General features: G+C 41.8%; 1 protein-coding gene and 1 pseudogene across 1 annotated transcript; both read right to left on the bottom strand.

Annotated features, from left to right (window-relative positions):
- Positions 1-10,046: 10,046 nt before the first annotated feature.
- Positions 10,047-10,165, bottom strand: LOC145411723 (5S ribosomal RNA; annotated as a pseudogene).
- Positions 10,166-12,799: 2,634 nt separating this feature from the next.
- On the bottom strand, positions 12,800-53,661 carry Dbct (Dihydrolipoamide branched chain transacylase E2). Its single transcript, XM_080281524.1, has 10 exons — positions 53,575-53,661; positions 49,639-49,856; positions 43,816-43,994; positions 38,066-38,217; positions 36,365-36,524; positions 35,152-35,270; positions 33,139-33,345; positions 19,202-19,393; positions 16,526-16,597; positions 12,800-12,967 (listed from the first exon to the last, which is right to left on the bottom strand). Exons 1-10 carry the CDS (start codon positions 53,659-53,661, stop codon positions 12,800-12,802), a joined length of 1,554 nt encoding a protein of 517 aa, XP_080137650.1.
- Between the last annotated feature and the right edge of the window lie 18,428 nt (positions 53,662-72,089).

Raw genomic sequence — 72,089 nt, 5'->3', positions numbered from 1 at the left:
CTCTCAACTTCCTCCACACCCAAGCTTCCTCTCTACATATAACTCTCTCTTTTGTCTCTCAACTTCCTCCACACACACGTTTCCCATCCACTCACTATAAGCTTTCTTCTTTTGCACCACAGCTTGTCTCACCTCTTCATTCCACTATGCTGTTCCTTGCACCCCATTTCGTCTTCTCTTCACCCCACACACCACTTCAAATGCTGCACAGATTTTTTCTGTGAATATCTTGCGCACACGTTCCACCTCCCACATCTGCTCCAAATCATACCTACCCAACTGCTCCTCCACTTCTCTCTTGTAATCTGCCTTTTTTCCATCCTCTTCCAACCTCTCTACCCTGTTTGGAAGGACTACAACTTCCTGTCCTTCCCCCCTCCTATTCCTCCACTGCATTTGAACCCTCGAATGGTGGTCAGAGAATCCACTCCCCCAACCTCTGTATGCTCTTGCATCCATTACACACTTTCTCATTCCGTCATCCACGCACATATATTCCATTATTGCCTTCTGTTCATTCAGTTCACCACCCACCCTTCAGACAAAACTCCCTAGAACATTATAAACAATGACAGGCAAACACACCAAAATGCAGTTAGCTATGATGAATGATGGCAGGTAGAAAAAAAGGTACTGTTCACCATAATATTATGGTGTTAGTATGCCAGAGACCACAAAAAGACTGACGCTCAATGACGTAAAGCATAAACAAATGTTTTGATTGGCTGCTGCTCCTCTCTGGGCCAATGCATGTTCTCACTGGCTGCAGCATCTCTCAATTTCCCAGAATAAGACACCCCCCCTCCCCAAACCCTCAGATTTCACACACATCTGTGGAAACAAACTGTATTAACATAAGTGTTTCATTCATTCATTCATCATCCAATTCAACTTTGCCCCATGAGAAGCATAGGAGCCCGGGGCTAGGCAAGTTGGTCCTGACATTTAAGATGAGAGTGACCAGCCTCACTCATCCCTGAGTGGCATTACATGATCAATAACCCCCAACCACCCTTTGGATATAAACCTTCACCAGTTCAATCCGATTGGAGCGCCATAATTTGGTTATATGGTTACCACCCAGCATAGTAAATGGTTTCCTGGTGTACAGGAAACCATTTGGCTTGTCACTCAGTGTAGTAACCCATAGGCAGAAGGAAGAGGAAAGAAAGAAGGAAAGAAAGACAGAAGAGGGAGTGTAAAGTCACCTGTAGGCAGAAGGACAAGGAAAGAATGAAGGAAAGAAAGAGAGAAGAGGATGGAAGGAAAGAAGGATGGAGGAAGAGGAAAGGGAAGACATACTATACAATTTTTTTTCGCTGGATATTTTGAGTAATGTATCTCCCATATTAAAGGCGATTTGTACTAAAGAAACGCGCACCGAACGTGACGCCAGTGTATCTGTACAACTGGGCCAGATACATTACAGCCACAATGTGAAGGAGTCCCTCTCCAGCACCACGTACAGTATGGTTAAGTTACAGTATCTAGGCACAGAGTGAATTACGCAACATCAGTTAAAGTATGATAAATTAGCAGCCTGGCGTATGTCTAGTTACCCCCAAAACAAAACTCTCAATCTTACAATCCACTGGCAACATTTCTACAAGTGGAAGCCTGGGCATGGGAAATACTCCATTATATCATGGCTCACTGTACACCTAAATAATCAAACATGTGGAATATAGTGATTCCCTGACTAGTACAACATGAGCAAGATGAGCTCAACACCCAAACTATAAAAACAATTCAGTACCTACACAGACACCCCTCATGACCCACACTCTGCTTCTGACTTGAAGGCATGACACAAATAATAATAATATTCGGCAGTGTATATACTTAAAAATTTCTACCATAAGCACTGAATATACATTAAAAATTTTCAGTGCATTTTATCTGGACTGCTTTTGATACTGCTCTAAATGTACCGAAAAGTCAGGATATGATTGTATGATGGCCATTTCATTATGGCTTTCCTAAATGAAAACCAAGACATGGCATTAGGTTATGAAAAGTAACAATATGTTATTCATATCCTACTTTTGCAAATTCAATCCAGTGAAACTAGGTTATGGACATACTGCTGGATCTTCTCTAACCTCTTACTCAATAATACGGCAGGTTACACAAGTGACCCCACCAGAGAACAAAACTAGTCAGACTGCTGTGAGTGCTGTCAAGAGAGAATCAACTTAAAAATCACAACAAATATGGAAGATCCTCAGCAAATATATAACCTGACCAAAATATATACAGTGGGCCCTTGCTTTACAAGGTTTGGTTCATGCTAACCACCTTTACAGGGCATCTCCAATCTCTACCTTTTGGCCCGTTATGCTGGCCAGGACATGGTTTACATGGAAAGATTATGGTTACCAACACCGGATCACCACCTTCAACATTCAAAGTACCTGCACTATGATGAGGAGATCATAGGACGCTGACATCATTGCCCTGATGCATGCATAAACACACACAAACATACACCACTCTCAACATCCTTCACCTGTCTCTTTTACCCATGCTGGCTGCATATTGTGTCCCATCCTTGATACTGTACATGAATGCATTAGAATCCCGTATAAAGTAATCTGCTGTCAGTTCAACACTTACCTTGTGGTATCTGAACCACGATCCCCACGCAACAAAAAAGCCCTCTGTACGGTAGTCAGGGTAAAAGGGTGCAACTTACAACTGAGGGGGAGGGGAGGGGAAATCTCAAGCACTGAAGAACAAGTGGAGGACAGTGCAAAGTTTAACAAGATTAATGAATCAATTGTAAGGACTGTGCACTTACACCTAGCTAAGATGGACCAGACCAGACCATCAGGCTGCATGGGCTGAGTGACTGATTGAAATGCTTTTGGATGTAAAAGCATAACATTACAGGCATGGCAAGGCATGGGCATGGAGCTATCACATATGCACACCCACATCCTATGACTGGCTAGCAGGCACTCTCTCTCTTGCCTCTTCTGTTGAAAGTGTTGTTTTCACATTTCTTTCAGATTACACCTTGAATATGTGACTTGAAACACTTGACGATGATATACACACATGCTAGAAGTAATTGTGAATGCATTTTAGAAATGAACATTGTATGTAAATAGTGCTAGCTGATCAGAATGCTTACAGGGGTCAGCCAAAAAATGAAACCCGGCTTAAACCTCAAGTCCCACAAAAACGCATCATTAATCATCTCTACTACTGTGTCAAGATGAGTTTTAATTCCACTGATGTTACTATTATTTTTGTACAATTAATATTTAATACAGTATGTCTAATGATGATCAGTGTATATTTATACATGCATCTGATGGCAGTACAGCTTTCAATTGGGGCAACATACAGACTTTGAAAATTTTTTGGAGGTCATCCCCAAAATCAGCCACTTAACAATATATCTATGGAACCATTTACAATTAATTCATTTATACGGGGACCTTACCCCCACATTACCCACCTAAAACAAGGGGCCACTGTATTATAATATGTGGAGATTCAATACAAAACAAAATTATCTGTAATAAGAAATATGGCAAGATGAGTTAATCAGTAAGTACACACTAGGTGATAACCTAGCCCTAGGAACTTACATTAATAAATGTTAATACGAATACACAATCTGATTTAAAGATATAAACTACCAAAAAATCTTCCAAAATTGGTCAGTACTTGCAGTTGTCATAATACCTGTACTCAGCCCTAGGAACTTACGTTTATAAATGTTAAAATGAATACACAACCTAATTTAATGACAAATTATCAAGATATCTTCCAAAATTGGTTGATAATTGCAGTTATCATAATACCAATACTAATATTTATAATGATGATCACAAAATTGCAAATGCAGCCACATGCTGTAAGAAATTTAGATATTTTTCAAGTAAACACATACGCAGACCATGTCTCTATTTTCTATAACACTTTACTACCAGATTAGAGAAATTTCTGTGTTAAATAGTTTTTAATAATAAAAGACAGGTCAAAACATACTAAGAACACCAAACTTAAGTATCAACATTGTACAATCTTATTCCCCCCTCCCACAATAAGAGGGGGGGGGGGAATATCCAGTGCTATACTACAACAGTTTAAAGTCAATACTGACTCCTTCAACTAAACCAAACATTATTTTTCAGGTCAAATGCTCAATATTGTTTATTAAGCACTTTACTACACTCATGCATTTCTCATATTCTTGCTACATTCAAATGGTTTTTGTTTGTTCTGGAGGCTTCTTGAACATGACAGGCTTGATATAAGCTTCATAAACCTGCTCATTTTGAGGGGGAAATCCTAATAAGAATGACTGTCTGATAAGAGCAATAAATAACTTAAACAACATGTCATTACACTGATGGGGATGTGCCAAGCATCTCAGAACTGTATTGGATATTTTCAGCTTAAGACTTACAAGTATTCATAAAACAGTAACACAAATACAGTACTGTAACTTAATGTACAGGGATGTATTTGGTAGGCAGGTAACAAGCCTACGACATATATAAAAGATTCCCATTAATTAAATAAATAAATAGAATTTAAAAAAGGAAAATTTTCTAAGGAAATGTATTACGAACAAGAGGTATCACATGAAAAAATGGGAAACAAGGAAAACTCACTTGTTCTCTTTATGAGGTAAAATATATATATATATATATATATATATATATATATATATATATATATATATACACACACCCACAATATGAAGCACAACATGGATAACTTCACTAGGCTGAAACTGCTCCTTCATTTACTTCTGTGAATAACTTTCTTGTAGATACACTATTTAAAGTACAACATAAAAGTAACTTAGTCTTTGCCAGGAAATATTGCTTTCTTGGTTTATTTACAATCTACAAAGTATAATAACTTCACCTTTAAATATTAACATATCTTAAAGTTTCCAACTGAGCAGAGAAATAGTTTAAGACATATGGAGAGCTGCAATCAGGTGGATGGACCTACACAAACCTCTACTCTTAAATGTAAGGAACTAACCAAACATGTTCATAGAGTACATTGTTTTTACATGGCTGTTAGCGTCCCAAAACTGTGCCGTTTGTCTGTTATAAACTACATTTGTTGGTTAATATGCAAACAAGAATTTGTATATAACCAACATAGACACGCTTTATATTAATACTGTTCTGTAAGATAAGTATGCTGTTCTTTCATATCGAACAATATCTGAGTCATAATTCATCAATGCACATTATCAGCAGATCCATATTACCCACATCCATCATAACCTTAATGAGAATCACAACAGCAGAAATCTGCAAACTTCCCTGCATTATTAACAAACACACTTTTTTTTAATTCTCTTCTTTGATTCACTAACAAACACACTTTATTTGCATTCTCTTCTTTGATTCACTTTAAACATTCATCTGAAGCATTACCTCACTCACTCCACAGGCTCCTTCCTCTTACATTACTCACAAACCACTGTTCATGAAATTTTCAACCACAATCCCATTTAATACTTCTTAATCATCTTCCTTTCCCTCAACCTACATTCCGTTTCCTTCTATTCAGCAAGTTTCATTCCTTTACATAATATCTTTCATACATACATCATCTAATCCTGTGTTGTCCCATGAGGAGTGTAGGAGCTTGGGGCTACGTAGGCTGGTCCTGACATTTAAGATGGGATTGACCAGCCTCACTCATCTCTTGAGTGACATTAACACGTTAACTGCTCTATACATCCTGGGATGTTCCGAGTGTGACTGCTCAATACAGCCCTGGCTGCGCAGGTGAATTTCAAATATAGTGCCATGGTGACCAAGGCCAACCCATGCAAGTATGTTTGAGCCTTCAAAACTGAAACCGAAACCGAAAAAGAAAATGAAAACCATACATTCCAATGGGGAATCAGACACTTCGATGTTCATCCATGGCTTTACCAAAGTAAATATTGAGCTAATATTTCGTTACTATATACTTTTGCATGTGTTCTCTCAGTTCGTAAGACAAAATTTGGTCTTTGGGAAATTTCATTTTTACCCCATTGTCTGCACACCACGGACACCTCCAAAAAAACGCCATGGGAAGTTAATGGGTTAAGTGAGCAATAATCCCCAACCACCCCTTGGATAAAAACTGACACAGGCTCAATCCAGCTGGAGCACTGTACCTATCCATTACACCATTAGGTGCCATACTTTGGTTATATGGTTTCCACCCAGTGTTGTAAATGGTTTCCTGGTGTACAGGAAACCATTTGGCTTGTCACTCAGTGTTGAGTCACTCATGGACAGAAGGAAATGGAAAGAAAGAATGGAACAAAGGAAATAAAAGGAAGGAAGGAAAGAAGGAAGAGAGGAAAGGGCAGCCACCCAAGAGCAGCACTACACTGAGTGAGTGGATGGTGAGTGCCCCCACCTACACCACCCCCTAATTATACAATGTCTTAATATTTTTCACTTCCACAATACATCATACATCAACTATCACTTCATTCCCTATATTCCAGTCACCTTCTATGCACAGTCCTTTCTTTCTTTTGTCTAGTATTACCCCTTCCCAGACTGCAAATGAACTATAATAAACTTTTTATCACTGAACATACACCTTTAACCATTTGGTGTCATAACTTGGTCTGTGAAAGCTAATACTATTACCTTGTCAAATTGTTTTCTTTTATTAATATCATTATTTTCCTCACTGTCATATTCACTTCCTTATTTCATATGCTAAAAGCAGTTTAATTACATCAAAATATATAATGTGTTCATTGAAAATAAGGCTTCATCATAGCCTCAACAATATAAGGGATATAATTTTCTAAGGTCATAATTCTCTTAAAGTTTGGATTTTGGGGTTATCCTTCAATCCATGATCTCTGTTTTTGCTCTACATATTTTCTCAAAAAAAAAAATAATAATAATAATAATAAAATAAATAAATAAATAATAATAATAATAAAAAAAAAAGAATCCAGGGCTGAGAGCCTGCAACTATATGACCCTATTAAAATAGAAAAGAAGAAAAAAAAAGAAAATGAAGCCAAAATCCATATCGATGTATTTTAAAAGAGGTGGAGGTCTCTTTATGTAAAGAAAATGTTCAACCTTTTCTCCGGTAGCAACTGAAAAACAGTATTATCAAGTCACTGCTGTTGATGCCAATCTAGCAGACTCATTTAAAAACTGCATGCAATTTTGCAGGGTTGGGTCTAAGTACAGTACTTGTACTTGGTACTTGGACTTAAGTACAGTTTTTCATGTACTTGTACTTGGAGTTTAAAGTTTTGGTTGTACTTGTACTTAGACCCTAAGTACTTGAAAAAATAAAAAGTACTTTCAAGTACAATCAAGTACATTATACTTAACAAAAATTTATTTTATTGGACTTTATAAAGGTAGGTGGGGGCCCCCACCATCCACTCATTCAATGTAGTGCTGCTCTCGGGTGTCTGCCCTGTCCTCTACTCCATCCTTGTATCCTTCCATCTTCTTCTGTCTTTTTTTCCTTCATTCTTTTCTCTTCCTTCTGCCTACGGGTGACTTTACACTCCCTCTTCTGTCTTTCATTCCTTCATTCTTTCCTCTCCCTTCTGCCTGTGGGTGACTCTATACTGAGTGACAAGCCAAATGGTTTCCTGTACACCAGGAAACCATTTACTATGCTGGGTGGTAACCATATAACCAAATTTTGGCACCTGGTGGTTCAGTGGGTAATTATTGTGCTCCGGTCGGATTGAACCAGTGAAGGTTTATATCCAAGGGGTGATTGGGGTTCATAGCTCATGTAATGCCACTCAGTGATGAGTGAGGCTGGTCACTCTCATCTTAAATGTCAGGACCAACTGCCTGGCCCCAGGCTTCTACGGTCCTCATGGGGAAACTTAGGATTGGATGATGGATGGATGGATGGATAAAGGTATTATTAAGTAGACTTAATATCTGTCACAGAAGAAATGGTTTGTTAAATAAAGTATACTTATTATCTAATATGCTACTTTCTACCTAAATAACTTAACCTTTAGAATGTGACGATCATTTAATTTCCTTCTTCGAAACAAGAGCAATTTTGTATGATATAAAGTACCTGTACTTGTACTTAAGTACAATGACATGTACTTGAACTTAAGTAAACTGGAAAAAGGCTGTACTTGCACTTGAAAATTTTCTGGGCACTTGGACTTAAGTACAGTAGCCTGTACTTGGACCCAACCCTGCAATTTTCCAAGAACTTTCCATTGCATCATCTATCAATGAGGTCCCTCTGCTTTCCACTCATGCTGTCATTACATGCTCATATATAAGTATCTATCATTTAAAAAGGCTCCAGCATGTTTGCATGCATCGGCCTTGGTCATTCTCATGTAAAGTGATGACAAATATATTACGTTCATATATACTGACATATATTCAAAATGTGACCACTTCCTTTTTTTATGTGCATTTCTTCCATCCTCTTCCGTCTTTCTTTCCTTGTCCTTCTGCCTACGGGTGACTTTACGCTCTCTCTTCTGTCTTTCTTTCCTTCATTCTTTCCTCTTCCTTCTGCCTGTGGGTGACTCTACACTGAGTGACAAGCCAAATGGTTTCCTGTACACCAGGAAACCATTTACTATGCTGGGTGGTAAACATACAATACAGTATAACCAAATTTTGGCGCCTGGTGGGTTAGTGGGTAATTACAGCTCTCCAGTTGGATTGAGCCAGTGCAGCTTTACGAGGGTATATCCAAGGGGTGGTTAGGGTTTATTTCTCACATAATGCCACTCAGGGATGAGTGAGGCTGGTCACTCTCATCTTAAATGTCAGGACCAACTTGCCTAGCCCCGGGCTCCTATGCTGCTCATGGGACAATGTAGGATTGGATGATGGATGGATGGATGATTACTATGATACTGTGAACAATATTACTCATTCTCATAATATCTCATCACTGCATGCAATACAAAGTTCATCAATGTACTCTTAAGTCTCTGGCTCCATTGCATTTACCATCAGCTTTAGGGGTAATGAGAGGAAAAAGCATCATATACATTACAAAATCATTCAGATTCTGTCACATGAAAATACATCCTTTAAATAACACTTAAAGGACTCTCATTTCTTACACAGCCCAAATTACAGCATTAAAAAGGGAGAAGGGGATTTTGTTTTTTCTTTTCTCAGTCATCAATTAGGATCAATGAATCTTCACTATCTGGCAGTGATTAAAAGAGGACTGAATCAGGAGTTTTTTGTGTCATGGAGAGGTGTGAAAGACATAGTTATACATTTCCACAAGATGGGGGGGGGGGTAGTTCAGGAAAAAAATAAATAAATAAATAAATAAATAAAAACTCTGGTTCTGGCCTGAGGGGATGGATTTAAATGATGTAAAAAAATTCTTATTGTACTTCACACTGTAATACTATGCTAAGCAAACACTAGGAATATGATTTTTCAGTATATAGTCAACACTCAATTATCTGGCACACAATGGCCAAGGGGGTGTCAGATAGTGGCAAACTGATGCACAGCAAGGCAGTACCCCCCCAGAGGGGGTCTAACCCCCCCCCAAAAAAAAACATATTGTGTAATTGTTCAGACAGAGAAAATCACCTTTAAACACTGTAATAGGCATGACAAAATATCATTGTACAGTAGCGTTGCCAGGAAACTGCATTTGGGTGAAGAGGCAAATAGCATAGACTTCGAGTTTTCGGGCTTCCCATGAAATTTTCTCAGGAAAAATATTGCCACTGCTGTGATGGATAACAACATATGCCAGAAAATGGTGTGAGAGATAACTGAGTGCTTACTGTGCTAAAGATCTTTCAGTGAAATTCCATGACCGAGAATTGGGCATTTTGTAAAAGAAAAAATCATATCATCACCTGGACCTCCTTTCCCACCCTAGGGCAGGGTGAGAAAAAAATAATTAATTAAAAATATATAAAATAATTTTTTTTTTTTCATTCATTGCCAGACGCCATGTATCCCAGACGGGGTGGCCAAGGGCTTAGAGTTAATTGTTTTACAGGGAGGGGCACTAATCCTCCACCAACCCCACTTGACACGTAGGGATGCCAACAGCATCTGGGGTTCCCAGGCGGTCACCCATCCAAGTACTAACCAGACCCAACGTTGCTTAACTTCGCTGATCGGACGGGAAGCGGTGTACTCAACGTGGTATATAAAATAATAATAATAATAATAATAATAATAATATGATGTTATTTTTAAATTACATAATAGAAAGTCAGAGAATCAAAATAAAATTACAAATATCATACTGTACAGAGCGAGAGCAAAATATTAGTGACAGTCAGAAAAAGTAATGGGATTTATGACATGTCATTTTGTAAAAACGAATTTTTAGTTGTGATATCCAGTACCGGTAGTTATGAACACCTTTATAATTCTGAACTGTGTGAAAAATGATGAAGGAAAGGTTGTGGTGCATAATGGGGATATCAAAGATGCCTGGACAGCATTATGACCTATTGTCGTATGAGGAGTTTAAATGGAACAAGAAAAGTTTGGAGACAGCAGATCCATTGTTTGGCCCTAGCCCTTTGATTGATGCTGCTACTGTGACCAGGGCAATAGGTAGGATGCAGCTGGGGAAAGGGGCAGGCGTGTCTAGGTTGACTGCTGAATTGTTGAAACCTCAGGAGACATTGGAGTGCATTTAGTTAATGATTTAATAAATTCAGTTATATATGGGTGTGTTGTCCCAGTTGGCTGGTTGAAAATTGTGATTGTAAATGTGTATAAGGGGAAGGGTGATGCCCTGGAAATAAAAAATTATATAAGGTATAAAACTTTTGGACCAGATAATGAAGGTAATGGAGAGAGTTCTTGAAGGTATGATAAGGGAAGGAGTAAATACTGATGTGATGCAGTTTGAATTTATACCAGACAAAGAAATCACTGATGCCATACTTATTGTCCAACAGACTCTGGAAAACTATATATTTTTTTTTTTTTTTTTTTTTTTTTTTTTTTTTTTTTTTAAAGAAAATCTTCCATGGAAGGTGGTCAAGTGCACAATGAGAAAGCTTGGAATCCAGGAGCAGCTGCTTAGCGTGGTTATGGCTATACAGCTATGTATGTGGGTACTTGCACCCCGGTGAGAGTGAATGGAGATTTAAGTGATGAGTTTTCCATGAATCTTGGCATGTATCTGGGGTGTCTTGAGCCCCTTATTGTTTGTTATAGTGCCTGAAGCTCTCTCATGTGACTTCAGAAATGGACTCTCATGGGAGATGTATGCTGATGACTTGGTGCTGATCGCAGAAAATGAAATGGAGGTGGAAGAAAGATTTAAGAAGCAGAGAGACGGAACGGGGCACATGGGTTTGAGAGTAAATGAGGACAAAACGAAAGTTATGATAACTCTAACTGGTAGCAGTACTGTCAAAAGAGAGGTAATGTGGCCATGTACAGTTTGCCACAAGCGTGTGGGATGTAACTCTATCTTGTGCAGTGTTTGTGATAAGCGGGCACATACTGTATATAGTGATGTCAGATATAAAGTGGAATTAGAGGTAGGCTGTGAAATAATGCTGATTTCGGGGGATGTGTCAGGGACAGCAAGAAGAGGCTGAGAGGTCCCAAAGGACTGATCTTGCTGGAGAGTCTCGAGTGCATGGAGGGGTTTTGCTATATGGGGGGGATGTTATGTGTTGGAGGTGGGACTGGAGCTAGTTCTGTGGATATGATAAGGAATGATTAGAGGAAGTTCAGGGAGCTGCTGTCTCTCCTCACTTTGAATGGGATCTCCCTCTGTGCTAGGGGATGGATATGTAGTGCATCCTTGAATAAGATGCCTGGGGAGGGATAGGATTGTGATCTGAAGCGTTGAGAGGAAGGATGGGACTTGAATGAATCAGTGCTGTGATGAGGAGGGATAGATGTGGTGGTTTGAGCATGTTGAAAGGATAGAATATGACAATTGGGTGAGGAAGGGGAGAGGTGTGAACATCAAGAGTAGAGTTGCATGGGCGGGAGGGGGGGGGGGAATAAGGGACTTAATAGAGTGGCTTCCTGTGATGGAGTAGCATGGAGAGGTGCCATTAGGTGACAAAGGCTGACACATGCAAGCATATTACAGACTTTAAACTGAATGTATTATAAACATCACCATCATCATCATCATCCAGACCTCCTTTCCCACTCTAGGGCAGGGCAAGGAGTAGCAATGTCCAGACAGCCAAAGTTTGCCCAGTTCAATGGGCCATGCTTCCATTCACTCATCACTGAAGTCCTCGAAATCCTGGCTCCATCAGATAGGCCCCCCAAAATTTCACTACGTTCTGTAGCTTCACATATACCTATCTGATGACACCAATCCGAATGCTGTCACGTTAAAAAGGGATGCCAAATTCCTGGTTATGCACTTCTCCACACAAAATTCATCCAACCAGCTTGATCTCTTGTCAGTCCCTGAGCATCACCAACTTCCATACCTCTCTTCTTCACACACTCATCTACCAATAAAATTCTCCAATATTTTATTTTATAAGACAAATGATATCCATAGAAAAACAAGTAAAGGCATGAATGTAACAGCAAGCTTGATGTGAGCTCTCTATGACACCATACATGTGCTGCAGTTTAGACGTACGAAGGACGATACCATGACGTCTGTGAAGGGCTATTCCCATCTCCTCTTCTTTCCCTATCTATAAACATACTACATTCATGCACACACAATGCATCCACACATAATGTACATAGCAGTACATTCAAATATATATATCTGCACACATACACACTATGCTCTCTCTCGCTCTCTCTCTCTCTCTCTCATGCAACCCTACCCTCTTGTCATCTTACTTCATGTGCATAATCATGGTGGCAGGGTTTTCAAGATAGGACTTCCACAAATTTGAGAAGCGGCACATAGTAGCGCCATCAATGACTCGATGATCTGCAGACCAGCTGACTTGCATAATGTGTGAACGTCTTACATTTCCTGCTGCATCAAACCTTGGCAGAACCTGCAATAAATGCATGCAGTATAAGAAATAAAGACATGCACTGCTTCTTTCTTCTTCAAAAATTAAGTTCTCAGGGAATAAGAGGTATTTTTTAGTTTTCCCACTCCTTTTAAAGGTGAAAATTATTTAGGATGATGATTATGATGATCAGCTGAAGTAAAAGGTAAACAATCTAATGATGTACAGTACCTGAAGGTATCTTAGTAACACCCTGTCTAGAAAAATAATTCAATACTGCTTATGTTTCTGTTATTACTAAACCCAGGTCTGTCTGGTTGAGCAGATCCATCAACCACTTTTAAGTACCTGCTTCTCTGGAGTGGTCCGACAGGTAAACTCTCAAAAAAGTATTGGCCCCTTTGGGTGCGATGGTTGTGAAAATGATTAACTTACACAGACACGCATGAGTCTTTATATAAATGTGATGCTTCAAAACATATACCACCCAGTAAGTGAATCTTTGTGCAATTTTTAGTTCTAAAAATTACCAGAGATAATATTTGCACTTATAATTACAGGATGCCCCATATATCACAATGCTTCATCCATGTTCAGAATGATACGTGCTGTAAGAGTGCCAATACTTTTTTGGGAGAGTGTACAGTACGTAGCATATACTGTACACTCAATCCTCGTAAATCGCGTGTTCATAAATCACGGATTCGTAAAACACGGCTATGTGGCCGTCAGACTGCCGGCAACCTTAAATCACTGTTGTCCCGAAAATCATGGATCTAGGCACCCAAGTGAGCCTTTTTCGAGGAGAACCGTAGACCGTGGCATTCAAACTGAAAATCGCGACCCAACAACCAATCACCGCGTCCCTGGTGGCATGTGTGCATACTAACGTCACCACTTTGTTGTTCTTCTTGTCCCACCAGTCCCCACACTACAGATCGTCGTCGTGGAGTACGAGAGCTACTGCCTTTTTTGTGCAACTTCCCCCCGCCTCCTACTGCCATAGCCCCTCCCGACCCCCAGATGAAGCACTCTAAGCAGTATGGCGTCAAGAAGCTGCTGCTGTTGTTGTACAGTCAACGTCTGGAGCTCAATCGTCGTGTTGAGAGTGGAGAGAAGTTTTCAAAGCGGGCGAAAGAGTTTGGGAAGAACAAGTGCTGAGAGGTTCTAAGTTCTTCCCAACACCACCCCACTCCATTCACTTAAGCAATTTTGTCATAGGATTAAGGTGAGATCCCTTAACATGGCTTATTTCTATTTAATACATGCACTGAATATTCCTAAATTTTTATGTTTGTGTTTGATGGTCCCTAGACAGATGTAGGTAGGGTGCTGTGGAGGTGGGTTGGCCAAAGTCCAGACCCAAATTAATTTTTCACATAAGAGTTATTACTCATAAATCACGGCAGTGGTCCAGACCCAAAAAGCCGCAATTTATGAGGATTGTTTGAGTGTACTGTGAAGGGGTCCAGCACCTCCTTGAAGTAGAGAGTGCCTAATCAGGGTCCTTCCTATGGAAGGGTGTAGATAAATATGAGGTTTGGTTCCTGAGCGGATGCCGCAACTGCTCCACCCAGGGTGCATAGCGCATGTTGCTGAAATGTAACTTTTCTTTTTCTATTCAAAGTGGCAACTTTCACAGACTTAGGACTTGGCTGAAATCTAAGAAACAGCTGCACATGGACACAATGAGCACTTGAAACTGAATAATATAAAGAAAACTACATACTGCATGGGTCCGAGTGCTATATATTCTATCTTTAGAAGAAAGCTTTCTATTCAGTTTTCCTTCTATGATCTGCTACAATGGCTTAAAGATACACAACTCTATTTTTCTCTTGGCTGTCTTTAAATAACGACTTACTTACACCTATGATATACAAACAAAACCTCATTCCCTACAGCAATGTCTTTTGAAAATAGGCATATAACTGCAGGAAACTCAAGCTAGAGGTATAAGTGTTGGGGGGAAGGGGCAGAAGGCAAAATTAACGTCATCCAGTTTCCCACTAACACACAAGCTAGGACAGATCCAGAAACAGGAAGATTCATTGCAGAGCATACAATAAAATGGGCCAGACATCCATTGCTTCACCAATCAGGCCTTGAAAATTCTCAGCTCAACCTCACCAAGCAGGGTTTTATATATGAATGTGCTTTATTATGCCTGGAGAACACACCATTCAGTCAAATGCCATGTCACTAAGAGGGCACTAGTTATGTACATCTACATACTTCCTCAAACAATTAACTTCCACTCCTCATCATTTATTTTCCTTCCAAAACACAGACACCATCACCACTACCAACTAGACACCAACATCACCATCACTTAAGTATGACCATCACTACCAGCAGACACTACCTACAAGCCACTATCGCTACCACCCACACAGTAGCTGCATCAAATAGGTGGATGATGGTTGCCAGCACCTTCCTCTCCATCCATATGGTAATGTCACCAACCAGACACCAGCATAACCAAGTCCCAAAGTCCCAACACACCAATATCTTCAAGTCCTAAACACAAACATCAATATAACCTACTTACTATCACAAAGTCCTAAACACCAACATCAAAACAGGCAACATACTATCACCAAGTTCTAAACACCAACATCAATATGACCTACATACTAAGACCTAAACACAAGTATCAATGCCACTCAAATACAATAACCATCACCATCACTCAGTATTACCACAATCAATCAATCAATCAATCATTTCCTGTGACACCCCATGGGATGCATAGGGCCTCAATAAACACTCTCCACCAATATTTGTCACTTGCCATCTCCTTCAGGTCCCACCAACACTCCTCTCCTGCTTCTCTTTTCATTGTCCTCAACCAGGTTTCCCTCGGCCTACCTCTACCTCTTCTTCCTCTAGCAGTCCACTTCATCATAAACTATCATTATCATCATCTATACACCACAATCATCACCCTGCAGACACCATTCTCACCACCATCATGATTTTATCACTGTCCAGACACCACCACCTTCTCGTCATCACTATCCGAGCACCTTTAAATATGTTTCATTGATATATGCTCAACTTTAACCAGAAATATTTTATTTTATGGAAAGCATTCATCTTTTGAACCTTTATAAACCCATGGCATTTACTGTATATAGTGGTCACTTTGATGTGTAGCTCTTACTTTATGTTTCTTTTGTAGAAAACGGCACTTCATTTAAGATGGCGGTTACTTCCGGCATAGGCATTTAGACAACTGCTTGTAGCTACAAGGTTTGTAGTGTTAGTGGAACAAAACAATTATAAGGAGGAACTGGCTGTGCATAGGTCCATAACTTCTACTCTGGCATTTAGCCCATCAGCTGCATACAGCATTTCCTGAAATGCCGATCAGTAGACTGCATCGTACATTCCAGAGGAGCTGTGTGAAATGCTGTGAACTTTTAGGTCATTTTTCGCACCTACTGCATGCTTTTGCTTGATGAGTGAGTCACGAATCGTCAGTGTGGAGTGTAAACTTTGTCCGACTAAAATGTTACCATGTTTGGTTAGGTATAAGTGGGTCAAAACACTTGATGAAAACACAGCCTAGGGGTTAAGCAATAAACAAAGTCTCACCTGAATCTTGCCAAGAGCTCCGATGGCCACTTCAGGAGGAAGAAGCACAGGCTTGGCATATGTACCACCAATCTGTCAAATAAACCAGAACACTGAGAATGCAGTATCCCTGCCTCACAATATCTAACTCTTGGCTCACCCAAACCATATAGTTACACGATGTTTGAAGATGACTGTCTAGATTTCACAGTGTTAAAATAAAACACTGAATAAAATACTGTAATTAGTTCAGTAAACAGTCCAGGAACTTTATGTTTTTTTAGATTCCGAAAGAACTGTATGTATTTACATGCACTCTCCTAAGCATAACATTTAAATAATCACAATGGTTGCTAAGACTTACTGAAGGCGCATGGGGCATCAGTGCATGATTCATATATCATGAGACTGTCTTGCTATACCCACAAATCAGAAATTACTGACAGTGCATAAAAAGTGTAAAATATGTGACTCTCCAGAAAAAGAGGATTGTGTTAACCACTTGAAGCAATGAATAACTGCTGCTGAGTATTTCGTAATACAGTAATCCCGCATTTTTTGCGGATTTTTTGTCTACGGTTTTGCCCTCTCGCGGATTTTCTTAGCATTAATAAGTTCAACTAAAATATCCTTGAATATACAGAAAAAAAAAAAAAAAATTGAAATTCCCGCAACTTCCAATTGTAGCGCGGTAAACTCACGCCACCCTCTGTCCCTTTCCCGCGGCCCCTCTGCCAGTGTTACCATATCTAGCATAATTTTATTCTTTTAGCATAATTTTGATAAAATTTTCGAGTCTGGAATATTTTTTAGCATATTAGAAGTTTTAGCATCATTCTAGTATAATTTAGAATGGAATGGAATATTTTTGGAATAATTTTATAAAAGCTACAAATCAGAGAGAGAGAGAGAGAGAGAGAGAGACGAATAAGGTAAGAAGATGTAAGGTTTGAATAGTTGGTTACTCTCAGTTTGGGCTTGGTTGGGTTGGATTAGGTTAGGTTAGGTTTTAGGTTAGGTTAGGTTTTAGGTTAGGTTAGGTTTTAGGTTAGGTTCGGTTTGGTTCGGTTAGGATAAGTTTGAGCTTTGTATTTTACCCATGAAACCTAGGTTTTTCCGATGGATTTTGGTATGATTCATTCGATTTTCAGCTTCATTTCAGTCGGAAATGACCATTTTCTGTGTTTCCCCCCCTCCCTATAACCCCCGATTCCCCAAAGCTCCCCCATTGTTGCAGGGGGATGGGGGGGGGTCATATCTCAAAATCTGGTTATTTCCGACGGAAATGATGCTCAAAATCGAATGAATCACATCAAAATCCATCAGAAAAACGTAAGTTTCGTGGAAAAAAGCAGTATGGGCAGAAAACCGATATTTACCCTTTTACTGTATGTAGGTTCATTTTAATATTTTCATAGTAAACAGTACATAATTAATATGTAGCATGAATATGTATAGAATTTTATTATTTAGCTTCAAGTTAGCATAATTCATTTTTTACTTGGAACAAATTTGCTCAATCTAGCATAATTTTTTCACTGCCCTAGCATAATTTTGTTGTTTGGATATGGCAACACTGCTCTCTGCCCCACATTCTTCAGTCAACGCCTGACTGCCTCACGTGTTTGGTGTTCTTGTAACTGCACTATGATACGAGCCTCTTGCCTCCCACTTGCTTTCCACATGGCCCCAGGACGTAAGCCAGCCTCACCAAAGGCTAATAATACAATTAGTAAACACTCCAAAGTGACAAAACGATCAAGAAAAGTTATGACAGCAGAGAAAATTGTGTTACTGGACAAGCTAAGAAGCGACCGTGCGAGTGTTTGCTATCACCAGTTAATGCATCTTTTCATTTTGTACTGTTTTGTGAATAAATATGTAGATAATTGTGTATTACAGTACGGTGTTTACGTTTTTCCTTCATAATGGAGTATGTGCTTTCAATCTTGTAAGAAGGTATTTCGGGATGAGTATGGAGGTTTCGGGACAATTCGCAGTCACAACAAACACAAGATAATTCGCCTTCATTAATGAAGATAGCTATGGGTGACGCTAGAATATAATTCAAAGGCGACTACAGCGAGGAAGAAACAAGTTAATTATTGACTAAACGTGCAACTAGTAAATAATATCCAGAACCTACGCTACTGAACATAGACTTTGCTGGATCCCGGATCCCCCTGAAATATAGTTATTAAAGTATTGATTAATTAATAATAAGTATATTTATAAAAGTATTGATTAGTATATTTATAAAATGGCGGGGAATCGTCCAGGGTGAGAATTGTTCTGAAGGGGAATTGTCCATGTTTTGACGGGGAATTGTCTGACGGCGAATTGTCTCGCAATCAGTATGGACATGGACTGTGTGATGGGCAGCATGGTGGACACAAGTGCAAGATTCAATTGTTAATAGAGTATTCGCGGATTTAAATTTTCGCGGGGGTTACAAGAACGTAACTACCGCGAAACATGCGGGATTACTGTACATGAGAAACCGATCTCTGGTTTGAGTGAAACTTCTGGTTATACAAATTACCTCAATTCTCTCCCTATCTTCCTGAAATGAGGATGGTGGACTGAGGAGAAGGACAGCTTCAGCCTGCAGTCCACCAGGTTTACATCTAGATGAGCCTGGAACAATAACTAAAAAAAGGAATACAGTATTTCAAATACAAAAAGTGCAGAACTAACAGAGCCTATGTTGGAGAGAGTGAAGGTGCCACCAGTGAGGTCCTGTGTGCCAAGAGCTGCTCTCAGTCCTGCCTCTTGTAACCGATCTAGTTCAACTGCCACCTCCAGCAGTGTAAGGCCCTGCACTCCCTTCACATTCGGCACCACCAGACCTTCACCAGTGTCCATGGCTACACCAATGTTGTGGCTTGCCTGAAAAGTCATAGTGGAAGAAATCATTCAGACTATTGGAAGTCGTACAACACACCCTGGAGTTTTCCTTTCAATTTCTAGCAACTAGAAACTGTTGGGAGTAATTAACTGGGTATGGTACCTCATTCATCAACCTTGAGAAATAAAGTTACTAGTTCTAATGAAGGGGTTCCTTATCTCCTTCAGCAAAAAATGTAGGGAAAAAAAAAAAAAAAAAAAAAGTAGCTCACAAAGACATCTGAATGTCTGGTAAGTGATTAACAAGATGGTTTTATAAGTGGTTGGGGATGTACGGCTCAAATATCTGCAATATGTCAAAATATGGACAAAGCATATATGTAGGACTGCAAAGAATTTATGATATTCATGGATCTCGAAAAATCATCATTATGAGGTGAACAACGAAGAAATAAAGACAGTTTCACATGCAGTATATATAGTGTGGACTGAAAGCTACTGAATGCCAAAAGCTTTTAAGTATATGTAAGAATTGGTGGATGTCTAAACTTAGTGGTTCAACACAAATACTGAGTGAGACAAGGGTGTGCAATGTGTCCAAGGTTGTTTAATACAGTAATCCCTTGTTTTGCATGGTTAGTGTATCCTCCAAAACTACCAAGTAAATGGAATCCACACAAAATAAAAGGAATTGAAAATCCACTGTTTTGCAGTTAATGAGGAACAAAAGATAAAAAATTTTCCCTAAAGTTCCTATTTTGGGGCCATCTTCAGATACATGAATGATATATAGTACAGTACGATTACAATGATCACCAGTTGACTTAATCAAGCAATATTAAGTGACATACGTGTCTTAGCTTACCATGATGTCTGATAATGTGCATAAAACTATACAAACCTTTCCTTTCTAGCAATGGAAGACAGGGTTCTTATTTTTTATTTATTCTATTCCATCCTCTTCTGTCTTCCTTTCCTTCATTCTTTCCTTATCCTTCTGCCTACGGGTAACTTTATACTCCCTCTTCTGTCTTTCTTTCCTCTTCCTTCTGCCTGTGGGTGACTCTACACTGAGTGACAAGCCAAATGGTTTCCTGTACACCAGGAAACCATTTACTACGCTGGGTGGTAACCATATAACCAAATTTTGGCACCTGGTGGTTTAGTGGGTAATTATTGCGCTCCAATCGGACTGAGCCGGTGAAGGTTTATATCCAAGGGGTGGTTGGGGTTGATTGCTCATGTAATGCCACTCAGTGATGAGTAAGGCTGGTCACTCTCATCTTAAATGTCGGGACCAACTGCCTAGCCCCGGGCTCCTACGCTCCTCATAGGGCAATGTAGGATTGGATGATGAATGGATGGATGGATGGATTTTTATTTTATTTATATACAGTAATCACTCCAATATCCGATGTAATAGAGCCATAGGTAGGTCCGGTTATTGGTTTTGTCCGGATATTGGGCCCCAGCTTATGGACTTGTACTTATGGACCCTAACTCAGAGAAACACCTATACAACTCCCTCTGGACATGCATAGCACCTATTTAAGACCCAAATCACACCAATAAGGCACATAAATGACTGAAATAAATGCAAAAGAAACATAAAATGAGGGTTTAGAAGTATGTTCATACATTAATAAACATTCTGGTACTTATGGACCCTAACCTAGCCTAACTCAGAAAAACACATTCCTACTGCACATGCATAGCTACTAACACCCTATTCACACCAATAAAGGACATTAAAGAGTGAAACGAGGTAAGTATAGTATGGAAAAAAGTACAGTATGAAACATTCTGGCTACTTACAGCAAGTCCCTGGCCACCTCGATGAATAACTGCCTCCTCTCGGACTCTGACAGTAAGAACGATTTCCTGAAGCACTTGCAGTACACTGTTCCTGAAGTCTTGCACTGAACTTAGTCAATAACACACAGAAGTCCGTTCTCTTCACAGTGTGCACTTTTGTCTAAATAATGCTCCATTGTAACTTACTAAGTGTTGCACTTTAACTTTTCCCATTCTTATAATTTTCCAAAGCCAAAACAAACAAGTCTATTTATGTTAAATTTTGTTTCTATAGTCTTTTCTCTCACAAATTTAAATCCTTAACACAACACACTGTTTTTTTCACTGCATAACACTCAAAATTCCCGTGTGGTCTAGTGGAGAAGTTCTTGCTGTTTATTGACTGTCAGAGTCCGAGAGTATCACTGGCAGGCGACCTAGGGGTGCATCGCTGGGTCGTGGTGATGGCGTACCCACTGCAGACGACTCTGAAGACAGCCGCAAACTCACGTCGAGCGGTGACTCCACCGTGGCTGATGTGCTGGGCTGTGGCTCGGAGCATGAGGGCCTGTCTTGGGGAGGCAACGGAGTGGAGCCAAGGCTGGGCACAGCAGGGGTCACGGGCCTGAAAAAACTGTCAATGGTTGATTGACGCAATGACCGACAATTCTGACGATTGATGATGCGCTGCCTGAAAGCACGGACTTCCTCCACAAGTCCCAAGGGCCCCATCTCCCTGTCGCAGTCCGGGTGTTCCAGGTAGTCAAGGGCGAACTCTAGATGTTCCTGGAGTGCGCTCAGCTTGGGGATGGCTGGAGTAGTGTCCTGGTGAGAGGAGTCCGCATCATCGTCGCCTTCAGCGTCAGAATCTTCAAGTTCGGTACTGACACCTGCAACCGAAGACACGATCTCGATATCAGACAACGTCTGATACCCCGGATCGCCCTCGTCGTCATCCAACCACTCACGAACATCGTCCACATCTACATCGTCGCTGTGTGTACGTAGCCGTGCATGGAAGTCATCCACGTCAAAGCCTAGAAAATCATACTCCACATCCGTTCCAAGAAGCAGACGAGACCAACCATTTTCCAGACTTTTCACAGGGACTTCCTTCCATGCACTAGCCCAGTTGTACAGCGCAAACTTGATGTTGTAGCAGCGAAGGTTTTCCAAAGTCCGCTTGCCTCGTGTGTCCCGTCCCTCCCTGCGCTCGTCCTCGTCCTCAAGAACAACCATCACCTCGTCCAGGAACTTCCAACGGTATAGGCGCTTTGTTGCCACGATCACTCCTTGGTCCATTGGTTGGATGAGAGCAGTCGTATTAGGTGGCAGAAACATGCACCTAATGCAGCCATTTTCAGCAACCAAGTCCTTGTCGCACAGGTGGGCAGGTGCATTGTCGAGTAGAAGGAGGGCCTTTACCTGGTCGCGCGGGATTCCCAGTGTCTTCGTCTGGTAATTGATGACCTCCTTGACGAAGTGACGGTGAAACCAGTCTTTGACGATCACAGCTGTGAACCATGCCTTCAAAGAATGGTACCAGACGACAGGAAGGACATCCATCACCCCACGAAGGCACCGAGGCTGCTTTGCGCGGCCAACAACAACGGGCTTAAGCCGGTGCATGCCGTTAGCACTGGCACAACACAAAGCACATATCCGTTCCTTGGAAAGCTTGCGGCCAGGTACACGCTTCTCCGTCTCCTCGGCTAGAGTGTTCGTTGACAGCGAGCGATAGAATAGGCCAGTTTCGTCAGCGTTGTAGACTTGACCAAGAGTTAGGCCCTCCCTGTCGATCAAGCCCTTCACCTTGTGCCGAAACTCGTCAACTCCATCCTCGTTAGCGTCCAATGCTTCGCCATGTACTTTACGGTTGGTAAGGCCATGCCGCAACTTGAACACGAAGAGCCAACCCTCGGATGCCTTGAAGTCTACGGCGTCGTGAAGCCTGGCGAACTTCTCAGCAGCAGCCTTCAGCTCCGTTCCACGTACCATCACATCAGCAGCACGTTGCTGTCGATACCAAATCAACGTGGATCGGTCGATTTCTGCAAACTTGGGGGTAAACATAACCTTCCTTTCCACGTTGCGTTTGCTTCTCGATGAGAAGTCAGCCGTGTACTGCATGAGTTTGTCTCGGGACCTCTTGATATTGAACAAAGTAGACCGGGCCAGGTTAAACTCGCGGAGAATGCGGGAAGAAGACCACCTCGCATCTACTTTCTCCAATATCTCCCTCTTCTTCTCCAGAGTCAACACCACTCTCTTCCTTTTCTCAGGTGGCGGGGCCATCATCACACACACTAAAAGGAGGCCTAAGAGCAGCAGGAGGCCCTGCAGCAGGTAGGGCACCACTACAAAAGTGATCATGTGGGCAGCCATTACGACGAGCGTGCACTCGCGGCGAGAGACAGGCGGAAAGTGGGGAGGATGCAGGGGCGCTCTATCGGACGTCAGAGGAATGATGCGCCAAAACAAAGTTCAAAATACGGACGGGAATTGGGGGGGAGGGGGGGGGGGGATGTTGGATCCCAGGACGATTATGTCCGGGTAGCGGGGATGTTCGGTTATTGGTGTCACGAATCAATTCGCGACATTTCCTTTTTGTGAGAAGCCACGAACTATTAGTGGAAAACTCACTGTGTATCGCTCAGTTAACCGTTTCTCTCTCCATTTCGGGGTATACTTTTCAAATAATTCGTCACCGTTTTCAAAAAGTGACCGATTTAATGCACGTCACTAAGTGCGCTACTGAGCGATACAATTATTTCTTTATCGTTTGCCTCTGCTTCCCTCAACCGTTAGCCACGCCTTGCGTCCTGCCCATTCAATGTATTTGAATTCAGTCTTGTGTTTGCTGTGGCGGAGAAAGGTTCTGTGCTCAGAAGTGGAGAGGTCAGCTAGCACCCCAAGCTCCACTAGACAGTTAATCCAGTCCTCCCACCTTAGTGGTGATACATAGCATTCATCGACTGGTATTTCTTTTGTGTATTTTGTAGTTTTAAGAGCTTAGTTAAGGTGTTTTTCCCTAGGCGTAAGTATTTAGCTTCTGTGTGAGTGAGCGAGTGCGTCTCATTGATTTGATTTGAAATGTAATGTTAAATTTATTTTGTAATTAATAAATTTAACAGTTCTATTTCTTGAGCTTAATGTAGAGTAAATCTTGTTTCATTTCTCCATAATTAAGCTTATTTTCCATACAGCTCCTAGCTTGCATAAACGTTTACTATTCATAACTGGTACTTAGACCAGTCTTGTTGTATTAACTTAAAATCCGTTGTGCCAGGAGTTAATGCATCAGCAAGAACCTGATGTTATTATTATTAGTATTAGTTATTTATTGTCAGGGGTGATGTAACTTTCTCCAGAGGCTAACAGTACAGTAATTCAGCAATTGTGAGTAATTAGTCTCTGCTGAGTACTGTTGAGAAAGTTTATGAATTCTCGTTCTCAGAGAATCGTGCTAAGCCAGCGTAAAGTAATCGTTGCTTGATGTAGCAAGACAATCATTGTCTCTGCTCTTCAATATTATTGAATATTATTATCAATTTAAATAATATTTAACCATTTATATCAAAATTACTAAGATATTATAAAAAACCCCGTGACAATTGGCGACCTCGCCAGGATTATTAACTCCTAGCTCTAAAGCTATTCACGAGATAGTGCTCACTCATTCATATTTAGGTATTTATCATTAAAGTTTATAGGCACAAGCTTACTGGTGTTTACCGTTAATTTAGCAAGTGAGTTTTTGCTTTATAAATCAATAGAGTACTTAACTCTAGTTTATTTTTGGTAACGCCAGACGATTTTATTCGCTCCTGGGAAGTCGGCGTACCCATTGTGTTTATTATTGAGTCTTCCCAGTCATTTACATTTTTGATTTATTTTTGCCAGTTAACTAGATAAGACTGGTCACCACTAGCTTGTGTCTGTACTCTTTACTTGTGTCATTAGTATTCGTCGCTAAGCAGTCAGTACTCAATTTCGGTTTGCTTAATAAATTAGCGCCATGGCTACTACTGTATTTTTACAGGAAGCCAAAGAAATGGGTCTTTCGGACCCAACCGAAATTAAAGAGTATATACTCTCACGGCATAATCAGGAGCAGCAGCGCGAGAATGATGCCCGTGAAAGAGCGTAATATTCAGCGCGAATACGAGCGAGAACAGCGTGAGGAACGCGAAAGGAGCGCGAGTACGAGCGAGAACAGCGCGAACACGAGCGAGAACAGCGCGAATACGAGCGTGAACAACGAGACAAAGAACGAGAACATGAACTTGAAGTGCTGAAGCTCAAGCGAGATTCCTTGGTTTCAGACACGTCTGGTGCAGTTGGTCTAAGCTCCACGAGCGTTCTCCCTGCACATGTCCTAGCGACCCCACGCATCAAGCTTCCTTCATACAAGGAAAGCGAGCGAATCGAGCCGTACATAGCTCGTTTGAGGACATGGCAGACTTATATCAACTGGATGAGGCAGCTAAGCGGCTTCAGTTTCTTAGCCTATTTGAGGGCCCTGCCCTCGATATTCTCCACAGAATTCGTGGAGACAATCTCACATATGAGATGATGAAAGCTGCACTCATTAAGGCGTATGGTCTCACAGTAGACGACGCCAAAGTTCAGTTCATGCGAGCTCGTCTCCAAGACAAGGAGACAGCTGTTCAGTTCCTTGATCGTCTCACAGCTTACTTAAATGAGTGGATGGAGAAAGATGAAACTCCTTCCACGCGTGAGGGGATAATTGACCTTATGCTGCGTACACAGCTAGAGAGGTCGTGGCCTGCTGAGCTCATAGCACAGCTTAAGATCTGCCAGGTGAAAGATGCCAGCCAAATGGCAGAGAAGGCTGACGCATTCTTTACTGCATACGGGTATCAAGCTCGTAAGCAAAACACCTGGAGCAGAAAAGATACTGCCAAGTCTGGGAAGCCGTCTCAGACTGAATCCCAGCAACAAGGCCATTCTCAGAATAATGGCCAAGGTCCAAAACCGCAGTGGAAGGACCAGGGGCAAAACACTCAGAAACCTGAGTGGAAGAGGTACAACAAGCACCCCAACCAGCAGCAGTATCAGCCACGCAACCGACCGTCGGGACAAACTTTTTCACCACCAGCTCAAAAGAGGCAGGAAGCGAATGCAGCCTTCATTCCTCAACAGCAGCCTGGTGGTCACGTCCCTACCAGTGTGGGTACTTCCCCACAGTTCACTAGTCCCACAGTGACAGTGAACCCCCCTCCACAGATGGCCAATGTTCCATCTTCTCAAGTATATAACCCTCAAGGCACAATGTTTGCCACATCAATTCAGCAGCCTCATGAGTGGCTAGCTGCTTCCTCCACAGGCCCTCCCACAGGTGACAGTACCTTCCTTGTTCAGCCAGGGTTTGTGGAAGGCATTCCTGTGAAGGTCCTGAGAGACAATGGTTCCTCAGGTTGCTCTGTTAAGCAGAGTTTAGTTCGGCCTGAGCAGTATACAGGTCGACAGATCCATGCAAATCTTATTGATGGATCAGTGAGATTGTTCCCTGAGGCATGTATCCAGGTGGCATCTCCATTTTATACTGGTACGACACTTGCAGTTGTCATGCCAGAGCCTCTATTTGACTTAATAGTAGGCAATATTCAAGGAGTCAAGGATAGTTGCTCCGATGGCGCTACTCAGACTTCGGCTGCTGCGGTAACACGAGCCATGACTGAGGCTCCAGATTGTGTCACCCCAGTGATCATTGAATCGCCGCAAGATCTGATGTGTAGTCAACTTGTTGTGCAAGAACAACATTCTGACCCGACACTTGCTACCGTGCGGAACAAACAAAAGGGTCGAGTGATTAAGTATTCACGGGGAGGTCGAGCCAAGTTCCTTCGCAAACAAGGACGGCTCTACCGTGAGTCACGAACACCCGAGGGCGAGGTTCGACTGCAGTTTGTCGTTCCCGCCAAGTACCGCCTAGCAGTGTTACAATGGGGTCATTGTTCAGCCTCAGGAGGTCACATGGGCAAAAGGAAGACCCAGGGCCGTATCCGAGCTGACTTTTTCTGGCCAGGGATGGGACGAGACATAGACAGTTTTGTCCGTTCCTGCACTGTGTGCCAAAGTATCACCACTAATCAGGGACATGCCCTTCCTGTGCCATTCATAACCACACCTGTAATCTCTGAGTCAGTTGAGAGACAGGGTAGTGGTGAAGTGGGTGCAGACCTGACGTCTCGCCCATTGGCCCCACAGGACACATTATGTCCGGGGCCTGTACATACATATTATGTACCGTAAGTTAAGGGGGAAGTTGAGAGGCGACTTGAGGCTATGGAAGACCCAAGTTTGCATAAGGATTCTCAGCTTCCCGGTACTAATATATGTACCGTAAGTTAAGGGGGAAGTTCGAGAGAGAACTCCGCAGTGGCGACTTGAGGCTATGGAAGACCCAAGTTTGCAGAAGGATTCTCAGCTTCCCGGTACTAATAGAAGTATTGTATTGTAGGTTAAGGGGGGAAGTGAGAACTCTGCAGAGGCGACTTGAGGCTATGGAAGACCCAAGTTTGCACAAGGATTCTCAGCTCTCCAATATTAATATAAGAACTGTAGGTTAAGGCACAGGTTGAGGACCCGTGTGCAGTTCGAGGCTATGGAAGACCCGAGTTTGCACAGGGATTCTCAACTTGTTGAAACATAATCGTGTGCTATAATTAATGGCGACCTCGAATGTACGTCGTAGCACTGACTGCTAGGCAGAGAGAGTAATTGTAACTTAATAAGAATTTTGTCTCATTGACACTTTTGATGCTCCACCTCAATTGGTTTTGCAGGTTCAGCAATGGGTGTAGCAGTTTTGCTGTGCGGACCAGCTGATCGTCTGCCGCACGCTGCCGCCTCTTCTCCTCTGCCTTCGTCGTCGCCATATTATTTACTGCGTCATTTTACACGTAGGTACAGTTACACTACAACTGTCACACCTACACCGTGTATTACATACACCACGCTACACAACAATTAGTTGTCAGTGTAAATGTAGCGAATTTTCGCTCAGTTTGACCAGAGTACAGGATTTTCACCGTCGTCACGGAGTTTTTCCCTCAAGCTTGCTTCTATTAACGTAAATACGAGGTTTTTTCGCTCACTGGCGACTGCGATTTTCTCCTGTAGCAGGATAGCACACACACCACAGTGTGAATCTTGTGTGACTGAGTTAGGATTTATATATATATATATTGAAATCTTTCTTCTGAAGGAAGAAAGATTTAATTTTCATGGGCGTAATGTCACGAATCAATTCGCGACATTTCCTTTTGTGAGAAGCCACGAACTATTAGTGGAAAACTCACTGTGTATCGCTCAGTTAACCGTTTCTCTCTCCATTTCGGGGTATACTTTTCAAATAATTCGTCACCGTTTTCAAAAAGTGACCGATTTAATGCACGTCACTAAGTGCGCTACTGAGCGATACAATTATTTCTTTATCGTTTGCCTCTGCTTCCCTCAACCGTTAGCCACGCCTTGCGTCCTGCCCATTCAATGTATTTGAATTCAGTCTTGTGTTTGCTGTGGCGGAGAAAGGTTCTGTGCTCAGAAGTGGAGAGGTCAGCTAGCACCCCAAGCTCCACTAGACAGTTAATCCAGTCCTCCCACCTTAGTGGTGATACATAGCATTCATCGACTGGTATTTCTTTTGTGTATTTTGTAGTTTTAAGAGCTTAGTTAAGGTGTTTTTCCCTAGGCGTAAGTATTTAGCTTCTGTGTGAGTGAGCGAGTGCGTCTCATTGATTTGATTTGAAATGTAATGTTAAATTTATTTTTGTAATTAATAAATTTAACAGTTCTATTTCTTGAGCTTAATGTAGAGTAAATCTTGTTTCATTTCTCCATAATTAAGCTTATTTTCCATACAGCTCCTAGCTTGCATAAACGTTTACTATTCATAACTGGTACTTAGACCAGTCTTGTTGTATTAACTTAAAATCCGTTGTGCCAGGAGTTAATGCATCAGCAAGAACCTGATGTTATTATTATTAGTATTAGTTATTTATTGTCAGGGGTGATGTAACTTTCTCCAGAGGCTAACAGTACAGTAATTCAGCAATTGTGAGTAATTAGTCTCTGCTGAGTACTGTTGAGAAAGTTTATGAATTCTCGTTCTCAGAGAATCGTGCTAAGCCAGCGTAAAGTAATCGTTGCTTGATGTAGCAAGACAATCATTGTCTCTGCTCTTCAATATTATTGAATATTATTATCAATTTAAATAATATTTAACCATTTATATCAAAATTACTGAGATATTATAAAAAACCCCGTGACAATTGGGCGTCCGGATATTAGAGTGATTACTGCATAAATTTTTTGGTGGTGGGGGTCCCAGTTGGCTTAATCAAGTGATATTAAATGACATAGGTGTCTTAGCTTACCATGATGGCAGATAATGTGCACGAAACTATACAGGGTTCTTATTTTTTATTTATTCTATTTTTTTTTTTTTTTTTTTTTTTTTTTGGTGGTGATGGGGATCATGCAAACTGAACATACAGTACATACAAATGCCTAGCTGGTTTTTGGGTACAATATATGATTTTTATGCCCTACACACTCTATTCATGCAAACGAGACCTGTGCAAAAGATGGGTCACTGTATTCTATTTTTATTATTATTTTTTTGGTGGTGGTGGGATCATGCAAACTGAACTAGTACATACAAATGCCTAGCTGGTTTCTGGGAACAATATATGATTTTTATGCCCTACACATTCTATTCATGCAAACGAGACCTGTGCAAAAGATGGGTCACTGTAGATACGGAATTGGATGATGGTGATTAAAAGTCAAGATGAGCAAAGAAGGGGTGCAGCTAGGGTCAAAATGGGGTAATAATGGAGTAGCCAATCCTAATTACGGGGTGGCCCAATAAAAACTCTTTAGAGAGGTACAAGAGTATTTCCCTAAAACCTGGAGTGTGCAGGCATATTTCAGGGGTCAGCAATGCCATCCAAATCATACATCTGCCTATAACATAGGTGGAACAGTGGGTAGTGTGGTTATGGATAATTACCTGAGAACTAGTTCATATCTAATGCATGTGAATGATGCCATACTGCTTGCTAATAGTGAAGAAGTTTCTTTGCTTTCAGGTTTATGCCATGTACTGATGTAGTGCATTGACCCTGTTGACCTCAAACATTCCTGGTGGCCCACCAAGTAACACCACTCCAGTCTTATGTAATTCATTAGGGTCTAATTCCAATGGGAGATTGAGGTTTATTGCTCACATAATGCTGCTAATGGCAAGCAACAAGCCTGAACCTATGCTCCTGATGTGGCACTACTGGACTGGACTGGACTGGAATTTGAAAGTGGTGTGGCGTGACAGAAATGTTGATGAACATGATATGAAGTCTGAGGGAAAAGGCAACTATATGTGATATAATGATGAAAGGTAAGAAAATCGAATTGGTGGAAGAATTTAACCCCTCCACACTGGCATTATTCCGAGGCCAAACGTGTTCTCACTATGGACGTTTTCCCAAAAATAGCCTGTTTTTAAACCTTCATAGCTGGAAAACTATAGCAGTTAGGGATACAAATTAAAAACCATATTACTCATCAACTCTTTGTCTTATGAGATAAACCATCCCAAGTTCTGCAGGTTGTCCCGTTGATGAGTAGGGATAAGGATAAAAGAGGTAGTTTCTTGCTGTGAACTCGAGGTATGTCAGCGTGCCAGCTCTCGGCTCCGACTTCAGCTGTGGAGGCCAAGAACCTGGCCAGCATTGGCAACATTGACCAGGCTGTCAGAGTGGTGTGCTTGTAACATCTGGCCAGCCTTCCTTGTGAAACACTCTCATTTTCTCACTAATTTCCTCAACTTTCCATGCTCACCACCACAGGTATGAATTATCACCCTGTACATGTGGCTCATCCTTGGTTTTCCAGCCATAACAGAGTGACACTATGCCCTGTAGGTGTGTGGGAGAACTGACACGGATACAATAAAAGGTGAAAAAATAAATACTTATATACTTAATTTCCAATGATTCTCTACAAACATTTCACTTTATATTCACTTTGAGAGAAGACTAGCAATGAGGCATTTTCCATAACTTTTCTGCAGGTTGCACGCTCTATTCTTGACTATGAGGTAAACACATGTACTTCTATTTATGCTTTTCTGCACTTTTCTCTGGCATGGTGATAATACTAACCTTACTACTTATGTTCTACAGCTTGGTTGTGGTGAGGGTCATGGCAGGGTTAGACTGCCACACTTGTCACAAGCGTGTTCGGTGAGACGTGGCAGTTGCATTTATGCCCGTCACTCTCATCACCATCTCCACTTTTCACTGCTCCAAGGTTGTCCACCTCCTCCTCAGAGGTGAAGGTATTCCTGTCATAAGCAAGTCCCGCCTCCTGAAGCACTGTAAAGGCCTTTTCCAATGTGTCAGAGTGGGAAGGGGAAAGAGAACGTGACACATCGCTCTCTACGTGATAATTTCCCCTTTTTTTAGATGAAGTTTGACCACTGTCAGATAAACTGCATTATCACTTGGCCCTTTCTCTGTATCCACCAGCAGAAGTTTGGCAGGGGTGGATGATGCAAGGGGGCTACCTGAGGGAGGGGGCGGGAGGGAATCTGAAGAGGATGTTTCAGAAGACATCACTCCGCACCAGGGCAGGTCACGGCACTGACTGAACCATACATGCGTGAGATGCAGGGGGTCCCTCCCTATCCCTGGGTACCAATATGAAATGGCGGCTGGTTCAAATGGTGGCGGGAAGACAAATGCAGCAATACCAGCCACCCGGCAGTCACCGTCCATCCGAAATGACTCGGCATATGCCACTCCCCGGTGGTTGGGGGTTAAGTATCTTTATGCCGTGACAGAAAAGAAAGGTGTATAAATGTTTATGCAAAGCTGAAAGTAATGTGGCTCTGGGAAGAAAAGTGGGTACTATGAGAGCCTTGTTACACACAAGAGGAATCAGTATGGATGCTGAAAGAGGACTGCATGCAGGAGTTTAAGTGTTCACTGTAACACACGGGTGTGATACTGGTATGATTTTGAAATGTCAATAAAGACAGTGGAAGAAACAGGAAAGTTAAAGAATGTGTTTGGATTGCATATAATGGAGATTCAATGACTCATAAAAGATGTGAAATAAAGGAATCTATTGATAGATGTTAAGAAGAGTCTATGCTTATATACAGAGAATGGATTTACAGCAGATAAGGTGATGATAAGGGTACATGGCATAAGAATAAGTCTGAAGGTGAGAAGAGGTGTGGCAGGAAACCTGAAGGGAAACATATAAAAGATGAGACTGACAGGTAGGAATGTGCCCCACAGTACAAGCTGTTTGTATGTGCAATGATATTGAAAGAAGCTAGGGGTGGAGGGGGGAGCCCAATAAGGTGTGAATGCTATGGTGGGGGGGGGGAGGGGAATGTTATGGGCACATTTCATGATCTACCAGTGAGCCTTTAACTACTCTGCCAACCATAAATCTTTGTCTTCCCCATATTCACCTTCAAACTCATTGACTGAATACACTCACTCCACTTCCTATATATTTCTGCAGCACCCTCCTAGCTACCAGCCACTAGAAACAGATAATCTGCATACAACAAGTTGACAGCTCTCATAACAACCTGGACCTGAAACTCATGACAATATATCAAGCACCATGATAAAAAAAAAGGGAACTAAGACAGACCCCAGATCCACATCCATGTGCCCTATGCTCTTGGTATTATTTACTCTCACATATGTTCGAACCATCATTCATTTCATTACCATGCATACCAGCCACTCTTACAACCTCAACTTCCTCACTGTCCACTGCATGGACTCTTTGTATGGCCTCCTGCATGCCTCCTCTGAATCTACATAAACTTCCATTAGGTATGGTAGTACTTTTATTTTTATTTATTTTTTAATTGCCTGACTAAACCAACAGTATCAGCTGTATCCATTCAAATATAGAAGCTAACAGTCCAACCTTACCTTATAAGTGATATTTTCGCATTTTTCATCAACAGATGCGTTAAGGATGGGGAAATGAGAGAGGGCCATGGAGGCAGCCTTGACAAATATAGGCATGTATGAGAAGCGAGGCACTCCTCCCATCTCTGCAATCTTCCTCAGCTCTGCTCGTAGTTGCACCAAAGCTGTCATATCTACCTCATCACAGTAGCCAAAATGTGGAATTTTCTGTGGGTCAGGATACGTGTTAAGGTAGAATTAATATTGGATATCATTTCTGCAAATACTGTGGGGAAGTATAACTAAGGCTATGAGAGAGATAAGTGATTTGCAGCAGATAAAAATCATCATTGTCATCATAACTACAATTCCCAATGAAAAATGTGAAGTAGGTAAAGGTGAGAAAAATACAAAAGAAAGCTCAAAAGTGAGAGAACCATCAAACAGAATGTCCAGTATCATATGAACATAATCATTCACATACCATCCATGCCTTCAAAAATTTTGACTCCAGCCTCCAACTCACAAGCATTCCATCCATCTATTCAGCCAAAACTTTTTGTAATTCTGTATCATTCTCCTAACAATTAGCAGCACGCTGATTATTTTCAGGCTATGTAGGCTACCAGATTAATCAAAAAGAGCAGACAATCCACTGTCTCTATCCTCTGTATATTCATGCGTGTGAAAAATTCGTTTGGTAATGGATCACGCTGATTCATTACCAAAAGAATTTTTATTGCCAAATTGGCCCACATTTGGTAATGAACAATACCAAATGGCAACCCTGGTGATGACTGTGCCAATGATTAATGAACGCTCTTAAAGCATGATACCGTTTTGGCACCAGTTATACAGAATGCACATCTAAGTTCGCACTAGGTTAGGTAGGTTATAATCACTGAAGGGGTCCTGTGGGTGAAGCCCCCCGGTTCGGTTTCAGTGCTTCCAGTTAGGCTTCCACTGCTATTTATGGTTTTAAAATGAATACTTCTGTGCTTGTTTGGTGTGGTTACATCATGTCCAGTCGGCAGAATAGGCAATAAGCATGCTATCGAAGGCTTTCAAGCGGCTTTCTTTAATATTGTTAGGTATGTGCATTTCGTTTGTTCTCCAATATTTTTCTGATCGAAAATCATATGTCAATCACCTGAGATGAATGCAGTACTAAATCAATATTGTATGAAAATATGGGTCTCTAAGAAAACAGCTCAAGTCCCTGTGTCACATTCGTTCGTGTTTACCGGTACTCTTTCCATCTTTATTGAATATTTTTTGAATGACGAAGGTAGTCAGGAACCTAACCCCCCATTTTCTTAACAATATATGGGGAGGCTCCCCACCAATAGGGTGGAGTCAAAGGCTTTTCGTCTCATCAACTCTCCTCCTCTTACTTGTTTCCTTCAACCTCTGTCTCTTCACCACACTGTTGCATCTTTATTTCTTTTCTCTTGCTACTTCAATGGTCACTGCTCCTCTGAACTGTTTGCTTGCATCCCTCCACCTCTACGACGGGTGCTTAACACCCATCTAGCAACAAATTCTCATCCCTCTTCTGTCCAGCTCTCTAACGCGAGAGTTAACCGTTACTCCTAGTCCTTCATTTATGCAACAGGTCAACTTTGGAACTGTCTCCCTCTGTTTGTATTTCCTACTTCCTATGATCTTCAGTCTTTCAAATGCAGTGTGTCCAGGCATCTCAAAATGGATGGATCTTGAATTTGGCTCTCTGTTGTATTGTTTTGTTTTTTCTTGGAAGGAACGGTTTGCGGGCTCCTGGCCTTTGCCTCCTTCTTCTTTGCTTTAAAAAAAAAAAAAAAAAAAAAAAAAAAAAAAAAAAAAAACTTTTACCTTAAAATACAGTAATGTTTTTTGTTTATTTTTAGGATCTTGCTGTACTACCCTGATGATGGACTAAGACAGTCTGAAATACTGTGAATCAATAAAGGTAGATTCAATCATTGCTCTCGTGCTCCTGTTTATTTTCAAGATTACAAATATTTATATATATAAAAGAAACAAATGAATCCTTACCATAGCTTGTGTCATTGTCTTCACCATGGCCTTGCGGAATCCTTTTATTGCCTCCTTTTTGTCCTGGCCAAGCATGACAGGAAGAGAAGGAGGTCGAGTCACAGCAGGAGTGGGGGCAACTGCAGGAGGGGCCTTGGCTGGGAATAAAGTAAAGGTTAGTAATAATGCCACACAAGACTGTATAGTCTGCTACACAAATCTTATGAAATTACAAGTCTACCCTAAAATAAGAATAGATACACAAAATTATAACAGCAGGAAAACAGTTTTTCACTACTAAATGACTGACCAAGCCGCACTGACTTAATGATCACATCTACTGGGTAATCTCCCTTCACAATATCGTAAATCTTTTCAAAGTGGCAAGTGCAACATCATAGTTTCCGATAACTTCATCAACGATGGAGCGAGGCTGATGAAATTATAGTGAAATGGCTAGCAAGGGAAACTCACAAGTTCCCACTACAGTACTTATAACTGCAATGTACTCTACATTAAACAACTACCTATAATACTGCACTGAAATTTTGCTTTGATTCAAGAGTAAAACAGTGATACACTACAGAGAAACAAAGTGGATTATTACTGTCGCTGAATCTAATACAGTGTAATCATGCAACAACTGTACTGGCTTTTCAACAATGTATATAAACTCATTTCGAATGGAACATTTGCAAACTGGTAATACTCTGTATAACAGCCTGGTACAAAAAACTCTTGGAGAAGCAGAAAAATCTGCAAAATCAGCTTTGTTTCCATAATCCTCCTGCATAAAAGGTGAGAATGCATCAAACTAATACTTGACCTTTAACCTCAACCAATGAACACATTTTATATTCATTCATGCTACCTGTAGAAAAGTTTACTCAATTCAGGAAAGTTTTCTTGAACTTGAAGAATTAGATAAAGACATAACCCCTTCACTAACTGAGTTTTTCTGATTTGAATGATACAGTCCAGTGATAGCCTGATTAAAACAAAGGTTGTCAGAGGACTGAAGAGATTAACACTCTTAGGTTCCTACTACTCATTTTCAGCTGCAAAAATTGCCTGGCATAGAATACCTGACCTGTTATAACCATAAAAAAATTCATGACAACAGAATATATTAACTCTCATAGGGTCCTATGTCCCACTCTCAGCTGTATAAAACATTCTGGTGTCAGCTGGAACAGAATACCAAAGCCGTCCCATCACATGAGGGTTAACCTACCAGATAGTGCTGAGGGCTTTGCCCTAGACACTGGAGGTGGTGGGGGTGTGGAGGGTGTAGTGCCTTTAGTTCTGTCAGGGGCACTCTCCAAATACTGCAGCAGGTCCTCTTTCAGTATCCTCCCCTCCCTTCCTGTCCCTCGCACTTCATACAGGTCAATCTGCAGAAAAGGGAATATTATACCGTGTGATTTATGATAAATTTGAAACGGTTTTCCTAATGACATAAAACTAAGTCTTAACCAATCCACAACTGAGTTATGACAACCATGATAATAATGATGATAATATTTTCAGAAAATAAAACCTCAGGCTCCTACACCACAATGGGATTAATGTGAAACTGGCAGTTACTATAACCATTTGCAACTGGGTAATTTCAGAACCTATGGGGCTGGGTGTTCCACTCCACAATGCAATGATGAATGAGAGTACGACATAATCAAGTCCTACTCTTTGAGTGGTGACCTTGCTTTAACACCTTCATTTATCACTTGTTATAATACTTACTGCACCTATGCGCATAGAAGCATTGTTGGGGTACTGTATTGTTGGGTGGGCACATGTGTGTATGTGTCTCTGTGAACACAATAACTCTAATAGCCTACAATAGTTTTTATCCGATCTGAACTAAACTTGGAGAAATGGTCAAGGGTCTTCCCAATGACAGACACATTACAGACACTTTTTTTTAGACAGAGAACAAATGGTCACACAGAAAGGCCGCCACCACTAGTTCTGACCATATTAAAACCTGGTAAAGGGTTGAGGATAAAGCAAGGATTAAGTGATTATATTTTGAATACAATCAAACATTTGACCCTATGACTCAGAAACTTTTAAGTCAATTTGGACTGTACCATGTGGAAAGGCTAAGGGTGAGCCTTGGGTGAAAAATCTGATTTTGAAAACAACACACCCTTCATTGCGGTTGCAGGTTAAGGTTAATTCAAATAGTTATCTGATTTGGACTTCCATATGAGAGTGGGGGATCACAATACTGTCAGCAATTACTTCTTTACCTCCATGCCCACTTCCTAATTCCTTATCATTGCCCTCAAAGTACCTGCGACCTTCCTTCCCTACTGTATGCTTTCTCATGCTTCATCCTCTAAACTCCTGCTGTTGCTCACCACACTACCTAAATACTTGAAGACACTCACAATCTCTATTTCCTGACTGTTCAACCTCATTTGCAATCTGCATTATTATAAATATACTGAACCTTATTCTGAAGGTTAGATGATTGTTCGGCTGGCTCAAAGAGTTTGCTAAAGCTGAAACTGAGCAAATGAAGGTTCGATCATAGAAAGAATTTACTGTCTAAGAAAGTAGTTCAATATTAGAGATGGAGTAAGAACAAAGGTATGACATCCAGATGGTTGTTCAGTACATACCCTGCACTGTATATGGGTGAGGTTAATCAAGAGGTCAAAGCTAAAACTGTAGGAAGTGGGGTGGGGCTCGTCATGAATAGGGAATGGTGGAGTATATTGTGTCCCATGAATATCATAGCTTCCCCTATGTTTCATGACCAGACTAGGGTACCTTCTGACCCTAATCCAGTTAAATTACACTCATCCTAATCAACCACATCCACAGTGTTATAACCAGTCATAATAATACCTGCACTAGGCAACTGTTATGGAGTCCTAAAGAGAATACCAGTAGGTATCATTATCTAATGGAAAAGAAGTGTCACCTTGTGTTCCATGGCCAGCCTGCGTACAGCTGGGGTGGTGAGAATCTTGCCTTTTGGTAGAGTAAAAGTGCCGGATTCTATTGCAGTCTCCCCTGCAGGCCGACCCACTGAAATGGCCTCCCCCTCTTGCACCTCTGCCCCAACAGAATCATCTGTAGAAGACAGTAACGGACACATTATTAACCCGGAGACTGCACGATGAATGGAAAACTCTGTAATTCTGACATGATTACTAAACCACACAAAGGAAAAAAAAAGAAGCCAGACCTTTCTATTTCACTGTTAACCTATTAGCTGCAGTACACTGGAAATCCAACGAGCACTCCATTTGGGGGGGAGTTTCTCATGCAGTGAACTCTTAATAATCCGGCATAATTCAGCCAACCCCTATGCCGAAAAACTTGAAATGCCGGATGTTGCACAGTACTCCACCATCAGATTAATATTCGGTGTCAAGCCAGAGATTTTGTTACTATCTCTCAACCTGAATCCTAAAAAGTTTCCCATGAGTAAAAGACAAACTAAGCATAAAATACAATACAGTAATACAGCAGCAGTTGGCTACCGCATATGAGCCGATTGATACGTCCCGCAGACTTCCCTTTCGGTGACAGATGTTGCATAATTTAACTGGATATTACTTAAATACAGCTGAGCCAACAGTGCTGGATACCACATTAGGCTGGATATTGAGACGACAGATAACTGAGAGTTAATTGTATTCGCTTTCTTATCTTGCTGATAGGCTGATGTTTGCCATAGTTTAGCCACTACAGTGTTCTGAGGTTCAGTAATTTTGGACTGCTGAAAAAAATGGGCATATATACAGTTAACTGCTTTATTCAAAGACCAGTTTTATGGGTATAATATTGAAGAGAGCATGCTGCAGTATTAGTGTGCAAATATTCAGGTCAATATCTATTGAAGTTTAGCTGTAAAGAGCTTGGATATTTTCTTCACTTTGAAAGTGGAACTTAGGCAAAAATGCAGCTACCAGGAATAATCATCGTAAGTAAAATTTATAAGCATCACAAGAAGGGTGCATATGTACACATGATGGAACACACACTCAACCCAGTATCTAACCTGGTATAGTCATAGCGAATTTTGAGGTTTGGTGGGCTCGAACTGACTTTCCATCATAATGTGTTCTAACACGAATTTATACATCATCTTAGAATGCATTTGCACTGGCAGTGAAGATAAAATTTAGCTGAAGGAAATGAGAGTTTGCTTTGTTGGATAAAATTACTGAACTTGCAACTGGTACTATTTACTGTATTATCTGCAAACCAGCTGAGTGGCAAGTGAGGGGTGGAGTGACGGCGGACAGATGAGGAATAAATTGGTGGGCCATGGCCGTATAAACAACCGTGAGCAAGGGAGTTGTGATAATTCTACTGTACAACACTACTTTCCAAATCATCAGTTCACCAATAAATGATCAAGATTTATTTCTTCAGTTTATTTTTCCATGTTTTTATGAACAATATTTATCAGAATGGACTTGCCAAGACACTGTAATATACTGCAAGCTCATTGGTAGATAGAGTCAGTTTGTTAGGTAGAAAACCATATGGGTACCACACATCTTCTGCTGATGAAGAGCGTGCCTTTTTTCAAAGGATTTATTTGTCTTGCTTTTTCAACCCTCTATCCTAAAAACTTTCCTGTGAGTAAAAGATGAAAATTAAACACAAAATACAATACAATATTGATTCAGTACAGTAATACAAAATGTGCTATGTGCTCATCTAGTGCTGGCATCAATGGAGGGTGAAGTTGTACACCATGCAGTACAGTACAGTACAGTGCACTAAAGCTCGCGTGGTCTAACGGCAGTAATTTCAGAATCACAACAGAGCACTAGGACATGAACTCTGAGAGGCTACAGGCTTTGTAACAACAATGAGAGGGGCATTGGAGGCCACAGAGTAAGTCACAGCACTACGGATCTGCCACCTCATGGTCGCAAAAGCAGGGCGCATAGATATGTCTTCACTGTACAAGATCCATAGGAAAGAATGAGAGAGCGACACCAGGTTCAGTGAGTCAGGTGGGCTGCTCCCACAATGCATTCTAATTGGTTGGCGTGTTGCGGGGTTCCCAGGCACCAGTCCACTACCACATCTGAGCCAGACGATATGCCTCACTGCCAGATATTGCAGAGCCGCTGGTTGTTTCCCATTTCGGTGCCAGATGATGCATAATTTCGCTGGATATGGCTTTAATCAAAAGATAAGACAGAACAAAATAGCACTTACCTTGGAGCATTCTATGGAAGTTATACAACACAGTAATCTCTCATTTATCCATACATGCAGTATCCAGACTAGTTCATTATTTGGTTACCTAACCTTGACTCTATTAAACTATTATCCAAGCAACGTTGGGTCTGGTTAGTACTTGGATGGGTGACCGCCTGGGAACACCAAATGCTGTTGGCATCCCTACGTCAAGTGGGGTTGGTGGAGGATTAGTGCCCCTCCCTGTAAAACAATTAACTCTAAGCCCTTGGCCACCCTGTCTGGGATACATGGCGTCTGGCAATGAATGAATGAATGAAACTTGCTATTATCCGGATGTAAAAGTCCCTGAAAAGTTCAGCCAGCCAGCTGACATGTTCAAACATTTGGTATCGTGGCCACTTGGCTCGAGCCATGAGCGAGAAATAGGCCGTAACCCAAAACCAAAGCTACAATGTCTGTCCGCCCTGTACTGAATGGTCAAAGGCGCTCACTGGTCTGATCACTCCCAACGAACCTCCAGCACCCGAGTAATACAACTTTAACTCACAAGCGGTGTCAAAACATCCATACACATCCCCACTGAATGTCCGAAGTCGTGTGGCCACTGGGCAAAGTCTTTCCCAACTCCCACCATGCACTGAACAAAGACCACATGCCATGAGTACATGTTTGGTGACAGCAGCCAATCTGCCTCTCTACCAAACATCCAAAGATGCCCAGTCACCGGGAGTTTTGTTTCTGAATGACCACCAAGCGTCTAACAGACCACAAGCCAAGAGTAAATGTACTGTAAAAGCACCTGTCCGCCTCATGAGAGAGAGGTGAAAATCCTGCCCAATACCTCACTTTTCCCCCTTCTTGTCCTTCCTCCATACTCTCCCAGCTCGCCCCTTACTTCCTCAGTCCCTCCCCTCCTTCTCGTTGATAGCACTGACTCGTGAGATTTTAAAGTTCTTTGCGATTTATTTGAATACTACTGGTTGTATCGAAATTCTGCAGTAACCACAAGAAAGCTCATGAAATTCTACATCTAGACATGTGCATAACTCTTGGAAGATATTGGCAAAATATTGCACTTGGATGGTGGAAAGTCATATGAAGGTAAGTTTTACTCCAGGACACTTAATTCTCACTGCATTTCTGTACTTTGGCTCATCAGTTTTCTGTGTTTTTATTAGCTGATCTTAGAGCATGAACAACAGTGAAGATGATGGTATACCATTTATACCAATTTACCCAACTTCTGGTGGCATATTTTTTGTGGCCTGGGAGCAGTTATCACCTGCGTCAGATAACTGATTTTCCAACTATCCTGAAATTTTTTGTGGATGATGTTTATGCATTGTTTCCTTGATGTTTAGCATTAATATGGATAATCCTATGTGTGCATTGATGTCTAAATATAACAGACAAACCTAAAAACAGTGCCAAAATTAGGAAGGGTACTGTACTGTACATACAGTAGTGTTTAGGTAGAGTGTTTTTTGTTTTCAGTGTTTTATTTTTTATGGTTTTCTTGGTGTTTGGCATTGCAGACTGACCTGAAAACAGTGCCATAATTAGGAGGGGTACTGTACATACAGTACAGTAGTCTATTGGCAGGGTTTTTTTTTTTTTTTTTTTCATGATTTTCTTGGTGTTTAGCATTACTTTGGATATTCCTATGTGTGTTTTGATGTCTCACTAAGGCAGATTGACCTGAAAACTGCCAAAATTAGGAGGGGTAATGTACATACAGTAGTGTATAGGTAGGGTGTTTTTTGGTTTTCATTTTTTTTTTTTTTTTTTTCATGGTTTTCTTGGTGTTTAGCATTACTTTGGATATTCGTATGTGTGCTCTGATCTCTAAAAATGCCACAATGATCTGAAAACAGTGCCAAAATTAGGAGTTGCACTGTACATACAGTAGTGTACAGGTAGGGTATTCTTTGGTTTTCATTTTTTTTTTTTCATGGTTATCTTGGTGTTTAGATTACTTCGGATATTCCTATGTGTGTTTTGATGTCTAAATATGCCTGAATGACCAGAAAACACTGCCAAAGTAAGCAGAGGTACTGTATAAATAGGTTAGGTATATCCTGGAGGTTGGGTATAGGTAGGATCTGGGTATGGTAGGGGGATATTGTTCATTATCCAGACATTGCCACTACCCGGACATGCCTTTGGCTCTATTACATCATATAACACAGGGATTACTGTATTATAAACAGTCTTTGATGTGCATGATGTGATTATTACTGTTCTGTGGCTGGTGCATGAAGGCTACTGCATAACCTCACTCCAGAGCTTTACTGATGTTTCCCTCAAAATCCTCCTAACTCGAGTGATAATTAATGATATCTACAAAAACTGGCAGATTCTAAGTTGCTCTTGCATGCAAAAATAATACCGCTGAGGTTAATCTTTGCAAGAGCCTACTTTACTACTTTAACCCCCACTCGCCGGGAAGCAGCATACGCCACGGCAAAATGGGTGGCCGGGGACCACCAGGTGACGGGAGGAGACGTAAATGTATTCCTGACATCATTTGAACTGGCCACCATTTGATCTCCTCTCCGAAGGCATGCAACAGACTCCCACCACTGCACATGAGCATGAACCAGTTGGTCCTGCACCTCTGCCAGGTGTAAAATGATGCCTTCAGGTTCATTGTTTGATTCCATCCCCGATGCCTGCGGCTGCTTGCCTCATCCACCCATGCCAAGCCTCCATCCAAAGATAGTCTACTTGATGTGCAAGTGATGTCTGTATTTTACAAGGGATAATAAAAGTTCAAAGCTGGTAAGTGAAGTTGAGTTTTTAAAAATCTGAGTCACCCAAGCAATAATGAAAGAAAAACTAAGTCATACTGTAGAAAATGTTTTGGGTTGAACTTCATATTTTTCTTGGCCCTGAAACTAGTAAGCAAAATGTGTGATATAAACTGTAAATGTGATATAAAATACAAATAGAATAAGAGCTATAAAACATAAGTATTAAAGTTAGTGTTATCACAAGTCAGGGCCGCGTGCACACCCATGGAGAAATCCCGCCTGAAATGCCTAAGCTGATCATCATCATCCTTACTCATCGACACGACCACCTGCAGACCTAGGGATGATTTCATTCGCAAGAAGAGTTGGTGAGTAATATGGTTTTTAATTTGCATCCCTAACTGCTATACTATTTCAGATATGACGGTATGAAAACATGCTATTTTCGGGAAAAGCCCACAGTGAAAGCGCCGGCCTCAAAACAATGCCAATGTATAAGGGATAAACCTATGCAGCCAAGGATATCATGGAAAGTTTGTCAAATATTCCATCAATTCTGCTTCTCACTGGACTCTGCTGGCTAACCTTCTTAAAGTTGAGAAGTCTGGTATGTGTGTCTCCCCACAGTTAATTCCTTGATAAGATGAATCCGAGAGAAAAATGACAGACGTGCCCTACTTACGTAGTAGATACAAATGAATATTAGGGAAACTTATACCCCTGACTGTACAGATCCCAATTCACTCACCTTCTTTTGAGACTTCAATGTCCACAAGTGGTTTGCCAACCAGTGCTGTGTCATCCACTTCATAGTATAATTTGCGTATAACACCATCGTAACGGCTGGTAATGGTGACTGATGCTTTATCTGACTGAACCTCACAGATGCTGTCAAACTGTGCCACTGTGTCTCCTTCACTTACAAACCTATGTGAACGGAAAGAAAGCAAATTATCGTTTCAGACAGATATGTACCCAAGCCTCATGTGCTTCACCTGGTCAATCTAATGAGATATTACTATGGCAGGTGGGGGGAGGGAGGGGGACAATCTGCCTGCACTATGGGGTGGTGCTACCACTCTGCAGCCAGGTTGTGTTAGGAAGACTTCTGCCACCATATTCCCTGCTCCTTGTACCATAAACGGCAACTAAAAAGGACAGGGTGAGGGGACTAGGGACCCCCTCCTCTGTGTTTTTAGTTCATACACTGAGATAGGGCATACAAAGGGAAGGGGGACTGAGTTATCCCCAAACTCCGACGACTGGGTCTATGAAAGTGCGTGGATGTAGTACCAGCACGACTGAGGCTAACATGGAGGAGATTGGGAGATGTTTGTGAGAAGAAAGTTGGATGTGTTAACTTTGAGTGAAACAAAGATGAAAGGGAAAGGTGAATCTAAGTTTGGAAGTGTGACTAGAAGGATGTCAGGTGTTGACAGAGGAAGGGCGAAAGAAGGAGTGGCCTTGTTAGTGAGCCCGGAAGTGCAGCACTGCGTGACTGAATGGAATGAGATGTCACTGAGACTGATGTGGGTGAAAGTGAAATCTGGATGTGAGTTGTGGGTATTTGTGAGTATATATGGGTCTGGCAGTGAAGGGATGAAGAAGAGGGGGAGTCTTTCTGGAAAGATGTTGATGAGTGCCTGCTGAGTTTTGGAGCAAATGTGAATGTGGTAATGCTAGAGTGGGAAATGTAGCAGCTGAAGGTGTCATTGGTATGCATGGTGTGCTTGGAAGAAATGATAATGGGGAAAGAATGATAGGGATGTGTGTTGAGTGAGAGATGGTGATTGGAAATACCCTGCCTGAGAAGAAAGATATAAGTATAAATGGGTGAGACAGGAGGGTGGAAGGGTTGTTGATATAGCATTGATGGACTATGTGTTTGTGTCCAGAAATGTAAGAGGAAGACTGTTGGACGTGAGAGTTTTGAGAGGGGAGGGTGAAGGAATGTCTGACCACTACCTAGTGGAGGGAAAGCTGAGAGTAAGTATGAGGTAGGTGAGATCTAGGAGAGTTTGGTGTGGCAGGGAGGTTATGAAAGTGAGTGAACTGGACAAAAAAGACAGAATGACAAGGTATCAAGAGGATCTGAAAGATGAGTGGAACACGGTGAAAGATCAGGAAAATGGGGGTGTGGAGGAGGAACGGCAGTTGCTTAAGGGTGCTGTGGTGGGGTATGCGGAAGAGGTGCGTGGTGTGAGACGAGTGGGTGGTGGTGTAAGAGAGGGAAGTGAATGGTGGTGCAAGGAAGTAAGTATGGCCGTAGCTGAGAAGAGACGGGCATATGAAGTGTGGCTGCAGGGAAGGATGAGGTGTCATATAAGAGGTATAAGGGAATGAGGAACTGGGCAAGAAGGGTTGCGCATGATGCTAAAGTGGAAGCAGATGAGACATAGGGTGGGCAGCTGACTGAGAATTTTCAACAGAATAAGAAAATGTTTTGGAAGGAGGTGAAGAGGGTGTGAAGGGGAGAGTCTGGGAAGGAAAAGCAAGTACACGCAGAGGATGGAAGGATGTTTATTGAGAAGGATGAAGTAAGGAAGAGATGGGCAGAATATTATGAAAGACTGTTAAATGTACAATAGAGGAGGAAAGGGAGGCCGAGACTGTGGCCAATGGAACAGAGGAAGGAATTAATGTGCTGGGAGAACTGAATGATTCTTTAATCACGATGGAGGAAGTGCAGGGGGCAGTGAAGGAGATGAAAGCAGGAAAAGCTGCAGGTATGGATGGGTGTGCTGTGGAATGTTTGAAAGGTGGTGGAGCAACTTTGTTAAGCGGTTAGCAAGAGTGCTGAATATGTGTTTTGTATGTGGTATGGTGCTGATTAGGTAAATGCATGTGTGATTCCACTGTATAAAGGTAAGGGTGATAAATATAAATGTACTAATTTTAGGGGTATAAGTCTATTGAGAGCTGTAGGTAAGGTGTATGGCAGAGTGTTGATTAGGAGAGTCAGAGAGGGTAAAGTGGAAATGACTGGTTATAAGCAATGTGGATTTAGGAGAGGGAGGGCATGTGAGGATTAGGTGTTTGCTGTGAGACAGGTATGTAAAAAGTATTTGGCAAAAGGTAAAGGTGTGTTTTGGGCATTCATGGATGTTGAGAAAGTGTATGACAGAATTGATAAAGAGGCTTTGTGGACTGTTTTGAGACTATATGGACTAGATAGTAGGTTATTATAAGGAGTGAAAAGTTTTTGTGTAAATAGTAGAGCGTGTCTGAGAGTGGGAAACACTGTTTATTTGGCAAAGGTAAAGGTGTGTTTTGGGCATTCATGGATTTGGAGCAAGCATATGACAGAATTGACAGAGGCTTTGTGGACTGTTCTGAGACTGTACGGCCTAGTTAGTATGTTGTTAAAAGGAGTGAAAAGTTTTTATGTAAATAGTAGAGCATGCTTAAGAGTGGGAAATACTGTAAGTGATTGGTTTCCTGTGAAAGTGGGGCTGCAGCAGGGATGTGTGATGTAACCTTGGTTGTTTCATGTTTATATGGATGGTGTTGTAAGGGAAGTGACTGCGAGAGCATTAGGTAGAGGTTTGCATCTGGTGAATGCTGATGGTAGAGTGTGGAATCTGAGTCAGCTGCTGTTTGCAGATGATACTGCATTGGTGACTGTTCAGAGAAGAGACTGAGACAGCTGGTAGAGGAGTTTTCAAGGGTGTGTAAAAGAAGGATATTGAGAGTGAATGAGAATATGAGTAAAGTGATGAAGTGTACGAGGTTGGTAGATGGTAGGAGGATAAATGTTGTTTTGAATGGTGAGCTGCTTGAGGAGGTAGAGTGTTTTAAGTACAGTATTTAGGATCATATGTTGCTGTATATGGAAGAATGGATGTAGAGGTGAAGTTTAGAATGAATGAAGTAAGAAAGGTGCTGGGAGGAATGAAAAAAGTGTTTAGATGTCATATGCTCAGGATGGATGTAAAGAGAAGGCTGTATGAGGGAAAACTGGTATCGACCACATTATGGGGCTGAAGCATGGAATACGGGAGTAACAGAGAGGAAGAGATTGAATGTAATGGAGATGAGGTGTTTGAGGAGTATGTGTGGAGTGACATATATGGATAGAGTTTGAAAAGATAAAGTGCAAAGGAGAACTAAAGTTATGCAAGAGACGGCTGATCAAACAGAGCAGAAAGTGTGGCGGTGGTTTGGGCATATGGAGAGAATGGATGAAAAGCGATTGGTGAAAAAGATAACTGGGTCTGATGTGAGAGGCGTAAGGCTGAAAGTAAGACCACGAACAGAATAGATGGACAATGTGAGGAGAGCATTAGATGCAAGAGGGATGTCTGTAGAGCAAGGAAGAGTGGTTGCACAAGATAGGGATGAGTGAAAAGAAATTGTGACTGTATAAATGGTGATGCGGCCCAGATGGGATGTTCTCCCGTATCTGGTCTGATTAGCTGATTGGGTCAGGTGCAGGGAAAGGCATGGGTCCATTATGATGTGGCAGGGGTAAACTGGCTCTGCTGTCGGGCCCTGTTGCAGATGTCGCTGCATTGCAATGCACAGTTGCCCCTTGTGCGGTATGGTGTGGTAAGGAGCTATCCCTTTTCCCCTTAGAGGCTAAAATATGAGTAAGTATGTGTGTGTGTGGATGAGTAATTTGGTGAGTGTGTCATCCTGTGTCGGCTACCCCCCTAGGGGGAAAAAGCCTAGGTATATACAGTAGGTATACAGACACATTATTATTTTTACTACTACTACTACTACTTCTTCCATCCATCCATCAAAAAATCCTACGTCACCTCATGAGGAGTGTAGGAATCTGGGGCTAGGCGAGTTGGTCCTGTATTATTACTGTCATTAGTATTAATTTATTTATTTTGGTACTATGTCAATTTAATTCAACTTAAGAAGGATCTCTTAATGAAGGCTATATCTAACTCTTCCAGTTTGAAAAAAATCTATGCTAAGGTAAAGTAAATACTCTGGAGATAACAGGAATAATAATAATAATCATCATCATCATCATCATCATTAGAGTGATGATAATAATACCAGAAATAATAATAATAATAATAATAATAATCATACAGTAATAAAAAAAATAATAACAATAATAATAACGGTGGGTGAGTTTAGGAGAGCGTGTAAGAAATGGAATCTAATGGTAAATGTAGGGAAAAGTTAAGTTATGGTCTTCAAGAGAAGTGAAGCCAGTGAATGTACAGTGAGGTTGGATGATGAGGAAATGGAAAATGTGAGTACGTTTAAGTTCATGGGTGGTGTGATGAGTAAGGATGGAAGTTTGGAGAGTAAAATGCTTGAAAGGGTACAACAAGGAAGAAAGGTTGCTGGGTCCTTGAAAGCAGTGATAAGAAACAGGAAAGTGAGCATGGAAATGAAAAAGTTACTACATGGCAGTATTGCGATACCAACTCTAACATATGGAAGTGAAGCTTGGACGTTGTTGGAGAGACACAAGTCAGGAGTGAGAGCAGTGGAAAAGAGTAATTTAAGAGGAGCCTGTGGAGTCACATGGAGAGACAGACTGACAAATGAGGATGTGAAGGTGCGTTATGGTGTGGATATGGATGCGATAGGAAGTGTTAGGAGAAACACACTGAGGTGGTTTGGCCATGTGGAGAGGATGGAGAGTGAGAGACTGACGAGGAGAGTGTATGTGAGTGAGGGGGAGGCCAAGGATGAGATGGAGGGATGGAGTGGAGAGGTATACGAGAGAGGGGGATGTGAATTGGAAGCAGGGCAGTGAAATGGCGGGGGACAGGGCGATGTGGAGGCGATTTGTTTGTGGCCACCCCGTATGCGATTAAGGCGTCTGGCAATACATAGATAGATAATACATACATCATCTAATCCTGCATTGCTCCATGAGGAGTGTAGGGGCCCGGGGCTAGGCAAACTGGTCCTGACATTTAAGATGTAAGTGACCAGCCTCACTCATCCCTGAGTGGTATTACACGAGCAATAAACCCCAACCACTATTCGGATGTAAACATGCACTGGCTCAATCCGACTGGAGTGCCTTAATTATCCACCAAACCACCAGGTGTCATAATTTGGTAATATGGTTACCAGACAGTGGTGTAAATGGTTTCCTGGCACACAGGAAACCAATTGGATTGTCACTGAGTGTAGAGTCACCCACAGACAGAAGGAAGAGGAAAATAATAATAGTCATAATAATAATAATAATAATAATAATAATAATAATAACAATAATAATCTATCTACATCTATCTACAGTATGTTGCCCAACACCCTAATCCTGCAAAGAAAATTAAGGGTTAACATATTCGAATTCTTACGACAGAAAATAATGAAGGAAACTCCAAACCTATATTTTCAAGAATACTCCTAGAGGATACTTTCACTATATCCAGTCGTAAGGTCTTTTGCTCTTGCTCCTTTTAACCAGGAATAAGAGACAGAATGAAAACTGTTAACATCCAACATCTTTACCATATTCATAAATTCTGGAAAAAAAAAAAATAATAACAATAATAATACACTGCTGGCTCCCCAAAAGAGAATCAGAGCTTTCATCATATCACAAACTGCACTTAAGAGAGGGCAGAAAAATAAGACAACTCACCACTCCTTTACAACAACTTCCTTAATGCCCTCCCCAATGTCTGCAAGTAAGAAAGGAACAAGCTTGTAGGTGGCTGGTGTGGTGTGTAATGAGTAGATGCCACTTGTGTCCAATGCTGGTGTCCATCTCACCAGTTGAACAGCAGGAGAGGAGGTAGTGTGGGGTTGTCTGGGAAAGGTCTGGCCCCAATCGGACACATGTCTGGAGCTGGGGTGTCTCTGGAAGGGAAAAGTATTTGTTGTTATCATCATCATTTTACCTCCTCTTACCACTGACAGGTAGGATGGAGTGAGGCTGAGTCCAGAAAACAAGGAAAAAAGAAAAGAAGACAGAGGGAGAACTAATCAACAGCATACCCCATGAAAATGGACCACAAACTCACCCACTCACCATTCATATTATTGTAAGCCATTCATGTATGACAGAGTCACAATGTAGTTTAGTTCTGAACAAAGGATTAGGTTTAGGAATGAACACTGGGTTCTCTGTTTAAGTTGATCAATTTTATTAATGTTCTTGTTTGCAACTGGGTCTCCAGTAAATCAGAAATTTTTATTTATTTATTTATTTACTTTTAAATGCAAGGTAGATGATACCAAAGGTTGAAAGTGTGCATGATTGTTCACTGTTGAGAGAGAGAGAGAGAGAGAGAGAGAGAGAGAGAATCTGTTTATTTCGAGATGCCTGGACACACTGCACTGCATATAAGACTGGAGGTCACGGTCAGAAGGAAATTCAGACAAGAAATCAGTTCCTGAGTTGACCTGTTGCATACATGAAGGACTGGGAGTACTGGTTAACTCTTGCATCTGAGAGTTGGACAGGAAGGAGGTGACAGACTGCTGCCACATGAGCACTATGCCCCCCTGTAAGGGAGATGGAATACTAGCTGATCATTCAGAAGCATGGTGACCAATGATGTAGCATGAGAAAATGAGATAAAGATGCAACAGTGTGGTGAAGGCTGTAAGAGGAGGAGAGTTGATGTGACAAGAGGCCTCTGGCTCCACCCAGTTAAGAAGAGCTGTTTGTGGGAAGCTGCTCCACACATGGAAGTTGCACTCTACACAGTGGTAAATAAAACCTCTATGTAAAGTCAACAGCTGTGCAGGGGCAAAGAAGGCATTGAATTGGCTCAGCACACCTAATCTCTTGGAGGCAGACTTTGCAAGTCATTGATATATCCCGAGATATGAAACTCAAAGTATATTCAGAGATGATGAAGGACTGAGCTGAATATTGTTAAATATTAATGGTTACTCCCATGGAAGGTTAGGGCAGGTTGAAAGAACTGAGTAGATGTAAAAACTGATCTTTGGATCCATTATAATCAACACAGTTACTTTTACTCCAGTCAGAGATTAGATGTGCCATAGCCTCATCTCATGTCTGTTGAAGTAACTGCTGTGATGGATGCTGCACGAAGCAGAAAGAAAGGCGAAGGGCAGAGTCATCAACGTAAGATGGATAGGGTTAGATGTACAGAAAAAATATTTAGAAAAGATTCTGGTTCTGTATGGTAAATAAAATGTTGTCTAGCATCAGTTATGATGTTTTCAGGGTGAAAATATATATACTTTTTTTGTGTGCAAAACACTGCTTGTCAGTACAGCAATATCAACATGCCAGATCAGCACGGTGGCTGGCTCAGGCTCTAACGTACAAAGTTCAGTCTGGATAAAAATAATCTGAAAAAGAAAATCGGAACTAGCACCACAAACGCATTTTACTGCCGACACTCATATGGGAGTGAAACTGGGGCAGTAATGGACAGACAGCTGCTGAGGTGCAAACTGTTTGGCCTTTCTCAGAACAGCTACACCCATGGGAAGGATGGAGGGTGTATGTAATACTGAAATTTATGAGTGTTGTGGACTGGAAGAGAGCTATCAGGAGTGGTGTGTGGAATACAGAGTGGACAAAAAGGAATACCGGTACAGTACACCGACATGGTATGAACCTAAACAAACAATGCACACAGACAAGGTAGCTGAGACAGCCTGTGTGCAAGTGAGATCATGGACAATGCTGGCAGAGGTAGACCTTCTATGGTGTGGAAGAAAGGAGTGCATCAGTATATCATGAAAGACAAGGAAAAAGGAAACTGAGTGTCTGAGAAAGGTGTGTGAGAATAAGGTAGCCTGGAGGCATTTTTGTTACATCCATCCTCAATTCAAGGGTTCCTAGGATGGAGCAAGGCAATGAGATAATAATGATGAAAATAACTATTGGGGCCATCAGTTAAAGCATCTACTGTGCCTTATTCTGCTCTCTCATCCAACCCTCTATTGCTCCATCAGGAGTGTAGGAGCACCGGGTGAGGCTCCTCATTTAAGGCAAATGACCATTCTTGCCAGCTGTGAGGTGGAGGAGGAAGATGAACACCCTTCACCTGGACCAGCTCCTCTTTAAAGTGAGGTTAATTTGGTTTGCCTTATTTACCTGGGTAAGGTTGGGCTGGATTAGGTCAGCTAAGTATGAGTTTGGTTAGGATAGTTCAGGATATGCTAAGTTATGGAGGGTTAGGTTAAATTAGGCAGAGTTTGTATGATTTACAATTTCCCTCATACCTCATGCATGGACCTTTATGTATGGGACTGTGGGCTGTGTTTTAACACAGAAACCTGTCCTCTACCTGTGGGGCATGTTTTAAACACAGAAAGTGTTCTCTGTGTATAAGGCATGTTTTACCAAAGAAGCATGTCCTGTGTGTGGGGGGGCATGTTTTAACAGAAACCTGTCCTCTATGTGTGGGGCATGGTTTAATACAGAAACTTGTCCTCCATGTGTGGGGCATGTTTGCTAAATCTACACTTTATGCAGAAGACCTTACCAATTCAATTAATATTCCTCCAGTTTGTCTTCTGTATTTTTTTGTCTATTTTCAGGGTCGAAAATTACCTTTTCCAGCTGAAACATTTATCCCAGTATTATCATCAGGTTCCTTAAGCCATACTGGTAAATTTTTACAAGTGGACAATACAACCCTCAGGTAGTGCAATATATTTTTCTGGCAGTTTTGGACGCGATTCGAATGTTTCTGACCTTAATTTTTGTCGGAAATGCCCCTCACAGAACACAATAAAACTAACCAAACCAAACCCAACATACCTAACCTATCTTAGGGGAGTAATAATCAATTTCCAAATGGGGTAATGGGGGTTATTTGTGATCCTTAGGGACTATACTATATGATAATGGTGCTAAAATTCCAAAACTGCATATTGTCCACTTGTAAAATAATACCGCCATACCTATGGTTGTTTGTTTCTGGGATAATGGAAGAACCTTACGTGTACTCAAAGGTAGATTTCATTTCCCATTTCCCAACAGGAGGTTAGGTTAGGTTTGGTTAAATTATTATATACAGTTAAGCTATGTTAGGCCATTTAGTTAAACTCTTAGGTCAGGACAGTCTCTTCTTCCACTACACTGATGAATCAAAAGTTGTCATAGCAGAACAACTTAAAACAATAGGGAAACATATTAAACATGGAACGTTTATTTACCACCCCAGAAATAATCGCAATAATATAATGGACTATCGGTAAGAACTGATTTGGTAAGGTGCTTCTACTGCATATGTTTATCGCCTGTTTTAACATGGAAACATAAGTTTTCCCAAAGGCTATATGCTGTGATTAGAAGCACGTCATCAACTGCGGTAGATCTGTGCAAAAGCAGAGCTAACATATTTTTCCCACATGCTAATATATCTGCGTTACACGATGAACAAAACATAAAAAAAGCTGTCAACCTTTCCAAAATAAGAAAGGCTTTAAATTATTTGGCAGTGTTTAAAGGCACAATTACCCACGTATGGTCTTTTTTTGTGACACGGCTCTTTCAGAAGCCGGTGCTGCATATTACTCAAATTCCATGATACTGTGTATGAAATGGGTTAAATCAACGCACGATAATAAAGACTGAACTTACAGCCGAACTCGCTGCACGCCCGTACTTGATATTTAAAAGCTGAAAACTAACTCGACACCGACCAACTCCCGCCGCTGCCATGGCCATCGGCTGCTATAGCGGAATTTGAGGTGTTCGGAGCATTATTATTTCGGCTTACGCTTAAATGTCACTGCAATTTATAGTTACAAATGTTTTATCTTTTCAGAGTGATATGCTTTGTATTGGGCTTTCCATATCACGGTTTTTTTTTTTAACGTTTTTTTACTTACATATCTGAAACGAAACTGTACAAAGATCCGAAATAACATAGCGCTTGTTTAGATAATTTGTATGATGTCTGATGATGTTGATTTAAATGCATAAAATAACAGATGCATCTCATAGATGCTGCTGTACTTGAAGTATGATCTAGCTTCCGTATTACAAAGATTCAGATTATTTCAAAGATTCAAAGATTTTTCCGCATCAAAAGGAAACAGCGACTAAGCTGTTTGTATATTTTCATCCAAATTCAAGGTGATATCCTTCAGAAGTGGCTTCGAAACAAATGTCAGACAGAGATAGCATTAACATTTCAGGATAGAATAGATATGCATTCTTTTTGTCATAAAAAACGTTTTGACAAGCATAAAAGAAAACGAAGATATATCACTGTAACTCATCGAGGTGTGAGAAGGAGACCACACGAGTTGGGTCTGGTGAAACCACTATACCCCGTGCGCCGTAAGAAACGACCTTGCCATTACACTACTCGTTATTCACTGGTGGACATTGTCCTGCGATTTGGATGATCATGCCAGTGTCTTGTGCCGCATATGGGTGTACAAATAGGTTCAACAAGACACTGAAGCCTGACATTACATTCCTATCTATCTATCTATCTACTGCCAGACGCCTCAATCCCGTTTGGGGTGGCCACAAACAAATCGCCTCCAAGTCGCCCTGTCCCCCGCCATTTCACTGCCCTGCTCCCAACTCACACCCCCCTCTCCCATATACCTCTCCACCCCATCCCTCCATCTCATCCTCGGCCTCCCCCTCCCTCTCTCCCCCTCCACCTCACTCATATACACTCTCTTCGTCAGTCTTTCACCCTCCATCCTCTCCACATGGCCAAACCACCTCAGTGTATTCCTATAACGCTTCCTATCACATCCACATCCACACCACAACGTTCCTTTATATCCTCATTCGTCAGCCTGTCTCTCCACGTGACTCCACAGGCTCCTCTTAAATAACTCATTTCCACTGCTCTCACTCTTGACTTGTGTCCTTCCAGCAATGTCCAAGCTTCACTTCCGTACGTTAGGCTAGAGTTGGTATCACAATACTGTCATGTAGTAACTTTTTCACTTCCATGCTCACTTCCCTGTTTCTTATCACTGCTTTCAAGGAACCAGCAACCTTTCTTCCCTGCTGTACCCTTTCAAGCACTTCACCCTCCAAACCTCCATCCTTACTCATCACACTACCCAAATACTTAAACGTACTCACATTTTCCAATTCCTCACCATCCAACCTCGCTGTACATTCACTAACTTCACCTCTCTCAAAGACCATCACTTTACTCTTCCCTACATTCACCTTTAGGTTCCGTTTCTTACACACTCTCTCAAACTCATCCACCAAGCCTTGCAGCTCCCCTTCGTCTTCACTCAACAACACAGTATCATCTGCAAACAACAGTACAGGGAGTTTCCAAACACTATCCTCTCTCACCAGGGCCACTCCAACATCCACTACCCTACCTTGTACCTCTTTTATTACCCCATCCATGTACAGATTGAACAACCATGGAGACATGACACATCCCTGTTTCAAACCAACTTTCAATGAGAAAAATTCACTTAGTTCACCATCCACACGCACTGCAGCCTTCGCACCATCGTACATACTCTTCACAGCATTCAACAACTTTCCATCTACTCCATATATTCTTAACACTTTCCACAATCCTTGTCTATCCACCCTGTCATATGCTTTCTCCAAATCCATGAAAGCCGCATACAACTTCTTTCCCTTCTCTAGAAACTTTTCCACTAAAGATCTAAGAATGAATATCTGATCTACACAACCTCTTCCCTTCCTAAAGCCTCCCTGTTCTTCTCCAACTAATTTCTCTGTTCTTTCTCTAACTCTGTCAATAAGTATCCTACCATACACTTTTCCTATTATACTAAGAAGACAAATGCCCCTATAATTACCACACACTTCTTTTTCCCCCTTTCCTTTGTACAAGGGAATAATTATACCTGACTTCCAATCCTCCGGGACTCTACCTTCCTCCCAGGCCAATCTGCACATCTTCCACATCCATTCTACTACTATCTCTCCCCCATGCTTCAGCATTTCACCACACACTCCATCAATTCCTGGGGCTTTCCCCGATTTAACTTTCTTCATTGCTTCCACAACTTCTATCCTACTGATTTCTTCCTGTCTTCTCACCTCCCTCCTTCTCCCAGCCATTCCCCAGCCACTTATACTCGCATTACTACCATCCTCTACGTTCAACAATTCCTTGAATTGTTCTCTCCATCTGCTCACTTTTTCTCCCTTCTCCACTAGTAATCTACCATTTTTATCTTTCACTCCCCTGCTAACTTCACTTCCACCCTGTCTTACTCTTTTCACTTCTCTCCAGAGCATTTTCTTACAGTCCCTCCACTTTACACTCAAATTCCTTCCAAATTCCTCATCCACTCTCTTCTTACTCTCTCTTACCAATCTTTTCACCTCTCTCTTCCTTTCCACATATAACTCTCTCTTCCGCCTCTCAACTTCTTCCACGCCCCTATTTCTCATCCATTCATTGTATGCTTTCTTCTTTTGTGCCACAGCCTGTTTCACCTCTTCAGTCTACCATGCTGTTCCTTGCACCCCCCTCCGTCTTCTCTTCCTTCCACACACCACATCACATGCTGCACATATTTCTTCTGTAAATATCTTGCACATACCTTCCACGTCTCCCATCTGCTCCAATTCATATTTGCCCAATCGTTCCTCCACTTCTCTCTTATACTCTGCCTTTTTCTCATCCTCTTGTAACCTTTCCACTCTCCTTGCAACTACTCCTTCCTCTCGTCTTTCCCTTCTTCTAGTCCTCCATCTTACTTGCATCCTAATTCTGGCCACCACCAAGTAGTGGTCAGAAAGTCCACTCCCCCAACCTCTATACACTCTTGCATCCTTTACACATCTTCGCATCCTTTCATCCACACACACATAATCAATCATTGCCTTCCTTTCATTCAGTTCACCACCCACCCTTCTCATCACTCGCCATGTATACCTGTGGATCATTTTATGCCTGAAGAGGGTATTGGCTATCACCAACCCCCTCCCAGCACAAATGTCCACTAACGCACTCCCATTCTCATCTATCTCAGCAGGCACACCCCACTCACCAACTATTCCATCCACCTTCACATTACCAACTTTACCATTCATATCACCAATCAAAAACACTCTCTCATTCCTTCCAAACTTTTCCATGCACACTTCCACATTTGTCCAGAACTCTTCTCTCACTCTTCTAGCACGATCTTGCGTTGGCGCATACACACACACAATCGCCCACGTTTGTATTCCAACTTTCAACTTTACCCACACAATCCTTGACCCAACTGATCCATACTGTCTTATGTTCTTCTTCCATCTTTTACTCACAACTATACACACTCCTTCCTTTGCCCTCTCATTCTCATCTACTCCTGCACATATACCCCATCCATACTCCCATTCTCTCACACTTTCTCCTCTTCATTTTGTTTCAGTTATTCCACATACATCCACTTTCGCATCCTCAAGCACCTGGACAATCTCTCTCTCTTCCACCTCATCATTCGCTCCTCTTACATTCCATGTACTCATTACTAAGTCCTTTGTCCGGTCCTGGGTCGTCATCGTTTGGTCAGTCCTTGTCCGAGGCTTCTTGTTTGTTTTTTTTAGTTAGTTGTTTTCCGGGGAGGGGCACTAACCCTCCGCCAACCCTTTTAGTCGCCTTTTACGACAAGCAGGGATACTGGGGGAGTATTCTTGAAAACCCCCCTACCCCCAGGGGGTAGGGGGGTTTTCAAGAATTAAACAGGTACGTATTTTGTAATATGTTTTGGGTGTAGCAGAATTTTTTCCGTGTTTGTCTCCTGCATTGAGGCTAGTCATCAGCGTTAGGCCTGTACCATCTTTGTTTCTCTCTTCATTCTTTCATAAATATATAGGAGCTGTACTTAGCCCACTTCCATGAAACAATAAAGGTAAAGGATACATTATCAAAACGGGTATGATTGCAAACTAAAATGCAAATGTTGTGACATCAAATGCGACAGTACAATAAACACACGGCAGCCTTGTGTACACCTGGTGACACCGGCAAAGTAGCTCTCCCTGTGCGGCGTTTTCATGACTTGTTTTGGTAGAACGGGGCAGTACCGGTACGCAAATAATGATACAAAATTGATGTTAGGTGGAAGTAAGGGTGTGTGACAATTTCCTGACCTTGATAAGCGTACTTGCGGCATTGCTACATGGTCGTAGAATAACTCTCCAAAGGTGTTAAAACGCTTTTTTTTGTGTGTGTGTGACGCCGCTATTTTTCGGGTTACCCATCTGAAATTTTGAAAGAACACAGCTATGGGTTTGGTTAACTCCCTGTACTCATGCTGGCCAATAGTACGGTATTCCATTTATGTATTATTTTATCAACTGACAGTCCCAAGTAGGCTATCTACAGTATTGATGTCAATGTAGATACTCCTTCCACAAAGGCTATCAATGCTACCATTGCAAAATATAGGGTTTCAGATGATAATATCAACAAAGGATGAATAGGCCTACACCAACATTCCCATTCCCAGCTCTGACCATTTATCTATCTGTTCCAGCAAAATTGTTGCTTACATAGCTGCTTTTGTTGTATTTAAATTGCAAAAATCTCTGAAGTGCAAAGCTTGCATGGAGGCCTTAACGGACACTAATTGACTACCTCATAAATTCCCCAATTAAGCTTAAGTCTACAGGTAGTTCAACCTTCAGCTAGTGTTATAATGGTCTGTCTGGCTTATGTATGAATTTTCAGGGAAAGAGTATTGGAATAAGTAATGCACATGCTAGACTATCTAGAGTAGATTGTTTCAGGCTAATTAATTTAGTGCTAGAATGTCACTACTAAAGCAGTAAGCCTGTCTGAGCATGTATTAGAAACTATCTATCTATCTATTGCCAGACGCCTCAGTCCCGTTTGGGGTGGCCACAAACAAATCGCCTCCACGTCGTCCTGTCCCCCGCCATTTCACTGCCCTGCTCCCAACTCACACCTCCCTCTCTCATATACCTCTCCACCCCATCCCTCCATCTCATTCTCGGCCTCCCCCTCCCTCTTCCCCCCTCCACCTCACTCACATACACTCTCTTCGTCAGTCTTTCACCCTCCATCCTCTCCACATGGCCAAACCACCTCAGTGTGTTCCTCATAACACTTCCTATCACATCCACATCCACACCACAACGCTCCTTTATATCCTCATTCGTCAGCCTGTCTCTCCATGTGACTCCACAGGCTCCTCTTAAATAACTCATTTCCACTGCTCTCACTCTTGACTTGTGTCCCTCCAACAACGTCCAAGCTTCACTTCCATACGTTAGAGTTGGTATCACAATACTGTCATGTAGTAACTTTTTCACTTCCATGCCCACTTCCCTGTTTCTTATCACTGCTTTCAAAGAACCAGCAACCTTTCTTCCCTGCTGTACCCTTTCAAGCACTTCACCCTCCAAACCTCCATCCTTACTCATCACACTACCCAAGTCCTTAAACGTACTCACATTTTCCAATTCCTCACCATCCAACCTCGCTGTACATTCACTGACTTCACCTTTCTCAAAGACCATCACTTTACTCTTCCCTACATTCACCTTTAGATTCCGTTTCTTTCACACTCTCCCAAACTCATCCACCAAGCCTTGCAGCTCCCCTTCGTCTTCACTCAACAACACAGTATCATCTGCAAACAATAGTACAGGGAGTTTCCAAACACTATATCCTCTCTCAACCAGGGCCACTCCAACATCCACTACCCTACCTTGTACCTCTCTTATTACCCCATCCATGAACAGATTGAACAACCATGGAGACATGACACATCCCTGTTTCAACCCAACCTCCAAAGAGAAAAATTCACTTAGTTCACCATCCGCACGCACTGCAGTCTTCGCACCATCATACATACTCTTCACAGCATTCAACAACTTTCCATCTACTCCGTATATTCTTAATACTTTCCACAATCCTTGTCTATCCACCCTGTCATATGCTTTCTCCAAATCCATGAAAGCCGCATACAACTTCTTTCCCTTCTCTAGAAACTTTTCCACTAGAGGTCTAAGAATGAATATCTGATCTACACAACCTCTTCTCTTCCTAAAGCCTTCCTGTTCTTCTCCAACTAATTCCTCTGTTCTTTCTCTAACTCTGTCAATAAGTATCCTACCATACACTTTTCCTATTATACTAAGAAGACAAATGCCCCTATGATTACCACACACTTCTTTTTCCCCTTTTCCTTTGTACAAGGGAATAATTATACCTGACTTCCAAACCTCCGGGACTCTACCTTCCTCCCAGGCCAATCTGCACATCTTCCACATCCATTCTACTACTATCTCTCCCCCATGATTCAGCATTTCACCACACACTCCATCAATTCCTGGGGCTTTCCACAATTTAACTTTCTTCATTGCTTCCACAACTTCTATCCTACTGATTTCTTCTTGTCTTCTGACCTCCCTCCTTCTCCCAGCCATTCCCCAGCCACTTATACTCGCATTACTTCCATCCTCTATGTTCAACAGTTCCTTAAAGTGTTCTCTCCATCCGCTCACTCTTTCTCCCTTCTCCACTAGTAATCTACCATTTTTATCTTTCACTCCCCTGCTAACCTCACTTCCACCCTGTCTTACTCTCTTCACCACTTTCCAGAACAATTTCTTACAGTCCCTCCACTTTACACTCAAATTCCTTCCAAATTCCTCATCCACTCTCTTTCTACTCTTAGTAATCTTTTCACCTCTCTTTTTCTTTCTACATATAACTCTCTCTTCCGCCTCTCAACTTCTTCCACGCCCCTATTTCTCATCCATTCATTGTATGCTTTCTTCTTTTGTGCCACAGCCTGTCTCACCTCTTCAGTCTACCATGCTGTTCCTTGCACCCCCCTCCGTCTTCTCTACGTCCCACACACCACATCACATGCTGCACATATTTCTTCTGTAAATATCCTGCACACACCTTCCACGTCCCCCGTCTGCACCAATTCATATTTGCCCAATCGTTCCTCCACTTCTCTCTTATACTCTGCCTTTTTTTCATCCTCTTGTAACCTTTCCACTCTCCTTGCAACTACTCCTTCCTCTCGTCCTTCCCTTCTTCTATTCCTCCATCTTACTTGTATCCTAATATGGCCACCACCAAGTAGTGGTCAGAAATTGATCCCTTAAATAATCATATGTTCTTACTAATTAAATCATCTGCTGAAAAATACCTGCAGGTAAGGTATGCATATGCATGTGAGTTTTTCTTAGCAAATTTGACATCTAAAAACAAAATGAAGAGTCGGGAAACATATACACAAAGCTCATACTCTTTACTGGCCAGTAGGAATATGCTTCTCTTAAATAGGTATAAACTGTTGTACTGTACGTGTTATTTCTCGTAATGTCCAATCTTTACTCAGGTTAGCACAGAGAATTTAAAGTGGGAAGTCTTTGCTTAACCATTAAGGAAGTTAAAGGATCCTTCATCAAACCCATCGAAGTACTTACCCTACCTGTCATGTATCTTTAAGACAACGTATTTCTATTTATCTGTCTATCTATAGCCTGACGCCCTAATCCCGCAAAGGGTGGCCGCAGACAAAACGCCTCCAAGTCGCTCTGTCACCCACCATTTGACTACCCTCCCCCCAACTCACTCCCCCCTCCCTCATATACCTCTCAACTCCATCCCTCCACCTCATCCTCGGTCTACCCGTCCCTCTCCCTCCCTCCGCCTCACCTACATAGGCCTACACCCTCTTAATAGTCATTCTCCATTCTCTCCACATGTCCAAACCACCTCAGTGTATTTCTCCTAATCTTCTCAACCACATCCACATCCACCCCACAACGTTCCTTCACTTCTTCATTCGTCAACCTGTCCCTCCATGTCACCCCACATGCTCCTCTCAAGTACCTCATTTCCACTGCTCTCACTCTTGACTTGTTCCCCTCTTGCAAGGTCCACGCCTCGCTTCCATACGTCAGGTTAGGAATCACAATACTATCATGCAGTGACTTCTTAACTTCCATACTCACCTCCCTATTTCTCATCACTGCTTTCAGTGAACCAACAACCTTCCTTCCCTGCTGTACCATTTCACGCACTTCATCCCCCAAAGTATTTCATAAAGCATATTTCATGTACAGAGTGCACTTTGATATATTTATGAAATGTCATTGTATATACACATCTATCATTAATCAGTCCTTAATCATAACATTATTTAAGAAAGTACGAGTTCACGGCCAGTCACGGCCGTCCCTTCTTGCCAGGACTATGATGATGGGCAGCTGCCAGGCCTGGCCTCACCTGCTCTGTCAGTAGCGGCGCGCTCACGCTTCTTCCACCCATTATACCTCCATGCTATAACTACAGTAACGGTGGATAGGTTACCCATCATCCACTCACTCAATATAGGGCTACCCCAGGGTAACTCTACATTGAATGACAAGCCAAGTGATCTCCTTATTTCAGGAAATATTTAATACGCTGGGTGGTAACCATATAACCGTCCCACAACTGTTCGTACGTGTCAACAAGTGGGTTGACGGAGGGTTAGTGCCCCTCCATGGAAAAGAACTAAAAAGACAAACAAAATTCCTCGGACGTGGACAGACCTACAGGTGACGACCAAGGACAGGATAAAGGACACGAAAAGGATGGCAACATGGAATGTGAAGGGTGCGAATGATGAGGTGAAACAGAGAATGTTCAGGTGCTTGAGGATGCAATAGTGATTATGTGGACTGACTAAGGCCAGATGGAGAGGTGAGACTGGGAATTTGGTTTAGGTATATGGGCCAGATGGAGACGTAAGAGTGGGGGTATGGTTTGGATATATGTGCGGGAGAAGGTGAGAACGAGAAGGCGGAAATGGAAGGAGAATATAAGGGTATGGATCAGTTGGTTCACGGATTGTGTGGGTAAGACTGAAAGAAAGAATACAAGCGTGGGCGACTGTGTGTATATGCGCCCACAAAAAAACCATGCAAGCAGAGTGAAAGAGTCCTGGGCAAATGTGGAAGCATGCATGAAAAAGTTATGAGAGGAGTGAGTATTTTTGACGAGATATGAAAGTAGGGACTGTGAAGGTGGATGGAGTAGTTAGTGAGTGAGGTGTAACTGCAGAAGTGGATGAGAATGGTAGTGCTTTAGTGGATATTTGTGGCGGGAGGGGACCGGTGATAACCAATAGTCCAATACCCTCTCCAGGCACAAAACGATCCACAGGTATACGTGGCGAGTGATGACAGTAGTGGGTGGTTAGTATAAGAGTTATGGTGGTAGTTTGTGGTGGTGGTGGTGGTGGTGGAAGTAACAGTGGTAGTTGTTGTTGTTGTTGATGTTGGTGGTGGTGGTAGTGGTATAGCTGGTGGTGGTGGTAATGGTGGTAGTTGGTGGTGGTGGTGGTGGTAATGGTGGTAGCTCCTGGTGGTGGTGGTAATTGTGGTGGTAGATGTTGGTGGTAATGGTAGTAGTTGGTGGTGGTTGTAATGGTGGTAGTTGTTGTTGTTGTTGGTGGTTATGGTGATAGTTGGTGGTGGCGGTAATGGTGATAGTTGGTGGTGGTAATGGTGGTAGTTGGTTGGCGTTTTTGTGTGTGTGTGTGTGTGTGTGTGTGTCCGATTCTGGGCATAGGCTTCACAGCCTGCTATCAAGGCCCAGCAGTCCTCCTACATACCATACACCTCTACATGTCACCACTTCGGCGATAACACCCACCGTCCATATTGAATACATGCTAGGGCTGTTTCATACAGGACTGGTGTATTGGTATTAGCGGGAGTATTTTTACGACATGTCGGCAGGTCCTCTGGTAGATCAGTAAAGTCTGATTTAATGAAATTCAAATCCTTAAACTGTTCCCTGCCCCAGCCAGGATTCGAACCTGGGCCCGTTAGGACTGAAGGCCACCTCTCTACCGACTGAGCCACCGTGTTGGTGGTGTTGGTGATGGTGGTGGTGGTAATGGTAGTACTTGGTGGTGATGGTGGTGAGAATGGTGGAACTTGGTGGTCGTTGTGGTAGCTGGTGGTGGTGGTCATGGTGGTAGTTGGTTGTGGTGGTGGTAATGGTGGTACTTGGTGGTGATGGTGGTAATGGTGGTGGGATGGTGGTACTTGGTGGTAGTTGTGGTAGATGCTGGTGGTGGTGGTGGTGGTAACGGTGGTAGTTGGTTGTGGTGGTGGTAATGGTGGTGGTGGTGGGATGGTGGTACTTGGTGGTAGCTGGTGGTGGTGGTGGTGGTGGTAATGGTGGTAGTTGGTTGTGGTGGTGGTGGGAATGATGGTACGTGGTGGTAGTAGTAGTAGTAGTAGTTGTTGTTCCCTAGGCAGTCTGGCCGAACAACCCCGAGTCCCTTAGGAAGGCCATGGCCGAGACCGGGCTTTCCCACAGAGCTCTCAAAGAGTGTATGTTGTGTTGTTGGCGTAGGTGATTGTGTGCAATGCAGTCTTCCATAATGTGCTTAATAGTATGGGGTGCTGTGTTGCATCCTGGACAGGCATCTGCGACGGAGTCATCCAGCCTCTTCTGGTAGCTTAAGAGGGCTGGATGGTGCCCACATCTCAGCCTGGCCAGGTGGACCCTGTCCTCACGAGGAAGATAGGATTCAGAAGGGTGGATCTCAGGAGGCTGTGCATACAGCTGTGTGTTGTCTTTAAGTGACTGAATGGAGCGGCAAGTGATCTGAGTGTGGATATGCTTCTGGAAGCTGGTCTGAGGTGGGCGATGGGGGAGAGATGACAGTATTTGTGTATGGTATCGTGTGCTGGGTGTTGTTTTGATGTTCCTTGGTATGGGTGGATGTGCTACCATGTACTGTAGTGGATGTTGTGGGTTTGTGGAGGCTGCAGCAAGAAACTGGGTGCCTCTCATGTCTAGGTGATCCTTGACCTTGAGGACTTTGGTTTCTTGATGTAGGTGGTCTGTGGGTGTAGTAGCTGTGCAGCCTGTGATTATTTTTAGGGCCTTGTTCTATATGGTCTGTAGAGTGTTGTAGTGTGTTTTGGTGAGGTCAAAAGCCCAGGCACGGCTTGCATAATTCATCACTGAACGTATGTATTGTTTGTATACTGTGGTGGTGGTTTCTTTGTTGTGTCCGAATGTTGTATGGGCAAGTGACCTCAAAGCATTGAGTCTTGGTGTTATTTTATTTTTAATGTTTGTGATGTGTTTTTTGAATGACATTGATGTATTATATGTTACACCAAGGATTTTGTGTGTGTGTGTGTGTGTGTGTGTTCTTACCTAATTGTATCTTTACAGGAATGAGTCAAGCTCGTACTGTCCCGTGTCTTAAACCATATTTATCGTACATATCCTTAAATTTGTGAATTGTTTTGGCACACACTAATCATTCGGTAGTGCATTCCATTGATCAATTGCTCTGTTTGGGAAACTGAATTTCCTTACGTCTTTATCACCTCTCTTCTTATGCAATTTTTTGCAGTGTCCTCTTGCTGATGCTTCTCCATATGTTAAGTAATCATTTATGTCTATTTTCTCCTTTCCTGATATGCATTTATATAGCATTATCATGTCACCTCTTTTCCTTCTCTTCTGTAGTGTTGGTAGATTCAGTTTATTTAGTCTTTCTTCGTAGCTTAGGTCCCTTAAGCTTGGTATCCATCTTGTAGCGGCCCTTTGAACTTTTTCAATCTTGTCTATGTGCTTTTTGAGATGAGGACTTCAGACTATTGATGCATATTCCAGGGTTGGTCTAATGAATGATGTTATTATCCTTCTTAGCATGTCTTCATTTATGTATGTGAATGCTATTCTCATATTTGCAAGCAGTGTATACATGTTCCGTACCTTCTCACTGATGTGGTCAGCCGGAGATAGTCTGTTATTGATAATCACACCTAGGTCTTTCTCTCTTTCTGATGTGTATAGGGTTTTATTTCCTAACTTATAATCCCAATCAGGTCTTTTTCCACTTTTACCAAACTTGATTACATGACACTTGTCCACATTGAATTCCATTTGCCATGTACTACTCCATTCATGAAGTTTATTTAATTCTTCTTGTAGCTCTTTACAAGAGTCTGTGTTAGTAATTCTCCTTTGTATTTTTGCATCATCTGCAAACATATTCAGATAGCTCTCATTTCCAGTGTTACTGTTTATATCATTTATATACACTAAAAACATGATTGGTGCCAGCACTGAACCCTGTGGTACTCCACTAATCACTTCTTTCCATGATGAGTAGTTTCCTCTTAGTACTGTCCTCATTTCTCTTTTTATGAGAAAGCCTTGCATCCAACAAAACAGTTTGCCTCGAATTCCTCCTTGATGGTACAGCTTCCATAAAAGTCTTTGGTGTGGTACTGTGTCAAAAGCTTTCTTGAAATCTAAATAGATACTGTCCACCCATCCTTCCCTTTCCTGTATTGTGTTTGTTACTCTGTCATAGTAGCTCAACAGATTAGTAACACATGATTTTCCTTTTCTGAAACCAAACTGTCTTTCTGTTATCATACTGTGTTCTTCTAGATGATTTACCCAAGCTTTTCTTATAAGTTTTTCTAATACCTTGCTTACAACACTGGTCAGTGATACTGGTCGGTAGTTGAGTGGATTTTGTCTATTTCCTTTCTTGAATAAGGGGACAATATTTGCTTTTTTTCCAAATATCAGGTAGTTTACCTTGCCTCAAGGATTTCTTGAAAATTAAAAATAATGGTTTACATAACTCCTTTGCACATTCTCGTAATACCCAACATGAAATTTCATCAGGACCACTTGCTTTTCCTCTGTCTAATCTACTTTACTCCTCCTGTATTACTTTTTCTGCTATTTGTATATCTGGTAGTATGTGTGGACATGCGTGTTCCACATAGTCCCTCTCAAAATTTTTTTCTTCTGTAAAAACTAATTGGAAATTCTTATTTAGTGCCTCACAAATATCTTTCTCTTGTGTATAAGTGATTCCCTCGTCCGTAATGGATTGTATTATATCTTTTACTTTAGTTTTGCTTCTGATATAGCTGTAAAACAGCTTTGGTTGATCACTACTTTTATTTATTATATCCTCCTCAAACTGTTTTTGGGCTTCCCTCCTTATTCTTGTATAGTCGTTTCTTGCCTGTTTGTAATTATTATACGCCCTTTCACTATTGTGTCTTCTGTATCTATTCCACAACAAATCTCGTCTTTCTTTTGATTTTTTACATTCTGTATTGAACCATTTCTGTATTTTCTTATCTGCTTCTTTGTGCTGTGGGATGTACTTCTGGACTCCTATTTCATAAAATTCACAAAAATTTTTATATACAGCATTTAAATCTTGTCCTCTAAACTCATTTTCCTAATCAACTTCTAAGAAATACTTCTTTAGGTCTTGATAATTTCCCTTTTTATAGTTTAGGCCCTTTTTGTAACTATCATTGCTGTTTACTATGTCATATGCTATCCTGAAGTTATAATTTAGTACTGCATGATCGCTTTTGCCGAGTGGAGGGTGATATATTAAACTGTCAATATCATTTTCTTGCCTTGTAAATATTAGATCTAGCACTGAAGGTACATCAAGTCCTCTTTTTCTGGTGGTTTCCCTCACATGTTGCGTTAAGAAAAACTCTTGTACGAGATCCAAGAGCTTTTGGTCCCAACAGCTTTCTTGGCTATTTATATCTAGAGTATTCCAATTTATAATTGTATTGAAGTCCCCAGTTAGTATAATTCTTTCCGATTTCTCTTCCATTTTATGTAACAATGATCTTACACTCTGAATTGTACTCTCTGCCAGGTCCTCATATTCGTCTCTTTCCCATGTGTTTGATCTGGGTGGCATGTACAAATTGGCTACAATTACTTTACCTTCAGATGTGTCGATCTCTACTGCAATCAGTTCTACTTGTGATGGTATATCTAGTTTTATTTCCTTGACTTTTAGATTTTTCTTAGTTAATATTATAATTCCTCCTCCTTTTTTTAAATTTCTGTCTCTTCTCCATATATTGTATTCCTCTAAGTTTAGTATGTCATTTGATATCCTTGGTATTAATTTTGTTTCAGTTAGGCATATTATTTGTGGTTCATTTTCTCTGACATAATCATTCATCTCTAGTAATTTAGATACCATTCCATCCACATTTGAGTACATCAGCTTTATCATCTTGTTTATATACTTGTCATGACATGGTTCTACTACCTTCCTCCTTTTTCTTCCATCCTGTTTGTGTACCACTTTCGTACCTGCAATCCCATTACTTTGTAAAAAAAAAAATTCTTCTTCTCCTCTTCTGATCTTCCCTCATTTTTTGTTTTTGCGTCCTCCCTTTTCTTTTTCAGTAATTCCAGTTCCTCTTGTGTTAGGCATCTTTTTATCCATACATTTTTGAACTCCTCTTTTTCCTTAAGATTCTTTGCATTTTTTAGTATCTCTTCCACAGTGTTTACACTCTGGAAAGTCACCTTTAGAGGTCTTGTCTTGCTTTTCTCGTATTTCCCTAACCTTTTGTGTTCCTCTATGTCTTTACTACAGATTTCCTCTGATACTTCTTTCAGTAAGCTCATTACATTTGCCATCTCCTTTTTGTCTCTTGTGATCTTGTTTTTAACTTCTTCCTCTTCTATACCAGTGATTACTATTGATTTGTTTATCTCTACTGAATCTCTGACTAACTTTGGATTGTTTTGGATTATTCTTTTCACCTCCTTTTTAATGCTTTTTTCCTCCACCCTTGTTTCTAAGTCTTTCTTTACTTTCACCATTTCAGCATACGTGGTTTCTACATCATTTTTGTAGCTTTGCACAGCTTCATTCACTTGTGTTATCTTCTCCTCAATATCACTGCTCTGGTCAATAAGACTGCTAACTTGCCTAATTGTCTCTGTGTCATTTTTTAACTCTTCCATAACACTCTCGTGATTGACTACTGTACTTGCCATTTCACTCATTTTCTTCCTAAGTGTACTCAATTCCACGGTTAGTTCACTGATGGTTGTGTCTTTCTTATTGGCCTCCCTTCCTAGTTTTTCTATTTCTTCCTTTTGCAAGTGCATCTGCTTCTTTATTTCATCAATTTCATTTTTGAAAGCCATTTCTAGTTTGTTTACACGTTCAACCAGTCTATTGTGTGTGTGTGTGTGTGTGTGTGTGTGTGTGTGTGTGTGTGGTAGTGGAGTGTTGTTTATGGTGAGGTGTGAGATGTGACTATGTTCTGCTGTCCAGTTTGTGAGAAGAGTAACTGTAGATTTGGCTGGGGCTATTTTGAGCCTGTTTGTGGTGAACCATTCGTGTAGTGTGTTGAGGTAAGGTTGAATGATGTGTGCAGCTGTGTTTGAGTTTTGGTGTGTACATGTAAGTGTTATATCATCTGCATAGGAAGCTATGTGTATCTGTGGTGTGTGGGGTGTGGGTATGTCATGCATATATAGATTAAAGAGTGTAGGGGACAAAACAGATCCTTGGGGGACGCCGTTTGTGAAGTTTCTGATGTTAGAAGACTGACCGGCAAATGTTACGTGTGCACATCTGCCTGCTAAGTAGTTTGCCAGCCATCTTTTTGTGTTATTGTGCATGTTTGTGTTGAGTATTTTGTTTGTGAGGTTGTGGGGGGGGGGGATGGCATCAAAAGCTTTGCTAATGTCTAGTGTGACTAGGAGTGTTCTGTGTGGTGGCCTGCTGAATTCATGCCATCGAAAACTCTCCATGTAAGGTCTGTAAGAAGGGTGTTTGTGGAGTGTTGTGGCCTAAAGCCATGTTGTGACTGGGCTAGGGGAATGTGAGGTGTGACTAGTTGTAGTATCAGTCGTTCAGTGACTTTAGAGGAGGTGCAGAGGAGTGTGATGGGGCGATGTGAGGAGGGTAACGTGGGGTCTTTGTTGGGTTTAGGGATAGTGATGATATTGCCATGCTTCCAGATGTTGGGTATTATGTTGTGTGAGTAGCTGTAGTTTGATATGTTGGTGAGTGCTTGTATGCCTTGTGGTCCTAGGTGTTTATGGTGAATGTTGCTTATGTTGTCTGGTCCACAGGCAGATGAGTACTTGAGGTTGTTAATGATGTGCTTCGTCTGGTTGTAAGTGAAAGGTGCGTAGTCTGGGTATGTGGGGAACTGTCTCTTACGTCTGATGATACGTCGGTCTTCCGGTTGGGGGGTTAGATGGCTGACTTGTGAAAAGTGATTGATAAGAGTATTTGCTTGTTGTTTGTTTGAGGGTATGGTGTCTGTTGTTGTGATGGCAGTGTGTGATTGTGTGGTGTTGCTGTTGGAAAGTGTGATGCTGTTTAGTGTTTTGTAGAGTTTGCTGATGTTTGTTTTGTGGTCAAGTGTTTGGAAGTAATTTTTCCAGTTTAGTGTTTGCTGTTCTGATATTTTACTGTTTATTTAAGTGTTGAGTTCTTGTATTTGTTGTATGGTGTCTTGTGTATGGGGTGTTGGGGAGTGTCGCAGTGTGTCCCGTTGTCTGATGAGGCGTTGAATTTCTGGTGTGAAGTTGGGGTTGTGTCTCTTTCTGTTGCCTCTAGGGATGTGTCTTCTGTCTGCGTTTTGTATGATTGTATTGAAAGTGTGCACAGCAGTGTTGATGTTTGTGATGGGTGTACAGTTTAGTGTTTCGAAATGTTGTTCTGTTTCAGTTACAAAGGCCTCCCAGTTGGCTCTCTTACAATTAGTGTATGTGTGTTTGTGGCCAGCTGGGGTGATTCTGGTTTTGGTAGTGATGATGATTGGGAGGTGATCAGAACCTAAGGTTTTGACCACTCTCCATGATGTAGTGGGAGCGAGGTTTCGGGAGCAGAAGGTGATGTCTGGAGATGATGGGAGAAGGAGGGCTTGGTGTGGGATATGGGTATGTTGGTCAAGACCGTTTAGTATGAAAAGATGATCTGTCTGGGATTGTAGTACCAGCCCTCTGTCTGTGTCAGGGTTGTTGACATGCCAGGCCGACGACTTGGCATTGAAATTACCACCCAGGATGATGTTGGGTATGGTAGTGATGTGGTGTATCTGTGGAGAGTAATTGTGTGGTACTGTGGGGGACGATTGGGGGGGAATGTATGTTAGCGATTGTTATGTGTGATTTGTTACCAGTGCGTATTTTAATTGATTGTATTTCTGTTGTGGTGTCATGTGGGGGGAGAAGTGACTTTGTGTGTGCACTGGTATCTGCAAAGTGGATGTATTTGTGTACCAGGGTGATGAGTCCACCGCCACCGCCGTCGGCCCGGTCTTGTCGAATGGTGGTGAAGTTATGAAATGTCGGTGTTTTATGTGCTCTGTGTAGTTTTGTTTCTTGTAAGATGGTAATGTGTATGTTCTGTTGTTTGATGAATTGTGTGAGTTCATGTATTTTGGTGCTTATCCCATCTATGTTTAACTGAAGGATGTTTATGTTGTGTGTGCGATGTGTGTCGACTGCTGCAGCACGGGGGGGAGGTGGTGTGGGTGGAGGGAAAGGGGTAGGAGGTTGTGATGGAGGTAAGAGGTGGTATGGGTGGAGGGGAAGGGGTAGGAGGAGGTTGTGATGGAGGTAAGAGGTGGTATGGGTGGAGGGGAAAGGGTAGGAGGAGGTTGTGATGGAGGTAAGAGGTGGTGTGGGTGGAGGGGAAGGGGTAGGAGGAGGTTGTGATGGAGGTAAGGGTTGAGGTGGATTAGGATGGGTTGGAATGGGAGGAGTTGGGGGACTGGATGGTGTGGGAAGGGTCAGTGGGTCTGGTTGTGGAGGTGTGAAGGAAGTAGGAGTAGGATTGGAAGGGGGGGTTGATGGGTGGGGGGAAGGAGCGTAAGGAGCAGGTCCAGATGTTTGTGTAATGTTTCCTGGATGCAAGTGTTGTGCAGGTGTAATGGGTCCAGTTCTTGCAAGAGTTGCATTGAACTGAACCCTTTGTCTGTCGGCTCGACGTGATAGGTTTTGAGCATGTTGGACATATGTATATGTTGGTGGGTCCTGGATTGCTCTCAATGTCCCCGGCTAGAAGAAGTCGTCGAGAAATGACAGCCGGGGAGTCATTTCTCGGTGTAGAAAAAACGGTGTTGTTGTGTGTGTTGTGTTGGGAGATGTGGTACTTGCCTGGGCGACCGAAGCCACTCCCAGGTACTCGAGCCCCGTGAGGGGCCGGGGGGGTTTGCGGTGGTTTGGCCCCCATGCTGTCCTCCTCTTCTCTTCGACAGCCTCTGGGGGGTAGACCCACGGCGAAGACGTGGTGGTAGTTGTGGTAGCTGGTGGTGGTGATAATGGTGGTAGGTGGTTGTGGTGGTGGCAA

This window comes from Coenobita brevimanus, chromosome 90, assembly GCF_032717465.1.
Source record: "Coenobita brevimanus isolate Jiangsu-jjx chromosome 90, ASM3271746v2, whole genome shotgun sequence".
NCBI lineage: Eukaryota > Metazoa > Arthropoda > Malacostraca > Decapoda > Coenobitidae > Coenobita > Coenobita brevimanus.
Note: the sequence above shows the minus strand (reverse complement) of the source record. Positions and strands in the feature narration are given on the sequence as shown.

What these genes read in the sequence shown, in the direction of transcription:
- Dbct (XM_080281524.1), bottom strand. Translation starts at nt 53,661, where the DNA reads ATGGCCATGGCAGCGGCGGGAGTTGGTCGGTGTCGAGTTAGTTTTCAG. An exon ending in GAAGTTGTTGTAAAGGAGTG is followed by an intron (nt 43,995 to 49,638) that starts GTGAGTTGTCTT and finishes CCGTTCACATAG; the next exon opens with GTTTGTAAGTGAAGGAGACA. An exon ending in AAAGCCCTCAGCACTATCTG is followed by an intron (nt 35,271 to 36,364) that starts GTAGGTTAACCC and finishes CCCCTCCTGCAG; the next exon opens with TTGCCCCCACTCCTGCTGTG.